The 67,500-nt window shown below is 45.0% G+C and overlaps 1 protein-coding gene across 1 annotated transcript; it reads right to left on the bottom strand.

The window, feature by feature from the left end:
- Window positions 1-44,794: 44,794 nt before the first annotated feature.
- Window positions 44,795-49,341, bottom strand: LOC126981402 (adhesive plaque matrix protein-like). Its single transcript, XM_050832418.1, has 9 exons — window positions 49,266-49,341; window positions 48,975-49,060; window positions 48,655-48,807; window positions 48,356-48,469; window positions 47,985-48,220; window positions 47,575-47,883; window positions 47,394-47,462; window positions 47,052-47,286; window positions 44,795-46,800 (listed from the first exon to the last, which is right to left on the bottom strand). Exons 2-9 carry the CDS (start codon window positions 49,030-49,032, stop codon window positions 44,795-44,797), a joined length of 3,180 nt encoding a protein of 1,059 aa, XP_050688375.1. The 5' UTR covers window positions 49,033-49,060; window positions 49,266-49,341.
- Between the last annotated feature and the right edge of the window lie 18,159 nt (window positions 49,342-67,500).

The raw sequence follows: 67,500 nt of genomic DNA, 5'->3' as shown, positions 1-67,500 counted from the left end.
TACATATACGAGTTCACAAATAAGGTAGCTGACGAGGGGAACAAATAAAGACTATATCATGTAGCTTATGCAAAACATTATTGAAAGACTTAGATACAGGTTAAGATAAGACAAAAAGTTGGCGTACAAAGAGGGGAGACAGAGGTAAAGTTGGGGGGATTCACTACACGTGGCCTCGGTGCTCATCTCCGTTACATTGGGCCTTGAGCTTGTGGTGGGTAGGAGAAGAAGCTCATTGTCACTTCCACGCATAGAGTATAAAGTATAGAGGTGGAGGTGGAGGTGGAGGTGCGGATGGAGGTGTAGGTGGAGGTATAGGTATGGACGTAGGGGTGTGTAGGTGTGGGTTTAAGTGTAGGTGTGGGTGTTGGTGGCGCCGCTGTAAAGGTTTGGTGTGGAAAAAATATCACCAGGATCGTTTCACGGCGCGGCCTTGTTTTCAGACTAATTAATGCCCCGCTCACTTTTTTTGTGTGTGTTTGTCCTGCCCTCATTATGGTCTGGGGACATAATTATGATTACGATGAATTACGTTGCATGCTATTATTATGATTTTCTGTATTATTATTATTATTATTATTATCATTACCATTATCAACATTTTAAAAGGCGAGGCGTCCAGTTTTAACATATTTATTCACCTTTTTCCCCGCCATGCATAATACCGGCAGCATTTATCATCGTCAGCGGACCTTAAAAAAGAGAGAGAGGAAAAAAACCCTGCCCCCGTGTCAACAAACGTTTTTCCGCTACCCTTGAAACGTTTAATCCTATCATGAATTCCCCGGCAAATATTTATTCAGATTTAAGCCGTCAGAGGCAGCAAACGTTGGCGCGCGGTTAAGGGTTAAAGAGGAAGAAACGTTTACACTAATCGATGTTGTGTGGATAGAAAGCACCTGACTAGGCCCTTCTCGCTCCGCCGCTCTCTCCTTCCCTCTCTCTCTATGGTGGCTTGAGAGAGAGAGAGAGAGAGAGAGAGAGAGAGAGAGAGGGAGAGGGAGAGGGAGGGAGAGAGAGGGAGAGGTAGAGCGTGAAGGAAATGCTATGATAAAAACACGTGAGTGTAAATGTTTTGAAAGAGACCAGCTGACTGGCCAGCAATTTCCTGGTATAGAAAGTTTTGTCAGAACTGAAAAGCTGAAAGGAGGCAAGAAGGGAGAGAGAGAGAGGATGGGAGGGAGGAAGGGAGGGTGGGAGAGAAGAAGAGACGGGAGAGGTGGAAAGCAAAGGAAGGAGGAGGAGGATTGAGACAGTAAAGATTTGAAAGGATGAAAGGAATGAGGAAAAGAGTTGAGGAAAAAGTGGGAATGTGAAATGGAAGTGACAGAGAAGTGGAAAAAGAGGAAGAAATTTAACGAAAGGATGAGGATGAAGGACAGATAGACAGATAGATAGATAAATAGATAGATGGATAAATAGATATATAGATGGATAGATAGAAAGATAGATAGAGAGTGAAAGAGAAATGTAAAAAAGAAGGTGGAATTTGAACGAAAGTACGAAGGATGAGAAGAAATGGCAGATAGATGGATAGATAGATAAATAAATAGATAAACAGAGAGATAGATAGATAGACAGATAAATAGATAAAGAAAAAGAGGAATGGAGTGTTACGTCATTACTCAGTTGTCAAGGTCTTGGCAGAAACACCTGTATGCTCTCACAACACCTTCGCTCCTCCTCCAGGTGGTGGTGGTGGTGGTGGTGGTGGTGTTTATTATCGGTAATGGCAGGTAGTAATGGTGGTGTGTGCCGTTATCGTAACATCCTCAGCCTCCTTGTTTGTTGTTTTGGCTAAGGGAAGGTGGTGGTGGTGGTGGTGATGATGATGGTGATGATGATGGTGGTGATGGTGACAGTAGGTGTAACGATGATGGTTTTGGCTAAGGGAAGGTAATGGTGGTGGTGATGGTGATGATGGTAGTGATGGTGATGAAGATGGTAATGATGGTGATGAAGATGGTATTAGTGACAGTAGGCGTAATAATGGTGAGTGCAAATGATACAAATGGTGTTGGATAAAGATGGTGATGTGATTTAATGAGGGTGATGGTGATGATAATGGTCGCACTGGTGATGGTGATGGTGATGCTGATGGTGATGATAGTGACGGTGGCAAAGTGAGGTCAATAAAGCAATTGCAATAACATCACCAAAACGAACGCACGGGAGGGGAGAGTAAAAAAAAAAAAAAAAAAACGAGAGAGAGAGAGAGAGAGAGAGAGAGAGAGAGAGAGAGAGAGAGAGATTTACATAGATTTACATAGAAAATCAGACCACACAGACCCCATGGTCCAGACTTGGTGGTCTGTCCTTAAACCTAAGTGATTTTACATTAATCAGAAGACTCCAAAACGTTGCACTTCTACTCTAGTTGATATTAAGTTGAAGGAAGTGACGGTCGAGCTTATTTTTGAAGGAGTCAATCGTGTTACACTGGACCACTGATGGTGGAAGCTTATTCCATTCTCGCACTACAACGTTGGTGAAGAAAAATTTTGTGCAGTCTGAATTTACTTGTCTACATCTGAGTTTTACGCCATTGTTCCTCGTGCGCAGACTGTCATCGATCATAAACAATGTTGATCTGTCTACATTCGTGAAACCATTAAGTATTTTAAAACATTCGATCAATTTTCCTCGGAGGCGACGTTTCTCAAGAGAGAACATGTTAAGGGTAGAAAGCCTTTCTTCATAGAATTTGTTGCGCAAGGAAGGGATCATTTTCGTTGCCCGACGCTGAACACCTTCTAATTTAGCAATATCCTTTGCATGGTGGGGTGACCACAACTGTACCGCATATTCCAAGTGGGGTCTGACACTCTGACTAAACTGTTGTAGAGCGGGAGTATTACATCTTTATTCTTGAATACAAAGTTTCTTTTAATGAAGCCCAACATTCTGTTCGCTTTATTTGCTGCATCGATGCATTGCTGTGAGAATTTGAGGTTTGACGCGATTTTGACCCCCAAGTCTTTGACGCATTGAACGCTTTTGAGTTTAACGCCGCGCATTTCGTATTCGAACTTCTTATTCCTCGTTCCAACTTGAAGGACCTGGCACTTGTCTACGTTAAAGGGCATCTCCCATCTATCCGACCAAGCTGAAATTTTGTGCAAATCATCTTGGAGGCTTTGCCTGTCTTCGTCAGTGAGAACCGAGTTACCAATCTTTGTGTCGTCTGCAAATTTACTAATGCGGTTATTGAGTCCAACACCACGTCGTTGATGTAAATAATGAAGAGCACTGGGCCAAGGACCGAGCCCTGAGGGACGCCACTAGTGACAGGCGCCCACTCTGAGTTAAATCCGTCAATCACTACTCTTTGTTGTCTGTTGCTCAACCAATTCGCGATCCATTGGTTTACCTGACCGTCAATACCTATTTGCTTTAATTTGTAAAGTAATTTATGATGCGGGACTTTATCAAACGCTTTCTGGAAATCAAGATAGACTACGTCCAGTGATTTGGTTACGTCATAAACAGTGAAGAGGTCGTTATAAAAGGTTAATAGGTTTGATAGGCAGGATCTTTTGTTTCGGAAGCCATGTTGTGAGTCCCCAATCAATGAGTGGCTTTCAAGGTAACTCACAATTTTGTCTCTAATTATGCCCTCAAGTAGCTTACCTACAACCGAAGTTAGACTAATGGGCCTGTAATTACCTGGTACTTTTTTGTCTCCTTTCTTGAAAATCGGTGTCACGTTAGCCTTTTTCCAATCTGAAGGGACGATGCCTTGTCGCAAGGACATATTGAATACGGTTGTGAGGGAGGAGAGTATTTCGCTCTTCGTTTCTTTCAGCAGAGTTGGATATACTTTGTCAGGTCCAGGACTTTTATTTGTTTTAAGTGAATGGAGAGCTTTAAGGACTTCATCGGTTGTTATTTCAAAATTAGGCAATGCATGCTCGAGATTTACAATAGTACTGGTGTTGGTGGTAGCGAGAGGAAGACTGTTAGTATTAAACACCGAGGAAAAGTAATTGTTTAAGAGGTTTGCAATGTGTTGGCTGTCAGTCACTAGTGCAGAGAGAGAGAGAGAGAGAGAGAGAGAGAGAGAGAGAGAGAGAGAGAGAGAGAGAGAGAGAGAGAGAGAGAGGTATGTGTGTGTGTGTGTGTGTGTGTGTGTGTGTGTGTGTGTGTGTGTGTGTTGGAGTTACACTTATGAAATTTCGAAGTGTCAGTTTATTCGTCCTGATTTGCTTAATAAACATTCCATGGTGGCGGGTCACCTGAAGGGAGAGAGAGAGAGAGAGAGGGAGAGGGAGAGGGAGAAAGTGAGGGTGGGGAAGAAGGGGGACAGGAAAGGAAAACACACACACATATACACACACACACACACACACACACACACACACACACACACACACACACACAGTAGAGGAATGCAGCGCCCCGTCCGTATATAATGTTGGACGCTGGCATGTGGAATAATGTGCATGTTATTAGCATTCTTTTTATATGTTTGCGCGGGTTGTCTCTCTCTCTTTGATGTTTTATTACTGTCAACCTTTTTTTTGGCAGCCTCGCATTATTAGAGTCCGTTATGGGATCGTTGTCGTAATCCGCCTTGATAATTAACGTATTTAGTCTGTATTACCTTTTATCGTTGTCATTGTTTTTATTATGAGTTGTATTATGAAAAAGAAGAGCAATTGGTATAAGGAGAAGGCTGTGATGAAGATGAATGGAAGGAAGAGAAGTAAAGCGAGGATTAAAAAAAAAAAGAAGAGGAGTGGGGGAGAACGATTTGAATGTATGGATGAGTAGAAAGAAAGGAGGAAGAAGAAGCAGAAGACAGAAGAGGCAGGTCAGCAGATCGGTAGGAGGAAACAAGAGATGGAAGAGTAGGAGCAGGATGAAAGGATGTTAGATATGGGCTCTGAAACATAAGAAAAAGAGGAAACAGAGGGAAAAACAGATCGGTCAGCAGCTTGATAGGAGATCTCTTGGATATTAAACCCAAATTAAAAGGCGGAGGAGGAGGAGCAGGAGGAGCAGGAGGGCAAGGAAGAGGCCAGATAGCAGCATAGGAGGACGAGCGGGAGAGGGGCGAGTCGACGGAGAGCAACGCAACACTTTTTCATTCGAAGTTCCGCGAAGTGGCGTGTTGCGACGGGGCGGTGCGCGGCTCCCGTCCTGGCCGCTGCTGAAATGCCTGCCGCTGCCCATCCGCGAGACCGCCGCTTCGTGGACTTCTTAATTGGTATTATTACGCGGCGCAGGGAGGAAGGGAGGGGTAGAGGAGAGAGGGAGAGGGGTGAGAGAAGAAGGAAGGAAGAGGGAGAGAATGGAAGAGCTAGGGTGTGAGAGAGAAGAATGAGGTAGGGAAAGAGCAGTAGAGAGAGGAAGGAATGGGGAAACAGGAGAAAAGATCGCTAGAGAGGAATAGAGTAGGAAGGTGTGGAGATAAGTTGGAGAGAGAGAGAGAGAGAGGAGAGCGTGGGTAGGGTGAGGAAGCCAGAGGGAGAAAGGAAGGAAGAGAGAGGAAGGCAAAGGGAAGTAAAAGGAGGTGAGGGAGAGGAAGGGAGAATAAGGAAGGCAGGAGGGAGGTCACAACATTGGCGTAGATTCCAGAGTGGCATGGCGTGGCGTGGTCGTGGCGTGGCGGCGGGGCGGTGCATGGTAGGCAGAGGTTTTGCCCTTCACGGTACACGGCCTCCTGCATGCACGGCGCGCGGGGCTCAGCCATTACCTGGAATTACATGCGAACAAATTACAGACTCCTTCATATCGTCGGGCCTGCCTAGCGCGCGTGGACGGTTCTCTCGCTGCTGGTACTGTGTTTGTGGCGTGTTTGATGGTGGTGGCTTATTTTTCTCTTTATGCTACTGACTCCACATACGAACAAATTAGACTCCTTCATATTGTCGGGTCTGGCTAACGCGTGTGAATGCCTTCCTCGCTGTTGGCGCTGTGGATGGATGCCTCCTTATTCTACTAACTCTACATACGAAAATGCTAGAGTCATTCACATAGGCGGGTCTGGCTAGTGTGCATGGATGTCACTCTCGCTGCTGGTGCTGTGGATGGCTGCCTTATGTGATGGGGTACTAGGTTATCCTTCTCTCTCTCTCTCTCTCTCTCTCTCTCTCTCTCTCTCTTTTTTTTTTTTACAGCAGTGGAGTCAGTTCAAGGGGATAAGAAAAGGTAACAAATGTAAAAAAAAAGCCCGCTACTCACTGCTCCTCTTTACTCTGATGACCACATATGGGCGGGGGATGGACAATGTATAGCTATGATTCTCTCGTTGTGGATTCTATAGACGTGTTCTTTGTGTGGTGGTGGTGGTGGTGGCTGATGCTTCTTTTGGGGCTGTGTGAGTTGGTAATGCTGTTCACGCCTCGCCTAGCCTCAGCACAGGTCAGTGAACGCTGCACTCAGCCTCCACGCGTGAGGTAGAGTTGTTGTTGCTCGCCTCGGACCTTGACAAGCGTGTTTTTATTTTTGTTTTCCTTTTGCATCCTGTTTTATTCCTGTCTTGGCCGGTTTCCAGTTGTAGTTACATACACACACACACACACACACACACACACACACACACACACACACACACGACGCACAATATAGTATATGCTTTTCATCACTTTATAAATCCCAAATCCTTCCTGTTTCCTTTCCTTTCGTTTCGTGTAATTTCGTTTCGTTTCGTTTGTTTTCCTTTCCTTTTCATTCCTTTCCTTTTCTTTCTATTTCTTTCCTCTCCTTTCTTTTCTTTTCCTTTCCTTTCCTTTCCTTTCCTTTCCTTTCCTTTCCTTTCCATTCCTTTCCTTTCCTTTCCTTTCTCTTCCCTTCCCCTCCATTCCATTCCTTTCCTTTCCTATCCTAACCTATCCTATCCTATCCTATCAAATCCTATCCTATCCTTTCATTTTCTTTCCAATCCTTTCCTTTCCACTCTCACTCTCTTTCCCTCTCTCTCAGCTTTTCTCTCCTCTCTCTCTCTCCCTCTCTCCTTCCCTCTCTTCCTCTCCACCTTCCACTCGCCTTTCCTCCTCGGCTAAATCCTCCCCTGGCTCCCTCTGTGTCTTCGTCCCTTCACCCCCGTAAACCTTCTTAAAGAGACGGGGGAAAGAGGCGGAGGGACACGGGCAGAAGGGAACGGGGGCAAGGGGGCGGGGGGAGAGGCTTCGAAGAGAGGGCAGGGAAGGCTCAAGGAGAGAAGAAATAGGAGAGAGAAGGTAGGCTGAAGAGGAGGACGAGGATGAAGAGAAGGAGGAGGAGGAGGAGGAGAAGGGGAGTGAAGGAGAAAGTGAATAGAGAGATGGGATTGAAAGAGTTAAAGAGGGAAAATATGGAATGGAAGCTTGAAGAGGATCACGAAGAGGAAGAGGAGAAGGAGAAATGAGGAAGGAAGAAGGTGAATAAGGAGATGGTATTTAAAGAGTAAAAAAAAAAGAGGAAAATATGGAATAACACAAGTAAGAGGAAGGGGAAAAGGAAAAGGAAGGAGAAGAGAAGGAGAGAGAAAGAAGTTGAACAGAATGATGATATTGCAAGAGTTATACAAGGAGGAAAATGTGGGAATAACAGGAAGAGGAAGAGGAAGAGAAAAAGGGAAAAGGGAAAAAAAGGAGGAGGAGGAGGAGGAGAAAGAGTAAAAATGAGTAAGTAAAAAAGTAAAATGAAAGATGATATTGAAAGAGAGTAAAAAGGAGGAGAAAAAAAGGACTACCAGGAGAAATAAAAGAAAAGGGAGAAGGGAGAGAAAGAAGAGGAAAAGGAGAAGGAGTAGGAGGAAGAGGAGGAGGAGGAGGAGGAGGGAGATTACTAAGTTGCAGGACACCCGGTAAGTTTTTTTTTTTAAGCCTTCCCCAAGAACCCAATTTCGTGGTGGGCAATTAAATGAAAATGCATCTCTTGCCCACGACACAGGGAGCAGGACGGAGGGGCAGGAGGGAGGGAGGGGGGAGGGGGGGAGGAAAGAAGGGAAGAAGAGAGGGAAGGCGAAAAACGGTGGGAAAAAGAACAAGAGGAAGGAAGGGAAGGAGGGGGAAAAGGAAGAGAAGAAGGAGCAGGAGGGAGGAAAGGAAGGAGGGCAAAGAAGTGAAGGAAAGAGGGAAGAGGAGGGAAGAAGAGAGGGGAAGGAGAGGGACGGTAGGGAAAAAGAACAAGAGGGAGGAAAGGAGGAGACCTAAGAAGGGAGGAAAGAAGGAACAGGAGAAAGGGAAGGAGGGCAGAGAAGGGAAGGAAAGAAGGAACAGGAGAAAGGGAAGGAGGCCAAAGAAGGGAGAATAGAAGGAACAGGAGGCAGGAAGGGTAGGAGGGCGAAGAGGGGAGGAAACAAGGAACGAGATGGAGGATAGAAAGGAAGGGAAGAAAGGAGGAAAGAACAGGAAGGAGGAAGGGAAGAAGGGTGAAGAAGGGAAAGAATGTAAGACCAGGGAAAGAAGTGAAAACAAGAGATTTGGAGAAGAGGTAGAGAAAGGAAAGAATGAGGAGTGAAAGGAATGGGAGGAGAAGAGAGAGAGAGAGAGAGAGAGAGAGAGAGAGAATAAGTAGTTAATCTGCCTGTAATCATTTAATCTTATTACGTACTTTTTCGTCCCTCTTTTTCATGTTAATCTCCGTTCATTGGCTCCGGCCGCCGCTCGGGGACAAAGCCATCGCTGTGTCACCCATCAAAATGCTGTAACGGTCGATAGTGGCACAGTGATCTCTCTCTCTCTCTCTCTCCTTCCATTCCATCCTGCGTTTGTTTCCACCATCCCACTTTTATTCTATTTCTATCCCTTCATTCATTCCCTCTCTTCTCTAATCTTTCCGTTCTATTCCTTTAATTCCTCTTTCCTTACTTTCTCTTGCTTCTTTCCCTTTCTTTCTCTGCTTCTACATTCCTTCCCTTCTTCCCAGGCTTCCAGCTCTATTCCATCCATTCCTCTTTCCTTCTTTTTCAGCCTTTCATTCCTCTCCGCTTCCCTTTTTATATTCCCTTCCTTCTTAGTTTTTCCATTCTATTCCTTCCATTCCTCTTTCCTTCCTTTCTCTATCTTCTATTCATCTCTCGTCCCCTTTCTTTCCCTGCCCTTATATTATCTCCCTTTTCCCTTCTTACACTTCCTCCCCTTCTTCCCTTCCTTTCCTTCTTCCTTTCTTCCCTTCCTTCTTTCCCTTCCTTCCTTTTTTCTCTTCATTCCTTCCTGTCTTCCTCTCCTTCTGTTCTTCCCTTTCCTTCACTTTCTCCTTCAAAAACTGCTCTTCCTCCTTTCTTCCCCCTTCCTCCCCCCAAAAAGGAACCATGACTGCGGAATACGCCACGCAAGGCAAGCTGAGGTGTCCTGGGGTCCCGGAAGGCAGGTAATGAGTCAGGAGATCAGGTGTTTAGAGGAACGTACAGGTGCATCACGGACTGGCGGATTACGATGCGATGTGGGGAAGGTGTAGGGGAGAGAGGGGCAGGTGAATGGGGCGTTGATAGACTGCAGAGTGGGGAAAAGAAGAATGGGATGGAGGGTTTTAAATAGAGGTAGCTAGATGGATAGGTAGATAGATAGTTAGATGGAGAGATAGATACAGAGAGGGAGAGAGGGGCGAGGTGGATGGGGGGTTGATAGACTGCAGAGTGGAGAAAAGAAGAATGGGATGGAGGGTTTTAAATAGAGGTAGCTAGATGGATAGGTAGATAGATAGTTGGATGGAAAGATAGATACAGAGAGGAAGAGGGGGGTGAGGTGCATGGGGTGTTGATAGAATGCACAGTGGAGAAAAAGAGAATGGGATGGAGGATTTTAGATAGAGGTAGATAGATTGGTAGCTGGGTAGATATAGAGAATGATTGATAGAGAGAGGGAGAAGGAGACGAGGTGGATGGGGCACTGACAGACTGCAGAGTGAAGAGATAACGGAGGATGGGGTGGAGAGTTTTAAATAGAGATAGATAGATTGAAAGATAGATAGATATGTAGATAGATAGATAGAAAGATAGATCGAGAGAGAGCGAGGTGAAAGGTGCTTTGACAGACTGCAGAAAGAAGAGAAAAAAAGAGGATGAGATGACTGGTTTAGAATGAGAGATAGATAATAGAAAGATGGGTAGACTTAGGGATTGATAGACAGATAAATAAATAAATAGATAGATAGCTAGATAGATAGATAGACAAATGTAGATAGATAGAAAATAGCATTGGCAAGGTCACTGAGTACAAAATAATGGTAACGAAGATTGAAAGAATTAAGGGAAGGTTAGAAGGAGAGAAAGAGAGAATATATAGAGAGGAGGAGGAGGAGGAGGCTGTTAGTAAGAGGAGCAGAATTTAAACCCTCCCAAAGGATCTTGAATACGAGACAGGGAAATAGAAAGAGGGAGTCCTATACCACGTTAGGTAGGATAGCATAAGAACGTTGAGTGAGTCCAGTGAGGGGATGATGGGAAAGTATGTGTCAGGTGTCGGACGGGAGGGAAGGAAGGGCATGAGGAGAGAGTATATGAAAGGAGAAGAGGAGAGAGAGAGAACGAGAGAGATTGAGGGGAAGGGTAGGCCATGGACCGTTGGATAGGAGCAAAAGCGTGTGAAGAGTGAAGGGATGACGGGAGAGTGTGTCACGTGTCTAGAGGGAAAGTAGAACAGGTATCACAGATTGGGTTGATGGGGAATGGAGAATACAACAATAGGTAAAGGTACAGGTAAGGTAGGAAAGGAAAAAGGGAAAATTGAATAAGAGGAAAAGGGAGAGGTAAGGTAGGGGAAAAAAGGGGAAACAGAAAAACAGAGGTAGAAAAGGGAGAAGGAGAAATAGAAGAACAGGTAGGAAGGGAAAATGGGGAATAGAATAACAGGAAAAGGAATAGGTAAGGTAGGAAGGGAAGGGGGAATTGGTGTGGTGGGGAGAAGGGGAAAAGTTTGAGGAGAACAGAGGGTGACACGCATATTTTGAAATGTCGATATATATAATGTTAGGAGAAGGGGGAGGGGAGGAGAGGATGAAGGGGAGTGATGGGGACATTGGTGAAGGAATGAGATATTTAGGAGTGCAATATTTATCCCCACCATTCCCCCAGCGTCACCCCCTTACCCCTCGCCACTCTATCCCCCACACCACACCATCACTATCACGACCACAACGATCCCCCTTCCCCCTCCCTGCCCCCACCCCCACACCATGCCCCCCCACGCCACACCATTACTACCACCACCACCACGATCCCCCTTCCCCCTCCCTGCCCCCACCCCCACACCATCCCCCACACCACACCATTACTACCACCACCACCATGATCCCCCTTCCTCCTCCCTGCCCCCACCCCCACACCATCCCCCACACCACACCATTACTACCACCACCACCACCACCATCCCCTTCCCCTCCCTGCCCCCACCCCCACACCATCCCCCACACCACACCATAACTTCCACCACCACCACCACCACGATCCCCTTTCCCCCTCCCTGCCCCCACCCCCACACCATCCCCCACACCACACCATTACTACCACCACCACCACCACGATCCCCCTCCTCCCTGCCCCCACCCCCTCACCATGCCCCCCCACACCACACCATTACTACCACCACCACCACGATCCCCCTTCCCCCGCCCGGGCCCCCCCCCCACACCATCCCCCACACCCCACCATTACTACCACCACCACCACGATCCCCTTCCCCTCCCTGCCCCCACCCCCACACCATCCCCCACACGACACCATTACTTCCACCACCACCACGATCTCCCTTCCTCCTCCCTGCCCCCACCCCCACACCATCCCCCACACCACACCATTACTACCACCACCACCGCGATCTCCCTTCCTCCCTGCCCCCACCACCACACCATCCGCCACACCACACCATTACTACCACCACCACCACCACCACCATCCCCCTTCCCCCTCCCTGCCCCCACCCCCACACCCTCCCCCACACCACACCATTACTTCCACCACCACCAAGATCCCCTTCCCTCCCTGCCCCCACCCCCACACTATCCCCCACACCACACCATTACTACCACCACCACCACGATCCCCCTTCCCCCTCCCTGCCCCCACCCCCACACCATCCCCCACACGACACCATTACTTCCACCACCACCATGATCCCCTCTCCTCCCTGCCCCCACCCCCACACCATCCCCCACACGACACCATTACTTCCACCACCACCATGATCCCCCTTCCTCCTCCCTGCCCCCACCCCCACACCATCCCCCTCACCACACCATTACTTCCACCACCACCACCACCATGATCCCCTTCCCCTCCCTGCCCCCACCCCACACCATCCCCCACACACCACACCATTACTACCACCACCACCATGATCCCCCTTCCTCCCTGCCCCCACCCCCACACCATCCCCCACACCACACCATTACTACCACCACCACCATGATCCCCCTTCCTCCTCCCTGCCCCACCCCCACACCATCCCCACACCACACCATTACTTCCACCACCACCATGATCCCCCTTCCTCCTCCCTGCCCCCACCCCCACACCATCCCCCACACGACACCATTACTACCACCACCACCACGATCCCCCTTCCCCCTCCCTGCCCCCACCACACCATCCCCACACCACACCATTACTTCCACCACCACCATGATCCCCCTTCCTCCTCCCTGCCCCCACCCCACACCATCCCCCACACCACACCATTACTACCACCACCACCATGATCCCCTTCCTCCTCCCAGCCCCCACCCCACACCATCCCCACACGACACCATTACTTCCACCACCACCACGATCTCCCTTCCCCCCCACCTCCACACTACCACCATCACCATCGACCGCGCTCCCAAAGGGCAAATTTGTTTCAAAAATTTACGGCGCGGTTCAAAAAGAAACGCTCTCCATCAATTGAGGGCGGAAGCGTTTACCGATGATCCTATTACCTTTGTATCTGACGAACCTCCGACGCTCGATGGCAATTAATGGCTGCCATATCATCTCTTATTCTGGGGAACGTTGGCTTAAAGGGCCTCTCCTGCTCTCTGTCTATCTGTCTGTCTGTCTGTCTGATTAAATGTCCTCTCATGTTCTGTCTGTCTGTTCTGTTTGGCTTAAAGGTCCTCCCAATCTTTGTATGTCTGTCTGTCTTGACTGTCTGTCTGTCTGTCTGTCTGATTAAATGTCCTCTCATGTTATGTCTGTGTTCTGTTTGGCTTAAAGGTCCCCCTATTCTTTGTCTGTCTCTCCGTCTTGTCTGTCTGTCTGTCTGTTCTGTTTGGCTTAAGGGTTCCCCGTTCTTTGTCTGTCTGTTTGTCTGTCTTGTCTGTTTGTCTGTCCGTCTGTCTCTGTCTAGCTTAACCGCGTCTAGGGATGTTAATATAGATAGATAGATAGATAGATTGACTGACTGATAGAGATAGATAGATAGATCGAAAGGTAGATAGATAGATAGATAGTTAATGGTTTTCTCTTGCTTTATGTGTGTCTATCTGTCTGTCTGGCTCGCTCGCTGACTCGTTGATGTCGGGCTGGTTGCTGTGGTGGCTCCTGTTTGCTCTGTGTTGACGTACATATTGGGAGATGCATTATAATCCCGTTTGTAGTTAAGGTGGTAAGGTGAAGGATTTTCGTTAACTGCGCGGCTCGAAAACTTCCTTACCTGCCCGCCTGTGTGATTCGCTGGCTCCGGTGAGTGGTGGCTGTATAGCACGCGTGTTTAATTAGTTGTTGGATGGATTGTATTTATAGCGGACCTGCATGATTGTTTTTTTTTTTCATTTATTTCGTTAACTTATTCGTGGTATGATTCGTCCTGTGGTTAAGCGATTTGATCTGTTTTGTATTTTTTCCTGCTCATTTTTGTGTAATGGTTAATTTTAGTTGGACTGTTTGGTTTATTTATATACTGCTTTTTCACGATTTTCAATGCGTTTCTTTTTTCCTTGCAGGTACGTGAGCTTCGTGAGGTCAAAACAGGTGTGGATCGTGCGTCTCAGGTACATGTCATTGACCTTTTCCTTTGTCATTTAATTTCATGCCTTTAACTCTTATAATAAAATTCTGCTAGGTTAAAAGATATTGTGACCTTATTGAAAAATCAAATTTGGTTTTATTGGCAACAAGTGAATAATTGGGAGTTTGTTATAGCCTCAGAAACCAGAAAATAGTAGATTGTTAGTTATTGTGGTCACTACCTTAATTTTTAACCTTTTTACTATTCCTGATGACATGATGGCGTGTCTCGCATCTAACGGAAGATTGGTGTTGTATAAAGTATGGTGTTACGCTTAGACTCCGAGATCTTCGTATTTTTTGTTATTGTTCATGTAATTATCATGTTGACTGCAAATAGTGAAGGATCAGGAAAGCTCTTATACTTTATGAAAAAAAAAACCTGTTCCTGTTCTATAATTCTATTTATTCTCCGAAACTTTGGGACTTTGCCGGTATTCTTGATGTAGTGTTATCGTGTTAGGTACAGTTAACGAATGATTACGAGAGCACTGATACTGCTGACCGCTACTAAAGTTTACTTATCACGTACTTCTGCTCACACTCAGGAACGAAGTAATTGACTCGTTTCAGCGAAGTAACGTGACGCCAGTGCCATTCGTGCCGCCAGGTCACTGCGGCAGCAAAACAAACCGCGCCCGGAGAAACGAAAGAGCATCACATTCAGCCGTTTGATGCTTTATCGTTTATAGCCGGTGTTTGTTTCCGTCCCCGCGGCCGGGTTGTCAGGCCTCTGATATACCCCCGCCGTTTGTACCGCAGAAACCTTATCGAACGCTTTCTGATAAACTTGATAAACCGCTCTGAACTCTCTTGTTTATACTTCTTCTTTATTCTCCGCTCCTCATCGTCCCTAGTGAAAAATGTCGCCGGAGCAAGACGAAGGAGGTAATATTATTCGTAAGTCAGGCTTGAGGGCTTATTTGGGAGGGAGGAAAGAGAAGGAGGGGGAAGAGGAGGAGGAGGAGGAGGGTGGAACGAACCTTTCTCCTCTCGGCGGTGCTTGGCGAAGGTATCTTTAAGGTTGTTATCATTAGAATTGCCAATAATTTGCTATTCACGGACTCCTGGACCCGCTCGGATGGCAGTAATAATTCTCCCTGCAAGACTTTACATATTTTACTCGTTATAACATACAACCTCGGCAGGAGCCCTAGTAACGTGCCTGTCTGTGCCTTACCTGCTTGTGTGTGTTTGGGGGAGGGACTTTTTTTCGTTATGGCGAGTATCATTTTTGTCCTTATAACAAGAGGAAGTGGAATGTTGAGAGGAAGAGGCGAAGGAAATGGAAGAGGATGATTATAAGACGAAAGAGAAGCATGGTGTAAGGAGGATCATATTATTATTATTATTATTATTATTATTATTATTATTATTATTATTATTATTATTATTATTATTATTATTATTATCATTATCATTATCATTATCATTATTATTATTATTATTATTATTATTATTATTAGTATTGTTGTTGTTGTTGTTGTTGTTATCATTATTATTATTGTTGTTGTTTTTGTTGTTGTTGATTTTGTTGTTTTTAAGATGATGATGATGATGATGATGATGATGATGATGAGGAGGAGGAGGAGGAGGAGGAGGAGGAGGAGGAGGGGGAGGAAGGGAAGGAGGAGCAAAAGGAGGAGGTGGAGGAAGAGGAGGAGGACGAAGAGGAGGAGGAGGAAGAAGAGGAGTAGCAGGGAGAGATGGAGGAGGAGGAGGAGGAGGAGGAGGAAGAAGAGGAAGAGGAAGAGAAAGAGAAAGAGAAAGAGGAAGAGGAAGAGGAAGAGGAAGAGAAAGAGGAAGAGGAAGAGGAGGAGGAGGAACAGGAGCTGGGGAAGGGGGAGGCGGAAGATGATGGTAGTATTTGGAGGCAAAATATCGTCCAAAGGATTCCTGAGCGTCTCTCTCTCTCTCTCTCTCTCTCTCTCTCTCTCTCTCTCTCTCTCTCTCTGCGTTCAGGTATAGTGATGCTGGCACTACTGCTCCTTTTTTTTTTTTGGCGCGCGAAACTCTACGGATCTTGTGTTCCGAGATTCAACTACCTGGACGTTGTTGTTGATGTTGGGTCACCTTTGTAGACTCCGTGTGTGAGCTGTGTCTCTGTGGTGGCTTTGAGTTGGTATTAAGTGCGGTGAAGTATTTTAAGTGTTGTGAAGTGGTTGTGAAGGGGTGTGAAATAGTTTTAAGGGTTTGTGAGGCTTTGAAGTTTTTTGGGAGGTTGTTTTGAAGTGTTGTAAAGTGCCTTGAGGTGTTGTGCGTGGGTTTTGAAGTGTTGTGAAGTGGTTTTAGTATGTTTTGACGTGGTAATGAAGTTGTATTTGGTGATTTAGAGTGTTAATTAATTGTGTGTTGTTGAGAAATGGCTATGAAGTTTTGTGAAGTGGTTAATAGTAGAAATAATGGTATTTTGACATGACATTAAAGAAGTGTAAAGTAATTTTGAAGTGTTTGGAGATGTGAGAAGCTGCACTGATGTTAAAAGTATCGTGAATTTTTTGTTTTTACCCAAAGTATGTCGATTTGAACGTTGCTAAAATATGCCAAAAATTATATTCATCCATAGATTAGAACGTCTAGAAGTGATACAACGACTTTAAAAATGCTACGAAAATGCTACTGGTGTCTGGGTAACGTACTGTCATATTAGAGAATTAAATATGCGTCTTTATATCCAATACTACTTGCGCTTTTGTCTTTTTTAAGTGTTACAACGGGTTAGAAAACACTACGAAATATAATCCGGTGTTTGGGTAATTTACTGTCATGTTATTGAATGAAAAATGTGTCTTTATACTCAATACTACCCGCGCCTGTCTCATATAAGTGTTACAAAGGGTTAAAAATCGCTATGAAGTGTAATCAGGGGTCTGTGTAATGTTCTGTCATGTTAGTGAATGAAATATGTGTCCTTTTTACGCAATGGTACTCGCGCCCTTGTCTCCTATAAGTGTTACAACGGGTTTGGAAATGCTACGAAGTGTGATCAGGCGTCCGTGAAATATATTGCCTTGTTAGTGAATGAAATATATGTCCTTTATACGCAATGCTACCCGCGCCTTTGTCTCTTAAAAGTGTTACAACGGGTCACAAATCGCTACAAAGTATAATCTGGTATTTGAGTAATGTACTGTCATGATAGTGAATGAAATATGTGTCTTTTTACGCTGTACTACTCTCGCCTTTGTGTCCGCCCTTCCCTTCCTCCCCGCCGAGTAGCTGATCCCCGCGGACCAAGAACTAAATCCGGATCACATTACCACTGAATGAAATACGCGTCCCTTTACACCTTGCCACACTCCGATCTGTGTCCATCCTTTCCCCCTCGTCGTCTAGCTAATCGCAGCGGACCAAGAGCTAAATCCGGATCACATACAAGGTTCTCCATCACCGGCGCGGGGCCCGACAAGAATGACATGATTGATCAGGGCCATCGAGGGCTGCGTTGTTCTTGGCCAGAGACAGACGGCGAGGAAGGCGGCGATGGCTGAGGGAAATGAAGGTTGTCAGCCCGGCCCGTGATAGAAAGTCGGAGTGATGTATTGTGATAGTCTGCTGGTGCTGGTGCCGGTGCTGGTGGCTACTACTACTACTACTACTACTACTACTACTATTACTACTATACTACTACTACTACTACTGCTACTGCTACTACCACTACTACTACTACTACTACTACTACTACTATTACTACTTCTGCTACTAACACTACTACTACTACTACTACTACTACTACTACTTCTACTACTACTAATTTATTCGGATTGCTAGAACAGCCGCAAAATATATCGTACAGAAAAAAAACATCGGCAAAAAACACGAAGAAAACTGCAGCGAAAACAAAAACAAAAACACCTGAACTCAAAAAGAAGGTAAAGCGTGGAGCACAAATAGAAAACGAAGCGACGAGCGGCGAAAAAGAAAACGGAAAACAACACGGCGAGAGAAAATGGGAAAGAGGATGCCAACAAAACACCTTGAAAAAGAGAGAGAGAGAGAGAGAGAGAGAGAGAGAGAGAGAGAGAGAGAGAGAGAGAGAGAGAGAGAGAGAGAGAGAGAGAGAGAGAGAGAGAGAGAGAGCGACACCCGCGTTGTAGAAACCGCACAAAATACTCCGACGACGAGACAAAGAAGGAAAAAAAAATATAAAGGAATTTCTCTGGGCGGCGGAAAAATGGCAATAGTGTTGAGAGAGGAATCTGTGAAAGTGTTTTGGGGAGCGTCCAAGTACCCCTCTCTCTCTCTCTCTCTCTCTTTTCCTCCCATCACACGCAACCGTTTTAGTGATAATGGTGGTGGTGATGATAGTGATGATGTTGATGTTGATGGTGTTGGTGATGGGACTCTGTTCATGATGGTTTGGTGGTGGTGATGATGGTAGTGATGGTGCTCATTTGGTGGTGCTTATGGTGGTCGGTTTTTGTGATGTTGGTAAAGGTTTGATGGCGGTGATGGTGATGGTGACACGGATGATGATTTTAATTATGAAGTGATAATGGTGGTAAGATGTAACGAGGAATACATGATGATAATGATCGCAACTCTAATCCCCGAATAGATCAAACCGAAACTGTCTAAGTAAAATATAACCTTCATCGCTTCAGACGCATTCTAAAGCTTTGGATCTGTTTGCGGGATACGAAGCGAAGATAAACCTAGAAAAGACGACACAGCAATAGGATACGACGACGACGACGCTTGCACTCAGGAACAAAAATAGAAGCAATAGCGAGGGAGAGTGTGATGAAAGTGACCTGAGAGAGAGAGAGAGAGAAAGAGACAGGTAGATATGCAAAGAGAAAGAGATAGGTAGAGAGAGAGAGAGAGAGAGAGAGAGAGAGAGAGAGAGAGAGAGAGAGAGAGAGAGAGAGAGAGAGAGAGAGAGAGAGAGAGAGAGAGAGAGAGAGAGAGAGAGAGAGAGAGAGAGAGAGAGAGATGGAGATTAGTGCTCTGAAAACAAACAACATCAATTGAACGCAATGAGAAACGATGGCATGAGGGAGGGAGTAAGATAGGAGGAGGAGGAGGAGGAGGAGGAAGAGGAGGAGGAGGTGCTGGAAGAGGAGGAGGAAGGGTAAAAGGAAGAAGCATGAGAGTACGAGAACACACTTGATAAATTAATGGAAATATTTCACAGTGGCCCCGAGAAACAGATGAAGTTGCAGCTGTAGGCTCAATAGAGGACATGTTGCGCGATGAGTTAGTGTGCGGGGGAGATGGGGAGGGGAAGGAGAGGAGGGGACGAGGGAGGGAAGGAAGACCGTATTGAAGACATGTTAAGCTATGAGTTAGTACGTGGGGGTGATGGAGAAGGGGAAGGAAGGGAATGGACGAAGGTAGGAAGGAAGGAGGAGGCACGGGTGGTAGGGAAACGACGGTAGTGAGTGGTGAGTGTCTAGCGTTGTGTAAGGGGAGAGACGGAGGAGAATGGAACAGTGGAGAGAGTAACAGACAGAGAAGAGCAGAGTTGATAGAAGTAGAAGAGAGAAGTGATAGAAAGAGTGGTAGAAAGTAGGATAAATGAAGTAGGAGGGGGAAAAGGTTAGAATAATGATGAAGGGGAATGGGAGAAAAGAAAGGGTAAAGAAGGAGTTAGGAGTAAAGGAGATCAGGTGATGAGGATGATGAGAAAGTGAAAAGAGAGAGAGAGAGAGAGAGAGAGAGAGAGAGAGAGAGAGAGAGAGAGAGAGAGAGAGAGAGAGAGAGAGAGAGAGAGAGAGAGAGAGAGAGAGAGAGAGAGAGAGAGAGAGAGAGAGAGAGAGAGAGAGGACGCTGAAAATAAATAGAAAAGGGTGAGGGATAAAGATGTATATAACTCTGTGTAAAGATGTGATGCTGATGATAAGATGAAAAGGGCGAAAGTGGAGGCTCAGAAGAAATGAGAAGGGGATGAAGGTGGGAGATATGATAATGATGATGATGATGATGAGGAGGAGGTAGAAGGAAGAAAAAGGGAGCCGAAAGGATTATGAAAGAGGAGGTAAGGTGAAGCGATTTGAGTAGGAGGTGTGATGTAATGGTGTTAAGAGGGAGCTTAAAGAGGGGTTGAAGAGAGGTTGAAGAGAGATAGGGGAAGATGAAGACGGGTTGAAGAGGAGTTGAAGAATAGTAGGGGGGATGAAGAGGAGCTGAAAAGAGGTAGGGGAAGATGAAGAGGGGTTGAAGAGGAGTAGGGGGATGAAGAGGGGTTGAAGAGGGGTTGAAGAAAGGTAGGGGGATGAAGAGGGGTTGAAGAGGGGGTGAAGAAAGGTAGGGGGATGAAGAGGGGTTGAAGAGGTTGAAGAAAGGTAGGGGATGAAGAGGGGTTGAGGAGGGGTTGAAGAAAGGTAGGGGGATGAAGAGGGGTTGAAGAAGAAAGGTAGGGGATGAAGAGGGGTTGAAGAAAGGTAGGGGATGAAGAGGGGTTGAAGAAAGGTAGGGGATGAAGAGGGGTTGAAGAAAGGTAGTAGGGGGATGAAGAGGGGTTGAAGAAGGGGTTGAAGAAAGGTAGGGGGATGAAGAGGGTTGAAGAGGTTGAAGAGGTGCAGGGGATGAAGAGGGTTGAAGAGGGTTAAAGAGAGGTGCGGGGATGAAGAGGGGTTGGAGAAAGGTAGGGGGATGAAGAGGGGTTGAAGAGGGGGATGAAGAGGGTTGAAGAGGGGTTGAAGAGGGATGAAGAGGGGTTGAAGAGGTAGGGGGATGAAGAGGGGTTGAAGAGAGGTGCGGGGATGAAGAGGGGTTGAAGAGGTGGGGGATGAAGAGGGGTTGAAGAGGGAGAAAGGTAGGGGATGAAGAGGGTTGAAGAGAGGTAGGGGATGAAGATGGGTTGAATATAGGTAGGGGGGATGAAGAGGGGTTGAAGAGAGGTAGGGGGATGAAGAAGGGTTGAAGAGGGGTTGAAGAGAGGTGCGGGGGATGAAGAGGGATTGAAGAGGGGTTGAAGAGAGGTGCGGGGGATGAAGAGGGGTTGAAGAGGGGTTGAAGAGAGGTAGGGGGATGAAGAGGGGTTGAAGAGAGGTAGGTGGGATGAAGAGGGTTGAAGAGGGGTTGAAGAGGTGAAGAGGGGATGAAGAGGGTTGAAGAGGGGTTGAATAGTGGTTCGGGGGATGAAGAGGGGTTGAAGAGGGGTTGAAGAGAGGTAGGGGGATGAAGAGGGGTTGAAGAGAGGTAGGGGGATGAAGAAGGGTTGAAGAGGGGTTGAAGAGAGGTAGGGGGATGAAGAGGGGTTGAAGAGAGGTAGGTGGGATAAAAAGGGGTTGAAGAGAGGTAGGGGGGATGAAGAGGGGTTGAAGAGAGGTAGGGGGATGAAGAGGTTGAAGAGGGTTGAAGAGAGGTGCGGGGGATGAAGAGGGGTTGAAGAGGGGTTGAAGAGGGGTTGAAGATGAAGAGGGTTGAAGAGGGGTTGAAGAGGTAGGGGGATGAAGAGGGGTTGAAGAGGGGGGGTTGAAGAGGGGTTGAAGAGAGGTGGGGATGAAGAGGGGTTGAAGAGAGGTGCAGGGGGTTGAAGAGGGGTTGAAGAGGGGTTGAAGAGAGGTAGGGGGGATGAAAAGGGGTTGAAGAAAGGTAGGTGGGGTGAGAAAGGATTGAAGAGGGGTTGAAGAGAGGTGCGGGGGATGAAGAGGGGTTGAAGAGAGGTAGGGGGGATGAAGAGGGGTTGAAGAGAGGTGCGGGGGATGAAGAGGGATTGAAGAGGGGATGAGGAGAGGGAGGGGAGATGAAAAGGGGTTGAAGAGAGGTAGGGGGGATGAAAAGGGGTTGAAGAAAGGTAGGGGATGAAGAGGGTTGAAGAGGGGATGAAGAGGGTTGAAGAGAGGTAGGGGATGAAGAGGGTTGAAGAGGGTTGAAGAGAGGTGGGGGATGAAGAGGGGTTGAAGAGAGGGGGATGAAGAGAGGGGTTGAAGAGGGGTTGAAGAGGGTTGAAGAGGGATGAAGGGGTTGAAGAGGGGTTGAAGAGGTAGGGGGATGAAGAGGGGTTGAAGAGGGGTTAAAGAGAGGTGCGGGGGATGAAGAGGGATTGAAGAGGGGTTGAAGAGGTGCAGGGATGAAGAGGGTTGAAGAGGGGTTGAAGAGAGGTGGGGGATGAAGAGGGTTGAAGAGGGGTTGAAGAGAGGTGCGGGGGTTGAAGAGGGGTTGAAGAGGGGTTGAAGAGAGGTGCGGGGGATGAAGAGGGGTTGAAGAGGGGTTGAAGAGAGGTAGGGGGATGAAGAGGGATTGAAGAGGGGTTGAAGAGAGGTGCGGGGGATGAAGAGGGATTGAAGATGGGTTGAAGGGTTGAAGAGGGGATGAAGAGGGTTGAAGAGAGGTAGGGGGATGAAGAGGGTTGAAGAGAGGTTGAAGAGGGGTTGAAGAGAGGTGCAGGGGATGAAGAGGGTTGAAGAGAGGGGTTGAAGAGGGGTTGAAGAGGGGATGAAGAGAGGGGTTGAAGAGGGTTGAAGAGAGGTAGGGGATGAAGAGGGGTTGAAAGAGGGTTGAAGAGGGTTGAAGAGAGGTAGGGGATGAAGAGGGGTTGAAGAGAAGTAGGGGATGAAGAGGTTGAAGAGAGGGGATGATGAGGGGTTTAAGAGAGGTGGGGGGGATGAATAGGGGTTGAAGAGGGGTTGAAGAGAGGTAGGGGATGAAGAGGGTTGAAGAGAGGGGTTGAAGAGAGGTGGGGATGAAGAGGGGTTGAAGAGTGAAGAGGGTTGAAGAGAGGTAGGGGGACGAAGAAGGGTTGGAGAGGGGTTGAAGAGAGGTAGGTGGGATGAAGAGGGGTTGAAGAGAGGTAGGGGGGATGAAGAGGGGTTGAAGAGAGGTAGGGGGGATGAAGAGGGGTTGAAGAGAGGTTCTGGGGATGAAGAGGGGTTGAAGAGGAGAGGTTGAAGGGGATGAAGAGGGGTTGAAGAGAGGTAGGGGATGAAGAGGGGTTGAAGAGAGGTGCGGGGGATGAAGAGGGGTTGAAGAGAGGTGCGGGGGATGAAGAGGGGTTGAAGAGAGGTGCGGGGGATGAAAAGGGGATGAAGAGAGGTAGGGGGGATGAAGAGGGATTGAAGAGAGGTAGGGGGGATAAAAAGGGGTTGAAGAGAGGTAGGGGGGATGAAGAGGGGTTGAAGAGAGGGGATGAAGAGGGGGTTGAAGAGGTAGGGGATGAATGGCGACGAAGAATACTCTGCTAGTTTGTGTTTGTATTATGACTTGCACATATTTATTTATCTATTTTAATACCACTCTGCTTTCTTTATATATTGCCTCTGTATTATGACTTGCACATATTTATTTATCTATTTTAATACAACTCTGCTTTCTTTATATATTGCCTCTGTATTATGACTTGCACATATTTATTTATCTATTTTAATACCACTCTGCTTTCTTTATATATTGCCTCTGTATTATGACTTGCACTTATTTATTTATCTATTTTAATACAACTCTGCTTTCTTTATATATTGCCTCTGTATTATGACTTGCACTTATTTATTTATTTTAATACAACTCTGCTTTCTTTATATATTGCCTCTCTCTGTATTATGACTTATTTATTTATCTATTTTAATACAACTCTGCTTTCTTTATATATTGCCTCTGTATTATGACTTGCACTTATTTATTTATCTATTTTATCCTCGTCAGTCTGGAGTTTGTGTTTGTATCATGACTTGCACATATTTATTTATCTATTTTAATACAACTCTGCTTTCTTTATATATTGCCTCTGTATTATGACTTGGATTTATTTATTTATCTATTTTAATACAACTCTGCTTTCTTTATATATTGCCTCTGTATTATGACTTGCATTTATTTATTTATCCATTTTAATACAACTCTGCTTTCTTTATATATTACCTCTGTATTATAACTTGCATTTATTTATTTATCCATTTTAATACAACTCTGCTTTCTTTATTTTATTTCCTTCTTTACAATTTTTTTTTGCATTTTACTTTCGTATTTCTTGTTTCTTATTCCTGTTTTTTTTTATTCAAAGTGCTTTTATACCATTCTTTATTATTAGTAATTATCTCACACACCTCTACGTATACATTTTAAACCATACTTTGTCTCTCTCTCTCTCTCTCTCTCTCTCTCTCTCTCTCTCTCTCTCTCTGTAATGGGATATCCTATATGTCATTCCTTTCTCTTATAATGACGGTGGTGTTCCTTCAAGGGGCGGTGGTGGGGGGTTCTTCACGGTCCTTGAGGGCGGGAAGGAGAGCTGGAGGAAGGTAGAGAGGGAGGGACAGGCAGGTCGGCGCGCCCCTCGCCCCCAGGAGTGGCCAGGAAGCCTTGATATCAGATCCTGCCGCTATATTTACGGTCGTCGCCCCTCGTCCTGATATTGAGGGTCCCGGAGGATATTTTAAGTCGCCGCCTGTTTCCGTGTCTGACCCGCGGCCTGATTTTCTTCTCCGGTCTGGTGTTGCTTCTTTTGATTCTGTTAGATAAGAGGCATAGTATGTTTTGTTTCTCTCTGTCTGTCTGTCTGTCTGTCTGTGTCTGGTTCTCTCTCTCTCTCTCTCTCTCTCTCTCTCTCTCTCTCTCTCTCTCTCTCTCTATCTCTATCTATCTCTCTATCTCTCTATCTATCTATCTCTCTATCTCTCTATCTATCTATATCTCTGTTCTACTGTTTTTTGTGTCATTTATTCATATGTCTTCCTCTTTATTGTCTTTTTTTTAACTTTTGTTTTCTCCTTTCTCTCCTATTCCTCCTCCTCCTCCTCCTCCTCCTCCTCCTCCTCCTCCTCTTCCCGTAATTACAATCGCCGTGCTCGCCTTCAAAGCAATAGATATTCTCAGCCATAATATTAACACCAATTAATTACGTCGCACTGATCTTTTTTTTTTACATCAAAGGACACGGCTCAAGGGCAACAAAAAAGGGTACGAAAAAAAGCCTGCTACTCGCCGCTCCCACAAAAGTAAAAAGTAAAGTGAAGCCAAAAGAGAGGTCAATTTCGGGTGGAGAGGTGTATTGATACACTCTTCTTGAAAGAGGTTAAGTCATAGGCAGGATGAAATACAGACGAAGAAAGACTGTTCCAGAGTTTATCAGTGAAGGGGATGAAAGAATGGAGATGCTGGTTAACTCTTGCATAAGGGGTTTGGACAGTATAGGGATGACCATGAGTAGAAAGTCGTGTGCATTGGAGCCGCGGGAGGGGGGGAGGCATGCAGTTAGCAAGTTCAAAAGAACAGTCTGCATGAAAATATCGATAGAAGATAGAAAGAGAAGCAACATAGTGGCAGAATTTAAGATGTAGAAGGCTGTCAGTAAGAGGAGGAGAGCTGATGAGACGAAGAGCCTTGAACTCCACTCTGTCCAAGAGAGCTGTGTGAGTGGAGCCCCCCCACACGAGGGCGGACAAGGCCCCTGTATTCGGAAAGCATTTGTTCGGGGGAGAAGAACTGGCGGAGACGATACAGAACGCCCAACCTCGAGGAAGCTGATTTAGTAAGAGAGGAGATGTGAAGTTTCCAGTTGAGATTTTGAGCTAAAGATAGACCAAGAATATTTAGTGTTGAAGAAGGTGACAGCTGAATATTGTCGAAGATTAGGGGATAGGTGTTTGGAAGATTGTGTCGAGTTGATAGGTGGATAAACTGGGTTTTTGAGGCATTGAAGGACACAAGGTTCCTTTTACCTCAATCGGAAATGATAACAAGGTCTGAGGTTAAGCGTTCTGCAGCCTTCAGTCTGGAGTCTTTTAATTCCTGTTGAGAGGGTCTTCTGTTGAAAGAATTTTAAAAATGCAGAGTGGAGTCCAGCGTATGAGTGGATAGGACAGTTTGTTATGGAAAGATCATTGATGAATAACATTAAGAGAGTGGGTGATAGGACAGAGCCCTGCGGAACACCACTGTTGATAAGTTTAGGGAAAGAACAGTGACCGTCTACCACCGCAGAGATAGAACGGCCGGAAAGGAAACTGGATATAAAGGAACAGAGAGAGGGAGAGAATCCGAAGGAGGGAAGTTTAGAAAGCAAAGACTTGTGCCAGATTCTATCGAAGGTTTTCGATATGTCAAGCGCAACAGAGAAAGTTTCGCCGAAACGGCTAAGAGAGGATGACCAGGAGTCAGTTATGGTAGGAGGAACACAAAGATACACAAAGAAAGAACAAACAACAGCAGACCTGATGGTCCTTACGAGGCTGTTTGTTTCAAGCTACATAAACTATCTACTCAAAGGTGGAAGATGAAGGACAGCAAAGGGGAAGGCTCCTCCCCACCCTCCAGCCAAAGCTGGCAGGAAAGGAAAAAGAACCATACAGCATGGAAAAACTGCATGGAAATTATGTAGGAAAGAGGAAAGAACTACCATTAATGCTACCACTAACCGGGCGATAAAAACGGACAAGGACACCAGTATTCGAAAGAACTTAACGTTATTATGACAATGAGTAATATCTAAGTTGCTGGTTGGATTTAAAATACTTGTCAAATCTATTCTTGAAGGCCGTAACTGCATTACTATCAACGACATCACAGGGTAGAGAGTTCCAAACATTAACATCTCGATCTTTTATCACTTATCTTGAAATTGTTATTTCTTCTTGTTCTATTTGATCGATCAATTGTAAAGTAATCTTCTGCATTAATATCACTGAATCCTTTAAACATTTTAAACACTTCTATTAGATCGCTTCGCATTTTTCGTTTTGATAGGCTGAATAAATTTACTTCTTTAAGCCTTTGTTCATAAGATAAATTTCTCAACCTAGGAATCATCTTTGTTACTCTTCGTTGAACCCGTTTCAAATTTTCTGTCTTTTCTGTAATAGGGAGAGCAAAACTGTACACAGTACTCTAGATGGGTCGAACCAATGGTACACTATTTTGACGCGGAACCTGTGGAAAACAAGCTTTTACAGGTGACCTATTTTTTTTTTCAAAGTGTTCATATAAATATTTTTTTCAGAATTTTCATTATCTCCTAATACCTTATAAAATAATGTTTGAAGTGTTGGATGCAAGAAACTAGACTCCTCTAGGTAGTCTAGTTCCAGAGATATTGTCCTTAAAATGTTTGTCACGATTATGACTCATGATACCAATACCGCAAAAAAAATCTTATGATACCTTAGCAGGGTTAAGGAGGAGGAGGAGGAGGAGGAGGAGGAGGAGGAGGAGGAGGAGGAGGAGGAGGAGGAAGGAAGAAGAGGAGGAGGAGGGAGAGGGGGACGAGGAGAAAGAGAAGTAAAATTAAATATAAAATGATAAATAAAATGTGTGTTAAATATACGTATGTCAGAGAGAGAGAGAGAGAGAGAGAGAGAGAGAGAGAGAGAGAGAGAGAGAGAGAGAGAGAGAGAAGGGTAAGCAGTGAGGTCAGGCCAGGCCACACATCACCCTCCCTGCTCTTCCTGTTTCATGGACGCAAACTGAAGCCTCTTTTAAGGGAACAAGACGTGCCCGGCGGAGGTCACAAAGGTTACGATGTATCAATGGTTTCCCAGCCGCCTGCCGTCCCTTGTTCTCCTTGTGCACTCTTATATTTTTTCCCCTTCTTTTACGCGGGAAAGACATGATGGAGGTTAGCACAGACTCGGGTTGTGAGTACGTGTGTCCCTTCTTGCTGGAACCTAAAGGTGCTGGTTAGGTGTTATTTGTTAGAGAGAGAGAGAGAGAGAGAGAGAGAGAGAGAGAGAGAGAGAGAGAGAGAGAGAGAGAGAGAGAGAAGAAGGAAGATCAAGGAAAAAAGATAAGAATATACAAAAAAGTCGGCTAGCTTTGATCATTTGTTATTTTCATCAATGTAAGATTTAGTTAATATAGTGTTAGATAAGCTTCGAAGTTCAACCCATTCATGCTTGTGTTTGTACCTGTGTATTTCACCCGCCTCCGTAATGAACTTGTTATTCATTATTATTTTATCATATCATCGAGTTAAAATTTGTTATTTATAGATGCATCAATTTGTATTTTATCTCGGATTCCTTTCGATGTTGTCCGTTCACTAAAGTTTCTTCCATTTCAAACTTAAAAAGATGCTTCATTTCACAGAGCAAGAAGTAGAGAGAAAATCCACCAAAAAATCATTGTCACCATCATTATGAAAGGTGTAACAGGCAATATAATCAGAGAGAAACATAGACGAAGCAGAGGAGAAAAAACATTAGGACGAGAAGGAAACCAGAGGAACAGGAATACGAAATGGCGGCAACGGAAATCATGAAGGAGAGCTGGGAGGGAAGAGAGGAATGAGGGAAGAGGGAGCGGTGAGGGAAGGGGTGAGAGACCGAGAGAGAGCAAGGTTAAATGGGATGAAAGTAACATGAAGGAACGAGGAGAGGAAATTACCTGTATGTGTCATCCTCTCAGGTGTGGAGGGAGGGAGGGAGGGAGAGAGAGAGAGGGAGGAAAAGTGAAATGAGGCCAGGAGAGGGGAGAGAAGAGGTATGGATGTAGGAACGTCGTGGAAATGAAGATAAATGATGAAGAGCGACAACGTAAACACACACACACACACACACACACACACACACACACACACACACACACACACACACACACACACACACACACACACACACACACACACACACACATGCAGGAAATAAAAAGAGGAAATGAGACAGTAGAGAAAAATGAGAAGGGGAAAAAATAGAAGAAAAGAATAATGGGATGGATGATACAAGGCAGGATAGGCGGAGAGGGAAAAAATACGCTAAAGGGAGGGGAAGGAGAGACAAATGTGACAGGGAGGAAGAGGAGGAGGACAAAAACAGGGAAATGGAGGGAAACGACGGCAGAAGTAAATGCTGAAAGGAGTGTAAATTTTAGAGGGTTGTGCACTTATGTTTAGTAGGAGAAAAAAAATAATGATAAAACAATGGAAAACGATATAGAAAGGACCAGAAACACACACACACACACACACACACACACACACACACACACACACACACACACATCTCCCATTTTCATCTTCCACCACCTCCTCAACACCACCCCATTACCTCTACAATCACCCCCACCTATCTCACCTTCCCCCAACATACACTCAGAGACCCAAGATTTACGATAGGCTGTAAATCGCCCAGAAGGTGGATATGTGAGACGCAAAACTGAGCTGAGAGTGAGTCAAGCGGGTCATTACAGGCGCCCGTTTGCATAGCCCGGAAGAAAAGAGCATCAAGGGACAGGCGAGGTATAGGGCTTGAATGCATTGAAGTCAAGATAAAGGGAGATGAATGTCTTGTGGGCAAAATATAGACTAATTATAGAGGATTGAATGTGTTATGGGTAAGATATAAACTAATTATAGAGGATTGAATGTATTATGGGTAAGATACAGACTGATTATAGAGGATTGAATGTATTATTGGTAAGATATAGACTGATTATAGAGGATTGAATGTATTATGGGTAAGATATAGACTGATTATAGAGGATTGAATGTATTATGGGTAAGATATAGACTGATTATAGAGGATTGAATGTATTATGGGTAAGATATAGACTGATTATAGAGGATTGAATGTATTATGGGTAAGATATAGACTGATTATAGAGGATTGAATGTTCTGGTCCCCCTACTATAGAATGGATATCAAGATGTTAGAATCTGTACAGAGGAGGATGACAAAGATGATTCAGGGGGTGAGAAACTTGCCTTATGAAGACAGGCTGAAGCAGTTAAATCTACACTCTCTAGAAAGGCGAAGGGTGCGAGGAGACTTGATCGAAGTTTATAAATGGATGAAGGGATTTAATAAAGGGGATGTCAATAAAAATTTGAGAGTGAAAGAGCCAGGTAGGACGCGTGGAAATGGTTTTAAATTAGACAAATTCAGATTAAACAAAGACATAGGCAAGAATTGGTTCACCAATAGAGTGGTGGACGAATGGAACAGGCTTGGGAGCCATGTTGTGGGTGCCAATACCATAGATACATTCAAGAAGAGGTTAGATAAAGCCATGGATGGTGAGATAAGGTGGGGTTGAGTGTACAGGAGCTGCCTTGTATAGGCCAACCGGCCTCTTGCAGACTCTTTACGTTCTTATGTTCTTATGTTCTGATTGAATGTATTATGGGTAAGATATAGACTGATTATAGAGGATTGAATGTATTATGGGTAAGATATAGAGTGATTATAAAGGATTGAATGTATTATGGGTAAAATATAGACTGATTATAAAGGATTGAATGTATTATTGGTAAAATATAGACTGATTATAGAGGATTGAATGTATTATGGGTAAGATATAGACTGATTATAAAGGATTGAATGTATTATGGGAAAGATATATGAAGTTAACTGTCCTATGACCAAAATTTATACAGACTTGAATGCATTATTGCCGAGATATAGACTGATTATAGAGGATTGAATGTATTATGGGTAAGCTGTATGGAGTTAAATGTTATATGGCCAAGATTTATACAGATTTTAATGTATTATGGGCAAGATATCGAGAGTTTGATGTAGTGTAGCCATGGTATAGAAACTTTATTGTATTATGGTAAAGCTAAAGGAAGTTTATTGTATTGGGGATAAAACATAAGTATTTTGATATATTACGACCAAGATAGATAAAGTTTAATGTTTTCCCTCCCCTCTTCCTTGTCCGGTTCTTCCTCCTCCTCCTCTTCCTCCTCCTCCTCCTCCTTCTCCTCCTCCGCTTTCTTCTCAATATGTACAAAGGTAAGATTGCTGTATTATATAAAGAAATGTATCGACTTTATTGGGTTTTGTTTTGGTCAGAAGGACAAGTGCAGGTGTGATTAGGTCCTTTTTATGTGTGTGTGTGTGTGTGTGTGTGTGTGTGTGTGTGTGTGTGTGTGTGTGTGTGTGTGTGTGTGTGTGTGTGTGTGTGTGTGTGTGCTAAATGATCTGGAATTATCAGAAACCCGTGCGATATATTGTGTCTGTGTTGAACCCCCACCCCTCCCCTTCTCTCTCTCTCTCTCTCTCTCTCTGTTATTAAATTGAATCAGATGGAATAGGAATTTCCAACACTGGCGGAATCCTCAGCACTCACATAACAAGAGAGAGAGAGAGAGAGAGAGAGAGAGAGAGAGAGAGAGAGAGAGAGAGAGAGAGAGAGAGAGAGAGAGAGAGAGAGAGAGACACACACACACACACACACACACACACACACACACACACACACACACACACACACACACACACACACACACGGCCCGGTAGCAAGGGGTGAACAGAACCAGAAGGACCGGGGTTCGACTCCCCGGCCGGGTGAAGATAAGTTGGGTTTATCTTCTTTCACGTGTAGCCCCTGTTCACCCAGCAGTGAGTGGGTACGCGATGTCAGACAAGGAGTTGTGACCTCGTTGTCGCTGTGTGTTGTGTGTGAGTGGTCTCAGTCCTACCCAAAGATCGGTACTATGAGCTCTGTGCTCTTCCGTAGGGGAACGGCTGGCTGTCTCGAGAGAGCCCCGCAGCAGACCAAGAGGTGAATTACACACACACACACACACACACACACACACACACACGTTATGGACTCTCTCTCTCTCTCTCTCTCTCTTTATAAACAGTGTAGTCTGTCGGACAGCAGGAATAACTTCAGAAGGAGGATCGTGTTTGTAATTTTATCGTTATTTTGTTCTCGTTTATACACTCCTCGTTAGGAAAGTAATCGTTTGAATTCATACAAACATCTTTCGGTGTATTTAAACAAAGTCAAACAACGTAATCAAACCAAACAAAGAGGTACACACAGGTAGACATACTGATCCTTTCACGGGTAGACATTCAGATCCTTTCACAGGTAGACATTCAGATCCTTTCGCAGGTAGACATTCTGATCCTTTCACAGGTAGACATTCAGATCCTTTCACAGGTAGACATTCTGATCCTTTCACAGGTAGACATTCAGATCCTTTCACAGGTAGACATTCAGATCCTTTCACAGGTAGACATTCTGATCCTTTCACAGGTAGACATTCTGATCCTTTCACAGGTAGACATTCAGATCCTTTCACAGGTAGACATTCAGATCCTTTCACAGGTAGACATTCAGATCCTTTCACAGGTAGACATTCTGATCCTTTCACAGGTAGACATTCTGATCCTTTCACAGGTAGACATTCAGATCCTTTCGCAGGTAGACATTCTGATCCTTTCGCAGGTAGACATTCGCAGGTAGACATTCTGATCCTTTCGCAGGTAGACATTCAGATCCTTTCGCAGGTAGACATTCTGATCCTTTCGCAGGTGGACATTCTGATCCTTTCACAGGTAGACATTCTGATCCTTTCGCAGGTAGACATTCGCAGGTAGACATTCTGATCCTTTCGCATGTACACATTCAGATCCTTTCGCAGGTAGACATTCTGATCCTTTCACAGGTAGACATTCTGATCCTTTCGCAGGTAGACATTCTGATCCTTTCGCAGGTAGACATTCTGATCCTTTCACAGGTAGACATTCTGATCCTTTCGCAGGTAGACATTCAGATCCTTTCGCAGGTAGACATTCTGATCCTTTCGCAGGTAGACATTCGCAGGTAGACATTCTGATCCTTTCGCAGGTAGACATTCAGATCCTTTCGCAGGTAGACATTCTGATCCTTTCGCAGGTAGACATTCGCAGGTAGACATTCTGATCCTTTCGCAGGTAGACATTCTGATCCTTTCGCAGGTAGACATTCAGATCCTTTCGCAGGTAGACATTCGCAGGTAGACATTCTGATCCTTTCGCTGGTAGACATTCTGATCCTTTCACAGGTAGACATTCAGATCCTTTCGCACGTAGACATTCAGATCCTTTCGCAGGTAGACATTCAGATCCTTTCGCAGGTAGACATTCGCAGGTAGACATTCTGATCCTTTCGCTGGTAGACATTCTGATCCTTTCACAGGTAGACATTCAGATCCTTTCGCACGTAGACATTCAGATCCTTTCGCAGGTAGACATTCAGATCCTTTCGCAGGTAGACATTCGCAGGTAGACATTCTGATCCTTTCGCTGGTAGACATTCTGATCCTTTCGCAGGTAGACATTCAGATCCTTTCGCAGGTAGACATTCTGATCCTTTCGCAGGTAGACATTCTGATCCTTTCGCAGGTAGACATTCGCAGGTAGACATTCTGATCCTTTCGCTGGTAGACATTCAGATCCTTTCGCAGGTAGACATTCGCAGGTAGACATTCTGATCCTTTCGCAGGTAGACATTCAGATCCTTTCGCAGGTAGACATTCGCAGGTAGACATTCTGATCCTTTCGCAGGTAGACATTCAGATCCTTTCGCAGGTAGACATTCAGATCCTTTCACAGGTAGACATTCAGATCCTTTCACAGGTAGACATTCAGATCCTTTCACAGGTAGACATTCAGATCCTTTCGCAGGTAGACATTCAGATCCTTTCACAGGTAGACATTCAGATCCTTTCACAGGTAGACATTCTGATCCTTTCCCTCGCATTAATTGTACGCCGGGAATCACGCCACCCCGCGCCTTCCTTCCACCGCGAATAAATGGTCGATAAAATGAGTAGCTACAAATGGGACTTTAATTCCCGGCGCTGCGTGTTTGGGAAAAGTCACGCGGACTGTCCAATATTTTGTAATTCTCTGCAGGGAGTTTAATTTCGTCCATTACCTGATGGCGGCCCATATTTCGGGGCGTTCTGAGGCGCGATTGGTCCGCTGGTGATTTGGCGCGATTGCTAAATGTTGTGGATCCTCATTTTATTGCGCCGTTCACGTGTCCGGCCATTGAAATAGCGGCAGGGACTTATTTCTTCGCTAATTCCACCGCACGCCTTTTATTCTTTGACTACTTGGATGTGAAAAAGAATCAGGGACTTATTTTTTGGGCTCATTTTTCAGCTCGCCTTGTATTCCTTCACTACTATGATGTCAATAAACAACAGGGTCTTTTTGCTTCATTATTTCCACGGCTTGCCTTTTATTCTTTCACTGTCCTGCTACTAAGTCGTTTCTGGGGGTAGAAAAAAAACAGTGCAGATTTAGGCTTTTTGCTAACATCACAACTCGGCATTTATTCTTTCACTGCTCTACCACTGAGGCCTTCTAGCGTGAGGAAAGACAACCACAGGGAATTAGTCTTTATTTCTTCACTAATTCCACTGCTCGCCCTTTGTTTTTTCACACCTTCCTCTCTGCCGTGAAAGGAGTGTAATTATTTCTCACCTGATTTTACAACCCGCGTGCTCGTCCCTTCACGGCTGACTTTCTGATCTAAAAATAATTGTAGATGTTACCTTGATTTCACCATTCACGTCTCCGTCGATTCAGTCCGTCCAGGCGCTGAAAGAATGGACTTGTTTCTCGAATATCACCGTTTGTGGTTCCGTTTATCCAGGTCGTTTTGAGGTGGAGAGAAAATCATATTGTGTCTAGTTATATTTATGAGACCGTTTGTGTTTCCGTGTATTGTTAGTCTTGTTAAGGATAAAACCAATGTGAAGATGTAGATAAATGCATTGTGGATGGAACGGGAAAGCGAGAAGAGAAAAAAGTATTAAAAAGCCAATACTATTCCTGGCTGTATTCATGCATTTATATCCCAACGAGTAGTAATTCCCATGAAACTGGAGTCGCAGGAAGACGAAGCAGATGTGGGAATTACTCGTGAATGTGGTGTGTAATTAAGGAAGGAATAGACACGTGAAGGTTGGGTTTGGCATCACATATCATATCTTACTTTACGCGACAGTTATACCCCCAAGAAAAAGCTCCTTAAAAAATGGAGTCTTTGGAAAACGTTGTAACTAATCGAACTGCTCTGAAATGTGTTTAACTCGAGTCAGTGATAATTCGTTTGTCATTACATATTATATTTTACTTTCCACAACAGTTATACCCCCAAAAATGAGTTCCTCGGAAAATAGACTGTGATAATGTACATAATCGAACTGCTTGGCAATGCGTTGAATCGAGTCAGTAATAAATAGTTTGGCATTACGTATTATGTCTTACTTTAGAGGACAGTTATACCCCCAACAAATCAGGTCCTCGGAAAATGGACTGTGGAAAAGGATATGAAGAAATTAACTACTCGGAAATATGTTTAATCGAGTTAGTGATAGTCAGCTTGCCATTACCTATTGTCTTATCATAGATTATGACAGTTATACCCGAAGAAAAATTGATCCTGTATTTAGTGAAGATTCTATTTAATGTTAACTTCCCTTGATTAGGAAATTAAGTTGTTTTATATTATATGGGTGTTTATATTTTCAGGTTTGCGAATTCGTAAGACTTTTTGAGGTGCAGAGTTGACAAAGATGTAGTTAGTTGAAAGTCTGGTTCGATGGATGTTTAAATCTGCTTAGAAAATAGCGCTGTGTTGGTTATCATAATACAAGTGCCTTTTTTTCATGTTGTTTATGACTTCCTAAAAGTGGATGAGGCGTATAATTAAGGAAAATGTAGTTAGTTAGAATTTGGCATAAGAATTTTTTAGTATGCGTAGGAAAAAATGTATTCATGTTTATTAAAGTGTTATTATTATTAAGTTTCACATATTTTCAGAAAAGTGGATGAGGCGTAGAGCTGTTGAAATATGTTTAATTGAAAGTTTGGTTTGATAAATGTTTAGTAATCTTAGAAAATAGTTGTTTCTTATTATATTAGTGTCTTTTTTGTAGGTTTTCCATATTTTTAGACACGCAAATCAGCCTTTTAAGCGAGTTAGTGATAGTCAGGTCAATGTTCGACTTGGTATTACATTGGCGAGATTGAAATAAAATGCTGGATACCTAAGTGTGGTCGGACAGGTAAATAAGCCGTGAAATTGGGACAGTGATAGTTAGGTGAATGCTCGACTTGGTATTGCCTTTGCGAGGTGGAAATAAAAGGGTGAATATCTTAGTGTATATAAACGTTCGAATTCCCAAGTTGTTCATATTCTCGCACGACAGACGCATTAAAGAAGGGAAGGAGCGGATAAAAGGGTATCATCTCAATTAGGTAAACGAGAAAAAACGGACGAAGAATCAGACGAAAGAAGTGTGAGTTAGATGTAATAACTTAGATGAAGAAATAATTAAAACGAGTATTAAAGGGGAAGGGACACAAAAATACGAAGGGAGAAACATAGAAAAAAAAGAGGATGGGGACGTTTGAGAAGAAGAGAGAATATAAAAGAGGAAAGAGAGACTAAAAGAGGCGAGAGAGAGAGAAAGAAAAATTGACAAGGAGATACAGTAGTTGTCTCGATAAAAGAAAGGGGAAGGGAGTGAAAAGGAGAGAGAGATGAAAATAGAAGAGGAAGATCGTTACGAAAAAAAGAGGTAGAAACGAGAGAAGGGAGAAAGACCAAATGAGGAAAAATGCGGCTGGGGTCGAGTGGAGGAGGAGGAGGAAGAGGAGGAGGAGGAGGAGGAATAAGGATGATATTGAAGATTGAAAAAAAAATAGTAGTAGTTGGAGGAGGAAAAAGAGAAAGAGGAGGAGCATAACCAGTAAAAGGAGGAGGAGGAGGAAGAGGAGGAGGAGGAGGAGGAAAAGGATAAAAAGATTAGCAGAGGAAGAAGAAATAAACAAGAAGAAAGGAAGATGACAAAGAAATAGAAGAAGCTTGATAGATGAACAGGACGAAGAAGAGGAATAGTAATAATAATAATAATAATAATAATAATAATAATAATAATAATAATAATAATAATAATAATAATAATAATAATAATAATAATAATAGAAGTAGAAAGAGGCACAGGAAAACGAGGAAGAAGAAAAGGAAGAACCGAAGGAGAAATATAAGATGACGAGAAACAGGAAGAGATGGAATAAGAGGAACATGAACAGGAACAAGAGAAAGAGGAGCAGGAGGAAGAGGAGGAGGACGAGGAGGAGGAGGAGGAGGAGGTGGCGGGGGAGGAGGAGAAAGAGAAGGGCGGTATCGTCGGTAAAGTGCTGGGCGGACACGTTTAATAAAGCAATATGCAGATGCTTTCCACAGTTGGCCCGCGGGATGCTATTTTTAAAAACTTATATTTATTCTCTCTCTCTCTCTCTCTCTCTCTCTCTCTCTCTCTCTCTCTCTCTCGCTCGCTCGCTTAATTAAACGGGCCGCGGTGATACTGGGCCTGAAAACTGCTCCAAATCGTTGCTTCTGAATTGTGTGTTTGTGGCCTATTTTAGAGATGCGGTGGGGAGGGTGGGGGTGGTGGAGGGGGGAGAGAGGGAGGTCGAGGATGAGGTAGGGTGACGATGGTGGTAGTGGTGGTGGCATGACGGAGGTGGTGTTGGTGGTGGGGAGAAGGAGGAGGAGGAGGAGGAAGAGGAGGAGGAGGAGGAAGGGAGTGGAAGTAGGGGGAAGGAGAAGCGTGACGGTGTTGTTGTTGTTGTTGTTGTTGTTGTTGTTGTTGTTGGTGGTGGTGGTGGAGGACGAGGACGAGGAAGGGGACTAGGGGGAAGGGGGAGTGTAACAGTGGTCATGATGGAGGTGGTGGTGGGGAGGAAGAAGACGAGGGGGAGGGGTAGGAGGGGAAGTAGGGAGGGACTTGACAGTGGGGGAGGTGGTGGTGGTGGTGGTGGAGGTGGTGGTGGTAGGGAGAAGGTGGAAGGATGAGAAGAGGGAGGAAGGGGATTACGGTGGGGGAGGTGGTGGTGGTGGTGGTGGTGGCGGTGGTGGAGGTGGTGGTGGTGGTGGTGGTGGAGGTGGGGGAGGAGGTGGTGGTGGTGGTGGTGGCGGTGGTGGAGGTGGTGGTGGTAGGGAGAAGGTGGAAGGATGAGAAGAGGGAGGAAGGGGATTACGGTGGGGGAGGTGGTGGTGGTGGGGGAGGTGGTGGTGGTAGGGAGAAGGTGGAAGGATGAGGAGAGGGAGGAAGGGGATGGTGGTGGTGGTGGTGGTGGTGGTGGTGGTAGGGAGAAGGTGGAAGTATGAGGAGAGGGAGGAAGGGGATGGTGGTGGTGGTGGTGGTGGTGGTAGGAGAAGGTGGAAGGATGAGGAGAGAGGGAGGAAGGGATGGTGGTGGTGGTGGTGGTGGTAGGGAGAAGGTGGAAGGATGAGGAGAGGGAGGAAGGGGATGGTGGTGGTGGTGGTGGTGGTGGTAGGGAGAAGGTGGAAGTATGAGTAGAGGGAGGAAGGGGATGGAGGTGGGGGTGGTGGTAGGGAGAAGGTGGAAGTCTGAGGAGAGGGAGGAAGGGGATGGTGGTGGTGGTGGTGGTGGTGGTAGGGAGAAGGTGGAAGGATGAGGAGAGGGAGGAAGGGGATGACGGCGGTGGCGGTGGTGGCGGTGGTGGTGGTAGGGAGAAGGTGGAAGGATGAGGAGAGGGAGGAAGGGGATGGTGGTGGTGGTGGAAGTAGAAGTGTACATACATTTGGTTTGCGTGACGTGATATTAATTGTATATAAATTGTAAGCTTTTAGAGTTTTGTTATTACGAGTATTTTTTATGCATCTTAATGTGACGGTAATGGCGGCGGATATAATGGCGCTGACGTGTTGGTGCAGCGTTGATGGCGCCGGCAACGCGCTGTCATCACGGCAGCGCTCCATCACTTGCGATTATGACACAAACGGTTAGGGAAAAAGCTTCAATTAAAGTCGTTGTTTTTGTATGCGTTCGAGTTTGTTCGTCCGTTCGTTCAGTGCTCGAGTGGCGCATTTTGGAACACCTGTTTGTTTTGTTTCTATTGCTTAACGGTGCTGATTTATTCCTCTTAATTAACAAGTGGGTCGATGGCTATGTGTGTTCGCCTGTATGCTCCACATTCATGCCTCCCTAGGTTCGCAGCCGCTCTGAACTGTAAACTTTCGACAACCTATCTGTACTCTGGCGGGAAGCGGTGGATGGGTGTGTTTGGCTGTATACCCAACATTTAAGCCTCCCAAGGTTCGAATCCTGTCTCAACTGTGAAATTTCGAGTACCTGTCTATGCTCTCTGGCGGGAAGTGGTGGTGGCTGAACGTACTTAGGTATCCACTTAGTAATCATGTTCCAAGGCTAAACGACGCCCTGAGTAGTAATTTCGGACATTTTTTTTGTTCTTTTGTGCCCGCGCCCTCTACACGCCCTTCACGATGCCCAGTCAACCACACACACACACGCACACACACACGAGGGAGGAGGACCAGCTGGATAGGCGATGGGTCGTGGGCAGACTCATGAGGCAGGATCTGAAACAAGCTCGTGTGCGCCCGCCAGCTCGCCCCCTCACCCCCCCCCCCCCCGCTCCGCACAGTCACTCAGCATAATAACAAGGCATGCTGGTGCTAATGGCCGGCCATTGAATATTAAAACAATAAATATAATCACCGCCAGCAAAATCATCCCCGCTAACAATTACTACACCGGCGGCGGGGGATGAAAAATGCGCGCAACAATATCAGCAGCAGTAAAAGCAAGTCCGTCAGGCCGTCCAATCATTCACGTGGCGCAGCATCCGACATAATAAAGTAATAATCATAATACGTTTTAATTCCACATCGTTTCAAGCATGAGTGAAATATGCCGCCGCCGCCGACCCCCCTCCGCCGCCGCCGCCGCTACCTCCCTTGCCGCTGCCTCCCCCGCCTCCCCCGCCTCCCCCTCCGCCGCCGCCTCCCTCTGTGCAGTAATATACAACTCACGGCGCCGCGTAAAACGTCCAATTACACGTGCAAGACTAAAAATGCAAAATGTTTCAAAACGATTACATTCCCCGCCGCTGCACACCTGGGTAATGGCCCTTAATTAACACAAGGTGAATTAAAACACCTGGCGGAGATGAACCTCAGGTGAGTTTAATGACACCCGGAGAGGAGGAAGAGGGCGAAGGGGAGGGAGGTGGACGAGGGAGAGGAGAGGGAGATAAAGAGAAGAGTTGAGGAGTCTGCGGTTGGGGGTTGGGAAGATTATGAAGGGGGAGAGTTGTGAAGGGGTCCTGGGGTGAGGGGGTAGAAGGGGGTAAGGGGTGAGGGTTAATGGAAGGAAAGGGGGGGAGGGGTTAGTGGAGGTCTGTCTAGGAGTTTGAGGGAAAATTTTTGAGGAAAGTTTGTAAGTGGCCTGAATGACCTGAATGAAGGAGTAACCGAGGACTGCTGTTGTTGTCGTTGTTGTTGTTGTTGTTGTTGTTGTTGTTGTTGTTGTTGTTGTTGTGGTGGTGGTGGTGGTGGTGGTGGTGGTGGTGGTGGTGGTTGTTGTTGTTGTTGTCGTCGGTATAGTGGTGGTAGTGGTTGTGATGCTGATGTAGTTCTTTGCTATAGTTTTTTTTTGTAGTAATTGTATGATAGTAGTAGTAGTAGTAGTAGTAGTAGTGGTAGTAGTAGTAGCAGTGTTGTTGTTATCATTGTTGCTGTTGTTATTTTCCTTTTCCCGTTGTTGCTGTCTCTGTAGTTCATTTTATTGTGGTTTCCCTTGTAATCTACACCTCACGTCTGCCGCCACACAGCGCATCCTATTCTTCTCCCTTACCGTATGTGTATGGGGAAGGGAGGGAGGAAGGGAGGTGGGAGGACGAGAACGGTAATTGTGTTGGGGGAAGGAAGGGTAAGGGAGACTGGAAAGGGGGGAACGAGAGGGGCAATTGTGTAACGGGGGAGGAGGGGAAGGGAGGGGGAAGTATGTGTGTGTGCGGGAGCAGAGGCGCGCGCACATCTCATATGAATCTAAATAAACACAGAGAGAGGAAAGAAACCAGGAGGGAAAAAAAGAAATATATAAAGAACCAAGCAATATATCTCCATCTTCCTCCCTTCTCCTCCTCCTCCTCCTCCTCCTCCTCTTGTGCCGTCCTTGTCTCGCTCTTTCTCTCTCACCGATGCGGAAGAGGAAGGAGGGAAAATTGCCTCTTTCTCTCTCCTCCCTCCTTTCCTCCCTCCGCCTCCTCCTCGATCACTCCCTTTATCGCTCGGCTGCTCGTCAATGTCGTCTTATTGCCATAATTAATTCACGTATTAAGACGCCGAGTCGCTCTGGGCGTTGGTGGGTTAGCCGAGGAGGAGGAGGAGGAGGAGGAGGAAGAGGAAGAGGAGGAGGAGGAGGAGGAGGAGGTTAGTGATAGGAGGCAACGAATGGAGGGCGAAAACGAAGAAGAAGAGGAAGAGGTAATGAGATGGAAGGGAAGAGAAGGGAAAGAAGTAATACAGAAAGGAGAAAAAAGAAGAGGAAGAGAAGAGAAAAGAAAAGATAAAAAGAAGAGAGTGAGATATAACATTAAAATAGAGAGAAAAAAAAAGAAGCCACCGAAAAATAAATTCTGATACATGAAAAACAAATGATCGAAACGGGATTGGAAGGGTTAACGAAGGTGTGTGTGTGTGTGTGTGTGTGTGTGTGTGTGTGTGTGTGTGTGTGTGTGTGTGCCCCCTCAGTACCCACCACTATATTATACATGGAGAAGACCTACAACCACCATCACCACCACCACCACCACCACCACCACCACCACCACCACCACCACACTTCTCGGCTTCCTTTATCACTGTCTTAAGATTCCCCGCAAGTACTTCTCCCTTCCTCCTCCTTCCCTCCCTTTTTCTCTCTCTCACCCTCCCTTCCTGTTTGCTTCTCTCCCTCCCTCCTTCATTCCCTCCTTACCTTTCTATGTTTCTCCTTCAGTGTGTAGACTACGAAGGAATGAAGGAGAAGGAAAGGAGAGGGAAGGAAGGGAGGCATGGAGAGGTAGAGAAAGAGATGGAAGGTAGAGGAGTGTAATGAGAGGTGGGAGAGGAGAAGGGGAAGCAAAGGAGAGATACAGGGTAATGGAGGAAGGAATAGGATGGTACGAAATAAGATAGGAGAGAAAGATAGAATGGAATAGCAAGGAAAAAAAGGGGGAGGTACAATGAAAAGGGAGGGAAGAATAGTAAGGTAGAGAATAAGGAAGGAGAGAAAGGGAGGAAAGGGAGGAACAGGAAGGTGAGAGAGTTTAGGGAGGGAGAAGGAAAGTGGAGGAGAGGAATGAAGGAGGAATGAAGGGGGGGGGGAGGATGGGTTACAAGGAGGTACAAGGAGTGGGAGGAAAGAATAGAAAGGGGAGAAATAAGTATGGAGAGAAAGGTAGGAAAAAAGGGAAGAAAGAGGTAGGTGGGAGGTAAAGGAGGAGAGGAAGGAAGGAGGAAATGGGAGGAGGAGGAGGAGGAGGAAACATGGAAACATGGAAACGCAGGCAACAGAAAGCCTATTGGCTCATTACGAGGTTGCCCGCTTTGGTGATTTAATCTGCTCGACAGCCTGGGGCCTGGGGAGCAGATGAAAGCACCTCGACATTGAGGAGCAGATGAAAGCGCCTCGACATTGAGGAGCAGATGAAAGCGCCTCGATATTGAGGAGCAGATGAAAGCAACTCAATATTCAGTTTACTCCCGACGCAGCGAAGTGACGGTCGATTCTATATTTGAAGGAGTTGATAGTATTCGCATTTACTACTTCTGAAGGAAGATTGTTCCAGTGACGGATGACTCGGTTTGAAAAGAAACTCCTTCCGATGTCTGTGTTACATCGACTAGACTGAATGGGTAAACCGTTATTTCTAGTTCTTAGGTTGGTTTGCAATTCAAAGAAATTGGAGTAATCGACGTTATTGAATTTTTTCAGATACTTGAAGACTTGAATCATATCTCCTCGTAGGCGTCTTTTCTCTAATGTAAAGAGATTGAGTCGCTTGAGGAAGAGGAGGAGGAGGAGGAGGAGGAGGAGGAGGAGGAGGGGTGTTACAAGGAGGATACGTTGGGTCTTTCTCTCCGTCATAGAATTGATTGTTTGTTTGCGTCTTGTGCGTCGTGAAGGCTTTATGAGTTTGTATTCCGTCTCTTGTTTTATTTTTGTTAGCGGCTTTTTCTCTCCTCTCTGGCTCACTCACTCGGTCTGTGGCGCTCTGGCTAACTTGCTTCTCTCATATCAACCTCTGTGTTTTTCTCTTCTTTCTCTCTCCGTTATCTGTCTGGTCTCTGCTTTTCTTTCTTCGCAACTAAACTTCCGTCTGTCTCCGTTTGTCTCTGTTTGTGCCTGTATGCTTGTATGAATGGTTGTTTGTATGTTTGTGTATGTTTATTCGTGTGTGTGTGTAAGGGTGGGGGTGCGTGTGAATGTGTGGATATGTCTGTAAATCTGTTTTTGTCTGTCTGTCTCTTCTGTCTGTCTGTCTCAAGGGATTCTGTCTGTCTGTCTGTCTGTCTCAAAGGAAAGGAAAGGTGTGGTTGGCGGTGGTCATTAGGAGGGTCGGAAGCTGGGCTGTTTCCTGTCAGGTGATGAACGGATTACCTGGTCGGAGGAGGACGAGGAGGGTCGAGGAAGAAAGGAAGGAAGGAGGGGCGGGAGAGCGGCTGTCCAGTAACACTAAAATTCGTCGGCGACACTAACGGGCAAGGGCCGGCAAGTGGGTCTGGCAAGAAAGCCTCACTACGCTATGGTCTGCTGGTATATAAAAATAGATCCATGTCTGGCTCTTTAAAGAAAAATATGTCCAAGCCTTTTTCGTATGTTTTGCAATATCCTTCAAGTGGAATGTGTACTCTTTTGTGCTTTTGGTTTTCCTCCTCTTCTGTACAAGTTTTTCCTGCCTCATCCTTGTCTGTGGTGTGTGTGTCTGTGTGGCTATATGTCCTATAAAACGACAAGTTCTTTTCGTTAGTCGCCGCTCCTCCTCGGGTTCCTCGTCTTGAACTTTCTTCCCCGCGGGCGTGGGCCAGGTGCGTTGAGTCACCTTCCGAGGCATCCAATCAGTGTCAGGTGGGCGTGCAGCACCTGTAATCGGCAGCCAATCAACGGAACGCTCTCCTCCAAGAGTTACGCGACACTCACCTGAACGTGGCCAGGATGATCACCTGCAAGATTTCCGCCGTGCAGGAAGCGTCGTGGTGCGAGGAAGACGCCACAGGAAGAAGAGTTTATTTCGTTGTACCAGAATACTCTGCATCGTTAAAATTAGATTTGAAAGAAATGCAGCGGAGCCGCTTTTAAAATTAAGCGGAAGCTCACTCCCGAGAGCAACACTGCAACAGTGACTTGCTTATAAAAAAGTGCATAGAATACTGCAACACTGGCTTGCTTTTTACAGCAATTTAGAATTTATTAAAAAATCTTAATTGACAAACTGAAGCGGAACTAGTGAAAACTAGAAAATAATGTTGACAACTTTATTTAAAATATATAATATAACAACAATACTGCTTTTTTATATTTACAATAATTGTGAGACTTTGAGGCCCGAGTCAATCCGGCGGCTGGAGAATAATCAATCTCCTTTGCGGAGAGTTTATGACTTAATTTTCAGGCCTCTTATACTAGTTTTTCTTCGGTTGTCTGAGAGTGGCAGAGATTCGTCTGGAGAGGTTCACAGTTGTGCAGCAGTTTCGGGTACGGTGGTGCTTGGAGTGGTGGAAGTAGTGCTGGTAGCAGTAGCAGCAGCAGCAGCAGTAGTAGTAGTAGTAGTAGTAGTAGTATCACTTGTATGGAAGTCTTCAGCTGATGTGGATGGCAGAGTGGCGGAAACCTCGGCAGAAGACTGGTTGGCGGTGGAATCTGCAGGGGGCGCGATGCTGGACTCTTCTCCATTGCTGCTAGTAGTGCTCGCAGGGTCGGCAGAAGGGTCGATCTGTGATGTGGTTGTATCGTCCTCGTCAGCACCTACCCTGGGCTTGTAGACGGGGAGATAGTGCGTGTAGAGAGACGGATGGAAGTAGGGAATGTTGTCCGTGGGGGCGTAGACGGAGGAGGGTGGCGCATAAACATCGGGGGTGACGTAGGTGTGGGTGTACTGCGGACGAGTGTACTGGAATGGAGTGCTGGTGTGGGGGGTGTATGTAGGCACGTCAGGGGTGTAGACGTAAGGCTTATAATACGAGGTGGGTGGGGTGTTGATAATGGTGGTACTTGTGGTGTAGGTGGGAGGGGTCCAAGTCTGTATAGTGTAACCGTCTGTGTACTGGTGCATAGTGACGTAGGGGTCAGTTGTGTAGGGGTTTGGTGGGTTGTAGGTAATGTCAGTCGTGTAGGGGTTTGGTGGGTTGTAGGTCATGTCAGTTGTGTAGGGGTTTGGTGGGTTGTAGGTCATGTCAGTTGTGTAGGGGTTTGGTGGGTTGTAGGTCAGTTGTGTAGGGGTTTGGTGGGTTGTAGGTCATGTCAGTTGTGTAGGGGTTTGGTGGGTTGTAGGTCATGTCAGTTGTGTAGGGGTTTGGTGGGTTGTAGGTCATGTCAGTTGTGTAGGGGTTTGGTGGGTTGTAGGTAATGTCAGTTGTGTAGGGGTTTGGTGGGTTGTAGGTAATGTCAGTTGTGTAGGGGTTTGGTGGGTTGTAGGTAATGTCAGGGGTGTAGGGGTTTGGTGGGTTGTAGGTAATGTCAGGGGTGTAGGGGTTTGGTGGGTTGTAGGTCATGTGAGTTGTGTAGGGGTTTGGTGGGTTGTAGGTCATGTCAGTTGTGTAGGGGTTCGGTGGTTTGTAGGTCATGTCAGTTGTGTAGGGGTTCGGTGGTTTGTAGGTCATGTCAGTTGTGTAGGGGTTCGGTGGTTTGTAGGTCATGTCAGTTGTGTAGGGGTTCGGTGGTTTGTAGGTCATGTCAGTTGTGTAGGGGTTTGGTGGTTTGTAGGTCATGTCAGTTGTGTAGGGGTTTGGTGGTTTGTAGGTCATGTGAGTTGTGTAGGGGTTCGGTGGGTTGTAGGTCATGTCAGTTGTGTAGGGGTTCGGTGGTTTGTAGGTCATGTCAGTTGTGTAGGGGTTTGGTGGGTTGTAGGTCATGTGAGTTGTGTAGGGGTTTGGTGGGTTGTAGGTAATGTCAGGGGTGTAGGGGTTCGGTGGGTTGTAGGTCATGTCAGTTGTGTAGGGGTTCGGTGGGTTGTAGGTCATGTCAGTTGTGTAGGGGTTCGGTGGGTTGTAGGTCATGTCAGTTGTGTAGGGGTTCGGTGGGTTGTAGGTCATGTGAGTTGTGTAGGTGTAGTCAGGTGTGAAAGTAGTGTAAGTAGTGTATGTAGTTATGTCAGGTGTGTAATTAGTGACGTCAGGTATGTAGGTGTAGTCAGTTGTGTAGGTGTTGTAGTCAGGTGTGTAAGTAGTATAGGTGGTGTGAGACGTATAAGAAGTGTAGCCATCCGTGGTGTACTGAGAGGTGTAAGTCCCCTGGCTGATGTACGTGGTTGGCGGGGTGTAAGTATAATCAGGTGTGTAAGGTGTCATAGTATTATACGGGGTGTAGGTGTAAGTGGTATCGTAGGAAGTAGAGTAGGAATAAGTGTAGTCTGAACTGTAAAGTGTAGGAGTGTATGGCGTCTTGGTAGTGTAAGAGTTAGGCCCGTTAGTGGTATGCGCAGTGTAAGTATACCAAGAAGAGGTAGTTTGTGGGGTATAGGAGCCGGGGGTAGTGTATGGAGTGTAGGAAGGAGTGTATGGCGTGAAGGTTAGGGAAGAGCTGGAGGTTGTATATGTCCCAGGAGTGTAAGGTGTGAAGACATAGCTGCTAGTGGGGTAAGTATTAGGCGTGTAAGGAGTGAAGACATAAGAACCGTCTGTGGTATAAGTTGTATAAGGGGAATTTTTATCAGTCGGCGGCGGGTAGGTGTAAGGAGGGTAAGTGATCGAGTAACTAGTGTGATAGGAAGATGTCGTGTAAGAAGAATAAGGAGTGATAGTGTATGGTGTTATATAGGTGGGGTCAGGGGTGTAAATATATGGGGCAGTTTTGTGTGGGTAGGATGTGTAGGTAGGAGGGTAGGTAGGTAACGTGCCAGATGGGTAAGTTGGAGGAGGGGTGTAAATGTATGGGGTGGTTGTATAGGGAGGGTAGGTAGGTGGGGTGCCGGTGTAGTAAGGTTTAGTTCCGGGGTAAGTATAAGGACTGGTTGTGTAGGGAGGGTAGGTAGGGAAGGTAACGGTGGGGAAGGTAAATGTAGTGGTTGTGGTTGTGTGTGGGAAGGATGTATGGGGAAAAGTGAAGGTAGGCAAAGTGCCAGTGGGGAAGGTCGTGAACGGAGGGACAAATGTGGTGGAGGACATGACTGAAGTGGTAGAGAATGGTGTTAGTGTGGTGGTGATGCACATGGTTGTGGTGCCGACGCTGTCTTGTTCCTGACCTGCGAAGAAAAAAGATAAAATAGTGGAAATAAAAGTAAAAATATCAGTAAAGTAATTTAACGATCACTTAGATAAAGTATTTTACCTCAATGTGAAACTAGACACTAAGTTTTAGTTTAGATTCTGCCTTCATGGATATATTTTAGGAGAGTGAAGTACCTTTGTGAAGTACCTTTGTGTAGAGTATAGCCTTTGTGAAGTACCTTTGTGTAGAGTATAGGTGTACTTAAAAGTTTGTTCCTCTACTTACTGCGTATCATTGACTTGTCCTCCACGTGGATCTGGACAAGCGCCACCAGCCTCTTCAGCATCTCGTTGGCCTCGTTGTGGCCAGCGCCGCCCTGGTACACGAGACAGAGGTCCGCCACGCAGGTTTCCACGTAGAAGTGAAGGTCGATGTGATGGCGGAGGAGTGGCAGCAGCAGGTGTTTGCATCTCTGGCGGTACTGGGCTTTGTCGTACTCGTTGGCGTGGCACGGGTGGCCCTGAAAGGAGAGACAATGTTTACGCGGAGCTCTTTAATTATCTCTGCAATCTTAAATTCACTAACACCTACAAAGATCAGGCTTATTTTTCTGCAATGTCAACTCACCGGTCGCCCATTGCAGACATTCTCATTCTTGTACACTTGCTCACACTGCGGGTTGATTTGCTTGTTCGTCTGCAGGGAGAAAAAATTAAAGTTAAATATCGTAAGACACTACCATAGTTGAAGTATGTCCGCAAGTGTTATGGGAATTCTTTGCTCAATTACTGCAGCCAAGAGGCCGTACCCTCCAAGACATAGGGAAATCAGCGTTGGGCCACGTGGAGAGGGGATGCACGGTGCCGGAGCGGCCGGTGAAGTCATCGTTGATGTAGAAATTGTAGTGGCCGCAGAGGCCGTGGAGGGAGTCGGCCAGGCTGGGGTGGGCCCACACGTCCACGCGGTCGTAGCAGACCTTCACTGCAAGCTTCGAAGACCCCACCAACAACAGGCAAGAATTTTGGCGCCACGCGAACACGTCGTGGAGGCCGTGCGAATCTGAGAGTCTGTGCACGCCGGACTCTGGCACAGAAAAGTGCTCGTCGTTCACCATCACCTGCACAGACGAGGGTGATGTCAATGCTGCCATACTAATCACATATTATACATATTATACCTCAGTGTGCAGCAAATGATTATCACGTTATACAGACTTACGTTGAAAATTGACGACCTTGAGACCGATAGTACTGTGTTCTTTTCGTTCCTGAAGGTGGTGTGGCCGGGGCAGGCGCCGCAGAGGCCGCAGTGCTCCATGTTCGTGAAGACCGCAAGGTCAGGGTTGTAGGAGGGGCCTCGCTGCGTCAGGGTGTAGTTACAAACACCGTTCCAGTCGTAGAGGTGGCCGTCATAAGTCATGTAGTGGTTAATGGAGTACATGGAACACTGGCGGCCTGGAGTTTGAGAACAATTAGGGACTTTACTGCTACTCCACAAGGCAGCAAAACTATACCTCAAAACTATTAAAAGTTGTAAATAGACCGCGAAGACTTAGTTTCATAGGAACATTCAGTGAATGGATGACTTACAGCAGCTATCAATATCGTGAGTGGGGACCCAGTGTCCATCCTGACACACGAGGGGGAAGCACTGGTGCAGCACATGGCCGGGAGGGTGAAGCTCTCCGTTGAAGCCCACACAACCTGCAGTCAGGTTACATTGCATAATATTTAACTTGATATTCGCATTCCACCCTATACTGTACATTATCTTCGATATATCAGCCTCCTGGAGCATTATGATTTACTAGTTTGCCCTTCAAATGCACAAATTTATCACATAGGACTGAAATTTCAGTAGCCAACAAAAGCGAGAGGGTGGTGCTTACAGTTCGTGGAGCCGGGGTGCCCCGCGCGCCGCTCCACCAGCTTGCCGCCCACACACACCAGCTGCAGGCAACAGTCCGCCACGCTGTGCGCCACCTCGCCGTCCATCACGATGCCGTCCCCATAACAACACCATTGCTGCTGCGGGTGTTGCCCTGTCGCCGACAAACAAAACCATGTTCTCGCATTAGAAGTGAAACTTCATCTCTTTCACGCACCGCTATTACCACGAAGAAAAGTAACCACTACCTCGAACTCTGAGCACAAACATTGAAATAAATTATTTAATCATTCACGCTTAGGCTTCACAGCTGATACGTACACCCGGCGTGGGAGGCGGGGACGGCGGCCACGGCCACCAGGAGAGTCACCAGCCACATCCTCGAGTCCTCGGCTGTCTGAGTGTTCCTGCCGGTGAAGGATACATAACTTCACTACAACCCTTTCCGGGGCTGATTTTAACAAGCAGAGAAGCACAAACCATTCTCACACTTAACACTAGCATCACTGCATATACCAAACTAATAACGACGCGAGAACAGATTACTCTCAAATAACTATAATCGAACTGAATCTAAATATATTACACCTGTCCTTACTGCACGCTCCTCACCTGTACAAGCTCGTGGCGGGTCGGGATCCCCTCTGCACGCCTGTCCTTCAACAACCTGCCTCTTTACCTACCCCGCCACCGCACCGCCTCATTGGCTGGCTCGAGCGGTTGTTTCTCAGCAGTAAGCGTGGCTCACGAAGCTTCATAAGAGGGACTGCTGAGGTTTGTTCAAGGCTCGGCTCGCTAAGTGTGAGTCGTGTTCAAAGTTCGTTTCTTGAGCTTTGAGGTGATGTGCGAGTCTGAAAGGATTTAATAAGACATTTGAATCAGTGGAACCAAATCAATTTAATTTTCACAAGCAAATGATGGCTGCTAACAAAAGGATAAGTGTGAGTATCATTCCGTATGTCAGTCAACCAGTCAGTCATTTAATCAGTTAATCAGTCAGTCAGTCATTTAGTCAGTTAATCAGTCAGTCAGTCATTTAGTCAGTTAATCAGTCAGTCAGTCATTTAGTCAGTTAATCAGTCAGTCAGTCATTTAGTCAGTTAATCAGTCAGTCAGTCATTTAGTCAGTTAATCAGTCAGTCAGTCAGTCAGGTATTTAGTCGGTCAGTGTATTTAGTCAAGTCTTGTAACCAGTCAGTTAACCATACTTGTCCGTTTCGTGTTCCTTTGGTTTCAAATTTGTTTGTGTTTGTGTGTACCATATTATACTGATATACTATTAATATACTGTCCTTATCTCCCTTCTTCATGTAGTTTAAATCCTCGTATATTACTGCCTTCCTTCCATTCTTCCTCCCTCCTCTCCTTTGCTTCCTTAATTCTCCCTCCTCCCTCCCTCCCATTTTCATTATACCTTCTTTGCCTCCCCTTTTCATCATGTCCATGTTTTCGTCTATTCCTTCCTTCTTTCTTTTATTCTTCTGTCTTTCCCTCCCGCCCGTCCTCCCCCTCTCCGTCAATCAGGCCATCTGTTTGTCCTTCCCTCCTTCCCTCCCTCCCTCTCGCCCTCCACACACACACACACACACACACACACACACACACACACACACACACCGTAATATTCCTCCCTCCACAATACGTCTCCCCGCGCGCTTCTTTTCCCTGCTCAGCGGAACTCATTACCACGGATAATCTTTGCCAACTTTCATTTTTTCCTCCCTTCTTTCCACCCACCGCAGCCACCCTTTGTTTCTCCTCCCTTACAAGCCTTCCTGATGAATATAGAACAAAGGGGGTGGGGGGAGGAGGGAGGAGTGTGCGTGTTTGTGTGAGGAGGGTGAAGGGGGAACTCGCGTATGAGGGAGACATAATAATAATAATAATAATAATAATAATAATAATAATAAATGGTTTATTCATTTGTTGGCAGCCATAATGCTAAAAATACACAAAGTACAATGAGATTTATGTGATGAGTAATGGGGGAAGTGGGGAAGGGTGGTGTGTGTGTGTGTGTGTGTGTGTGTGTGTGTGTGTGTGTGTGTGTGTGTGTGTTGGGTTGGAGGGGTCACGTGATCATGGAGGTATTTACGGCCTTTACAAGTACCGGTATTGTGCTGACTCGGTATCTGTCCGTGCGAGCTCTGACTGGGACGAGAATATTGTGGTGCCTTGTGGGTCTTGTGGTGTGTGTGTGTGGGGGGGGGGGGGGGTGATGTGTTTGTGGGGGGGTTAGGGCTGTGTGTGTGTGTGTGTGTGTGTGTGTGTGTGTGTGTGTGTGGCTTAAAGAAGTAAAGATACCTTCCTCCAATCCCAGCCAAAGTAGGACAGTGAAGGACGAAAGAAAGAGAGGAAGGGTAAGGAGAAAGAAGAGGGTAAGATGAAGAAAAATAGTAACGTTGTAAAATTGATTAAAATAGATTAAACGCCCACTCGCGAAACTTTGGGATAAAGATATTGGATGAGGGCGTCTTGTTCTTTATATTTTTTTCCTTATCGTTACTATCATTATCATTATTATTATTATCATTTTTATTATTATACTATCTATTACTCCTCTTCCTCCTCCCACTACTGCAACTACTACTACTACTACTACTACTACTACTACTACTACTACTACTACTACTACTACTACTACTACTACTACTACTACTACCACTACTAAGACGATCATCAACACTACTACCATCTGTATTTCAGCTTTTATTGTTATTACTCTTCTCCTCTTCCTCCTTCCCCTCTTCTTCCTCCTCCTTCTCCTCTTCCTTTTCCACCTCTCCTCCCTCAACGCGGCTGCCCGGCAAGGCTTGCAAACAGTCCTGTGAGTAAATCCTGACCTTGTAAACTTTTAAATTGGATGTTGTTGGAGGTTGTTCCCTACGATAATAGGTGTCCATTTGGGACCAGGAGGAGGAGGAGGAGGAGGAGGAGGAGGAGGAGTTTTTTTTATGGAGAGTGGAATAGAAGGAGCGAGAAGTGGAGATAAGAGAACGTAGGAAGAGGAAGACGAGAGGAAGCAGATTAGAAAGTGAGGAGAAAGTTGTGGGTGAGAGAGAGAGAGAGAGAGAGAGAGAGAGAGAGAGAGAGAGAGAGAGAGAGAGAGAGAGAGAGAGAGAGAGAGAGAGAGAGAGAGAGAGAGAGAGAGAGAGAGAGAGAGAGGGTCAGAAAGAAAAAAAATAATAATGGGTGAAGAAGATGGAAGAGGGAGTGGAGAAAGTTTGCGAAAGAGGAGGAAGAAGAGATGCTGAAGGAAAATAGGACGGAAAACGGGAAGAGGAGGAAGGATGCGAAAGAGAGAGAAGGGAGAGAAACTGGTCGAGGGAGAGGGGAGGAGAAAAAGAAAGAAGAGGGATGCATGCGACAGAGGAGAGAGGAGAGCTGGTAAATGGACGAAAGGAAGGAGAAAGAAAAAGAGAAGATGAAGGATGAAAAAAGGAAAGGCGTAAATTGAGTGAGAAGAGGAGGAAAAGGGGAAAAGAGGTAAAGGAAGAGGGAATATAGAAACGAGGAGAGAAAGAAGAGAGACCAGATAGATACACTTGATAAAACAGCAAAGAAAGGACAACATCTATCAACGAAGAGAGAGAGAGAGAGAGAGAGAGAGAGAGAGAGAGAGAGAGAGAGAGAGAGAGAGAGAGAGAGAGAGAGAGAGAGAGAGAGAGAGAGAGAGAGAGAGAGAGAGAGAGAGAGAGAGAGAGAGAGAGAGAGAGAGAGAGAAGAAATATAAAATGATGAAACAGGAATAAAAATAGAAAGAGAGAATGAGAGAAAAATTAGAGACTAGAAAGATACATATGGTAAAACAGGAATGAGAGGAGAACATCTAACAACGGAGTGAAAGAAAAGAGAGTGGGAAATTATTTAAGGTAAAAAAACAGGAATAAGAGGAGAAAGGGAGAAGAGAGAAAAAGAGGAACAGAGCGTGGGAGAAGATTTATGGCTGACTGGGAAACATGAGAATGGAGGAGAGATTGAAAACTGATGATCTTAAGGAAAACAGGATCATGAAAGTAGTATGCAAACTGAAACCAAGGTGAAAACTGAAACCAAGATGGAAACTGAAACCAAGATGGAAACTGAAACCAAGGTGGAAACTGAAACCAATATGAAAACTGAAACCAAGATGAAAACTGAAACAAAGATGAAAACTGAAACGAAGGTGGAAACTGAAACCAATATGAAAACTGAAACCAATATGAAAACCGAAACCAATATGAAAACTGAAACCAAGGTGAAAACTGAAACCAATATGAAAACAGAAACCAAGGTGAAAACTGAAACCAATATGAAAACTGAAACCAAGGTGAAAACTGAAACCAATATGAAAACTGAAACGAAGATGAAAACTGAAACCAATATGAAAACTGAAACCAATATGAAAACTGAAACCAAGGTGAAAACTGAAACCAAGATGAAAACTGAAACCAAGGTGAAAACTGAAACCAAGATGGAAACTGAAACCAAGATGGAAACTGAAACCAAGATGAAAACTGAAACCAAGATGAAAACTGAAACAAAGATGAAAACTGAAACCAATATGAAAACTGAAACCAAGATGGAAACTGAAACCAAGATGGAAACTGAAACCAAGGTGGAAACTGAAACCAATATGAAAACTGAAACCAAGATGGAAACTGAAACCAAGATGAAAACTGAAACCAAGATGAAAACTGAAACCAAGATGGAAACTGAAACCAAGATGAAAACTGAAACCAAGATGGAAACTGAAACCAAGATGAAAACTGAAACCAAGATGAAAACTGAAACCAAGATGAAAACTGAAACCAAGATGGAAACTGAAACCAAGATGGAAACTGAAACAAAGATGAAAACTGAAACCAAGATGAAAACTGAAACAAAGATGAAAACTGAAACAAAGATGAAAACTGAAACAAAGATGGAAACTGAAACCAAGATGGAAACTGAAACCAAGATGAAAACTGAAACCAAGATGAAAACTGAAACGAAGGTGGAAACTGAAACCAATATGAAAACTGAAACCAAGATGAAAACTGAAACCAATAGAAAACTGAAACCAAGATGAAAACTGAAACGCAGGTGGAAACTGAAACCAATATGAAAACTGAAACCAAGATGAAAACTGAAACAAAGATGAAAACTGAAACCAAGATGAAAACTGAAACCAAGATTAAAACTGGAACCAAGATGAAAACTGAAACCAAGATGAAAACTGAAACGAAGATGAAAACTGAAACCAAGGTGGAAACTGAAACCAAGATGAAAACTGAAACCAAGATGAAAACTGAAACCAAGATGAAAACTGAAACCAAGATGAAAACTGAAACCAAGATGAAAACTGAAACCAAGATGAAAACTGAAACCAAGATGAAAACTGAAACCAAGATGAAAACTGAAACCAAGATGAAAACTGAAACCAAGATGAAAACTGAAACCAAGATGAAAACTGAAACCAAGATGGAAACTGAAACAAAGATGAAAACTGAAACCAAGATGGAAACTGAAACCAAGATGGAAACTGAAACCAAGATGAAAACTGAAACCAAGATGAAAACTGAAACCAAGATGAAAACTGAAACCAAGATGAAAACAAACCAAGATGAAAACTGAAACCAAGATGGAAACTGAAACAAAGATGGAAACTGAAACAAAGATGAAAACTGAAACCAAGATGAAAACTGAAACCAAGATGAAAACAAATCAAGATGAAAACAAACCAAGATAAAAACTGAAACCAAGATGGAAACTGAAACAAAGATGAAAACTGAAACCAAGATGGAAACTGAAACCAAGATGGAAACTGAAACAAAGATGAAAACTGAAACCAAGATGAAAACAAACCAAGATGAAAACTGAAACCAAGATGAAAACTGAAACAAAGATGAAAACAAACCAAGATGAAAACTGAAACAAAGATGAAAACAAACCAAGATGAAAACTGAAACCAAGATGAAAACTGAAACCAAGATGGAAACTGAAACCAAGATGGAAACGATATGAAAACAAACTGAGATGAAAACTGAGACTAAAATGTGAACAATGCAAATACTGAGACAATGAAAGCAAGATGAAAATTATATAAAAAAAAACCCCGAAACCAAGATGAAAACAATGCAAAAAACTGATAATAATGACGATAACAACAAGTAGATGAAAACAAAATAGAGAAATTAGAAAAAAAAGGAATTGAAGCTGACGTGAGGGAATAATAAAAACAAGAGCTTAGATAAATTAAATGTTAAACTAATATGTAGTAAGCGGATGATATAGTAAAAATAGTGAACTCCTCTTATTCTTGTTATGGTTAGTGGTAATGATAGTGGTGATGGTCGTGATGGTGGTGGTGGTGATGATGGTGATGTTGGTGATGGTGGTGGTATTGGTGGTGATGATGGAGGTAGTGATGTTGGCGGTAGAGCTAGAGGTAGGTAGACTAATACTTACTCTCTCTCTCTCTCTCTCTCTCTCTCTCATGCATCAAGGCGCAACAAGAGCCTCTCGTGAGCAAGAGATTAAATGTGACACCTGAAGTAATGCCTCACCTGCCCGGGCTCAGGTGTGCCGCTCTTTATTACCGTGGGAAGAAAGGTGGGAGGGGGAGGGAGGGAGGGCAGGTAAGGGAGAGGGTGGGGGAGAACTGAAGAAGGAAGGAAGGGAGGGTAGTCTTTCTGTATGGAAGTGGATGTTTAGGAGATGAGGGAGAGGTAAGGAAAGGTAGGTAGGTATGAAGGACAGGTAGAACAGAGGAAGAAAAGTGAGGATATGAAAGGGAGGAAAAGGATGAAAGATGAAATGACAGTATGGAGGGAAGGAAGAAAAAGATAGAGGGAAAAATACAGGTGGTTAGGTAGATAGGTCGGGTTCAGTAGAAAGGAAGGACAGGTAGAGAGATATAGTGGAGGAAGGAAGTAGAGGTTGTAGAAAGGAGAAGAGGAGGGAAGATAAAATGACAATATGGAGGGAAGGGAGTAAGAGAAAAAGGGATAAGTACAGATGGTTAGGTAGGTAGGTAGGTTAGGTTAGGTAGGAAGGACAGGTGAAGATGCAGAGAGGAGGAAGAAAGGTGAAGATGTACAAGGGAGGAAAGGATGGAAGGTGAGAAGACAGTATGGTAGAAAAGGAAAAGAAAGTGAGAGTGAAATGCAGGTAGGTGGGTAGGTAGGAGGGAGAGGTAGAGTGGAGGGAAAAAGGAGAAGGTGTGGAAGAAATGGTGGAAAGTTAAAAGGACGGTATGGAAGGGAGAGAAAGGATAGAAGAGGCACAAAGGACGAATGAATGAAGGAAGGAAGGAGGAAGGGAGAGAAGGAAGACAGGTTTGGAAGGAAGAAATAAAACAATCATGAAGGAAAGGGAGGCAAAAGAGAGAGAGAGAGAGAGAGAGAGAGAGAGAGAGAGAGAGAGAGAGAGAGAGAGAGAGAGAGAGAGAGAGAGAGAGAGAGAGAGAGAGAGAGAGAGAGAGAGAGAGAGAGAGAGAGAGAGTTATGAGGCAAGAGGAAAACTGTATTGATGTAGAGAGGGCTGTGTGAAAGATGGGTGAAGGGAGCAGTAATAAAAGAAGGAATACGATATACGGAGAGAAAACAGGAACTGATAGAGAGAGAGAGAGAGAGAGAGAGAGAGAGAGAGAGAGAGAGAGAGAGAGAGAGAGAGAGAGAGAGAGAGAGAGAGAGAGAGAGAGAGAGAGAGAGAGAGAGAGAGAGAGAGAGAGAGAGAGAGAGAGAGAGAGAGAGAATTAGAGTGAGCAATGGAAAAGGGAAATGGGAATGGAGGAGAGAAACGGAGAGAAATTGGTGCGTGGAAAGGAAAAAAAAAGACTAATGTATTGGAAATCGTATTGAGAGAGAGAGAGAGAGAGAGAGAGAGAGAGAGAGAGAGAGAGAGAGAGAGAGAGAGAGAGAGAGAGAGAGAGAGAGAGAGAGAGAGAGAGAGAGAGAGAGAGAGAGAGAGAGAGAGAGAGAGAGAGAAAAGAAAGTAGCCGGGTTGTTATTGAGTCAAAACCGACATCAAAGGAAAAAGGAAACCAAAATGAGTGAAAAGATAGAAAAATAAAAAAGGAGAGAGGGAGAGAGAGGGAACCGTATTGAAATTAAATATATCGTGACATGGGACCAGAAGAGAGAGAGAGAGAGAGAGAGAGAGAGAGAGAGAGAGAGAGAGAGAGAGAGAGAGAGAGAGAGAGAGAGAGAGAGAGAGAGAGAGAGAGAGAGAGAGACCCCGTGTAGGACGCCCCCGGAATCATCTGTTAAATGGGAAAAGTTGGGTTTGACTGAAGGATATTTTCAGGATATTTTCTTCATCCTACAAAGTTGAGAGTTTCCGACACATTTATCTTCATTACTGCTTGACCGCCACCTCCACTCCGCTCTCTCTCTCTCTCTCTCTCTCTTCGGATATGCTTCGTTATGCTTAAATTTCTATCTTTGGTCATTTCTCCCCCTGTCTGTTTCTCTGTTTGTTTGTTTGTCTGTGTCTGTCTGTCTGTCTGTCCTTCACCTTCCACTTTCTCCTCTTTCCCCTCCCTCTTTCTCCTCCCTCTCCTCTCCCCCTCCCTCCTGTTTTCCTCTCCATCCCTTGCTCCTCTCTCTCTCTCTCTCTCTCTCTCTCTCTCTCTCTCTCTCTCTCTCTCTCTCTCTCTCTCTCTCTCTCTCACTCCAACAAGAACCTGGTGTGTCACAGAGGCGGCGTAGGAGGAGCCAGGGAGAACCCATGAGGAGACAAACTTACGGGCTTGGAGGGTTGGAGGAGGAGGGAGCGAGGAGAACGTGAGAGGAGGGATGAAGGAGGAGGATATTGAAAAGGGAGTAGAGAGGAGGAGAGGGAGGAACAGGTTTGGAGAAGGCAAAAGGAGGAAAGAAGGAAGAGAGAGAGAGAGAGAGAGAGAGAGAGAGAGAGAGAGAGAGAGAGAGAGAGAGAGAGAGAGAGAGAGAGAGAGAGAGAGAGAGAGAGAGAGAGAGAGAGAGAGAGAGAGAGAGAGAGAGAGAGAGAGAGAGAGAGAGAGAGAGAGAGAGAGAGAGAGAGAGAGAGAGAGAGAGAGAGAGAGAGAGAGAGAGAGAGAGAGAGAGGAGGGACAGTGGAAGAAGGAATGAAAATCAGTGGAGGAAAAAAACAGGTGGAGGGAAGGAGTAATGGTGGAGGAGGTAGCGGAGAAGCGGGGGAGGGAAAAAAAATAGTTAAGAGAAGAAGAGGAGCTGGAGGAGGAGGGTGTGAAGGTGTTGTGGAGATAAACCCGGTGAAGAGAGGGAGTGAAGCTGGAAGAGGGAGTGGAGGAGCGGAGGAAAAAAAAAAGACTAACGGGTGGAGAGAAGGAGAGAAGGGAACGGAGCTGTGGAGGAGCAGTGGAAAAGAAAACCCCGATGGAGAGAGGAAAGGAAGCTGGAAAAAGAAGTGGAAAAGCAAGGTTGAATAATACTAAAGAAGGAGAGAAGATGGAGAAGTAAACGGAGGGGCTGGAGAGAGTAAAAAAAACTAACATGTAAAGAGAAAAAAACAAACAAGAAAAAGGTGAGGCTGAATGGTTAGGTGAATTAGATAAGTTGGGATGGAAGAGTGATAAACAATGGCGAGTGAGAGAAGGAAAGGGCGTTATGGGTGTTGTAGAAAGGTTAGATATAAGATAGAATGGGAGAGTGAAGAGAAAAACGGGTTGTGAGGAGAGAAGAAGGGAAGGGCGTTGTGGGTGTTGTAGAAAGGTTAGATATAAGATGGAATGGGAGAGTGAAGAGAGAAACGGGTTGTGAGGAGAGAAGAAGGAAAGGGCGTTATGGGTGTTGTAGAAAGGTTAGATATAAGAGTAGAGGGTAAAGTTTTGAACTGGGTCCAGGCGTGGCTTAGCAATAGGAAGCAAAGAGTGCAAATCAATGGTAAAAGATCTGACTGGGGCTGTGATACGAGTGGGGTCCCACAAGGCTCGGTATTAGGTCCCCTTTTGTTTATTATTTATATCAGTGACTTAAATACAGGAATTAGTAGTGATGTCAGTAAGTTTGCAGATGATACCAAGATCGGTAGAGTAATTGAGTCGGATCAGGGCGCCAGTATTCTCCAGGATGAATTAAACAGATTGTATGACTGGGCGGATAAATGGCAGATGGAGTTCAATGTAGGGAAGTGCAGTATTCTGAGTGTAGGTAGGAACAACCCCTCACATAACTATTGCTTAAATGACACTCTCATAAGCAGGTCTGGGTGCGAGAGGGATTTAGGGGTCTTAGTGAGCTCTGATCTCCGTCCAAGGGCACAATGCATTCAAGCTAGAAATCGAGCAAACAGGGTACTGGGATTTATTTCAAGGAGCGTAAGCAACAGAAGCGCCGAATTCTTCTTCAAACTATATTTAGCATTAGTTAGACTTCATCTTGACTATGCGGTTCAGTTCTGGTCACCTTACCATAGAATGGATATCAAAATGTTAGAATCGGTGCAGAGGAGGATGCCCAAGATGATTCAGGGGTTAAGAAACTTACCATACGATGAAAGACTCCAACAGTTAAACTTGCATTCTCTAGAAAGGCGAAGGGTGCGTGGAGACATGATCGAGGTTTATAAACGGATGAAGGGCTTTAATAAGGGGGATATTAATAAGGTTGTGTTGGTAAGAGAACCGGGTAGGACACGAAGTAATGGGTTTAAACTGGTTAAATTCAGATTCAACAGGGACATAGGCAAAAATTGGTTTACTAACAGAGTGGTGGATGAGTGGAATAGGCTTAGCAGTCATGTGGTGAATGCCAATACAATTGTCACATTAAAAAATAGACTAGATAAATTCATGGACAGCGATATTAGGTGGGTTAGATTCACGGGAGCTTAGGTTCAAAGGAGCTGCCTTGTACAGGCATACCGGCCTCTTGCAGACTCCTACGTTCTTATGTTCTTATGTTAAGATGGAATGGGAGAGTGAAGAGAGAAACGGGTGGTGAGGAGAGAAGAAGGAAAATGCGTTGGGTGTAATAGACGCATTTAAAATATCACTAAGAATGAAAAGTGAAGAACTAAGACGATGGAGGGAAGAAGAAAAGGAGAAAATGGGTTCATGGAAGGGAAGGTATAAGGTTGTTTCTAAGGAAGAGGAGGAAGCTGAGGGAAGATTGGTGGAAAGAAAAAGAGATAGAAGGAGGGAAGAAAAAAATGAAAGTACAAACAATTGCTAAGGAGAAGGAAGAGGAGACAGGCGATAAAAGAAAATTAGGGAAAAAAGAGATGGAGGGAGGGAAGAAAAGAAGAAAAAGTAGTGATGGGGAAGGGAAAAAGACTGATTCTGGGAAGATGAATGGAGGGAGAAAATGATGAGGCCGAAGGGAAGGAGAGGGAAAGGAGGAAGAGAATGAAGGGAAAGGAGGGAAGGAAGGAAAGGGAAGGAGGTGAGACATGTAACGTACGATTGAATATTTTTTGTTTTTTTATTATTTAAATTTCCTTCGTATTGTCATGTGATAATTTTTTTCGTTTTCTAAATTTTCTTCTTTCATTTTTTTCTTTCGTTTTCCTCTATTACTGTGCGTCATCCTTCTCTCTTGTCTCTTCTCCTCTTTCTTTTCTCTCTTCCCTTGTCTTGTTGTTCTGTTTACTTTTCTTTCTTGCTCGTCTTGTTGTTCTCTCTCTCTCTCCTTTCCTCCTCTTTTCCTCGTCTTTTCCTCCTTCTTTCATTCTTTTTTCCTTTCCACTTCTTTCCATTACCTCTTATCATCCTCTCCTCCTTTTCTTCTTCTATCCTCCATTCCTTTTTTTATTTTTTTTATACAGCGAAAAGTATAGACTGGCCAAAAGAGAGGTCAATTTCGAATGGTAAGGTGTCTTGATACACTCTTCTTGAAAGAGGTTAAGTCATAGGCAGGAGGAAATACAAACGAAGGAAGGCTGTTCCAAAGTTTACCAGTGAAGGGGATAAAAGAATGAAGGTGCTGGTTAACTCTTGCATAAGGGGTTTGGACAGTATAGGGATGAGCTTGAGTAGAAAGTCGTGTGCAGCGGGGCCGCCGGAGAGGCATGCAGTTAGCAAGTTCAGAAAAGCAGTCAGCATGAAAATATCGATAGAAGATAGAATGAGATGCAACATGGCGGCGGAATTTAAGAGGTAGAAGACTGTCAGTAAGAGGGGGGGAGCTGATGAGGCGAAGATCCTTAGACTCCTCTCCGTCCAAGAGAGCTGTGTGAGTGGAGCCCCCCCACACGTGAGATGTATACTCCATACGAGGGCGGACAAGGCCCCTATATATGGAAAGCAACTGTGCAGGGGAGAAGAACTGGCGGAGACGATACAGAACGCCCAACCTCGAGGAAGCTGATTTAGTAGGAGAGGAGATGTGAAGTTTCCAGTTGATATTTTGAGCTCAGGATAGACTGAGGATGTTTAGTGTTGAAGAAGGTGACTACTGAGTGTTGTCAAAGAATAGGGGATAAGTGTTTAGAAGATTGTGTCGAGTGGATAGGTGGAAAAATTGAGTTTTTTATGTATTGAAGGACACAAGGCTCCTTTTACCCCAATCAGAAATAATAGCAAGGTCTGAGGTTAGGCGTTCTACAGCCTCCAGTTTGGAGTCTTGCAATTCCTGTTGAGAGGGTCTTCTGTTGAAAGAAGTTTAATAATGCAGAGTGGAGTCATCAGCGTATGAGTAGATAGGACAGTTTGTAATGGGAAGATCATTGATGAATAAGAGGAAGAGAGTTGATGATAGGACAGAGACCTGTGGGACACCAGTGTTGATAGGTTTAGGGGAAGAACAGTGACCGTCTACGATAGCAGAGATAGAACGGCCGGAAAGGAAACTGGAGATAAAGGAACAAAGAGAAGGATAGAATCCGTAGGAGGGCAGTTTAGAAAGCAAAGAGTTGTGCCAGACTCTATCGAAAGCTTTCGATATGTTTAGTGCAAGTGAGAAAGTTTTACCTAAACGGCTAAGAGAGGATGATCAAGAATCAGTTGAGAAAGCAAGAAGATCGCCAGTAGAACGCCCCTTGGGGTTAAGGAATGATTCAAAAGCATTAGATAGACAGGAAAGTAAAGCTATAGGGCGTTAGTTTGAGGGATTGGAACGGTCACCCTTCTTAGGCACAGGCTGCGTGAAGGCGTACTTCCAGTAAGAAGGAAAGGTAGATGTCGACCAGGCAGGGTGTCAGCACGGAGGCACACTTTTTAAGGACAATAAGAGGCACTCCATTAGGTCAATAAGCCTTCTGAGAGCTGAGGCCAGAGAGGGCATAGAAAACATCATTCTTAATGATCCTAATAACAGGCATAAAGGAGTCAGAGAGGGGATGAGTAGGAGGATTATGCTCAGAATCGTCTAGAGTGGAGTCTTTACAGAGCGTCTGAGATAAGAGCTCAGCCTTAGAGATAGATGAGACGGCGGTGCTGCCGTCAGGGTTAAGGGAAGGAGGGAAGGATGAAGAAGTGAAGCTGGAGGAGATATTTTGGCTAGGTGCCAGAAGTCTTGAGAAGAATTAGAAAAAAACAGGGTTTTGATATTTACTATGGCTGATAGAGGTTTTGGTAAATCAAAGAATAGATTTGGCTCGATTCCGGCAAGAAATGTAAAGATCATGCTTAGCAGGAGTGAAAGGCTCTAGTACTTTTTGTGAGCTGCCTCTCTATCTTTGATAGTACGAGAACAAGCGTGATTAAACCAAGGCTTTTTAGCATGAGGAGTAGAGAAAGTACGTGGAATGTGTGCCTCCATTCCAGAGACAATCACCTCTGTGACTTGCTTGGCACACACAGAGGGGTTTCTCTCCTGGAAGCAGTAATCATTCCACGGGAAATCGGAGTACATCCTCAGGTCGTTCCACCAAGCAGAAGCAAAATGCCAGAAGCATTGCCTCTTCGGTGGGTCCAGAGGCTGTGCAGGAGCGACAGGACAGGATACAGAAATAACGTTGTGATCGGAGGAGCCCAACGGAAAGAACAGTTTGACAGAGTAAGCAGAAGTGTTAGAGGTAAGGAAGAGGTCTAGTGTGTTGGGCCGGTCTCCAAGACGGTCGAGAATACGTGCAAGGTACTGAACCAACTGCTCTAAATCGTTTAGGATTGCTAAGTTTTAGGCTCCTTTCTTCCTTCTTTTGTCCTTCTTTCATTCTTTCTCTCTTCCTCATTTTCTCCATCTATTCTCCTCTTCTCCTTCATTCCCCTTTTCCTCCTTTCTTCCTTCTTTTCTCCTACTTTCCTATCCTTTCTCCTCTTCTTTTCCTCCTCCTTTCCCCTTTTCCTCTTTCCTCCTCCCCAGTGAATAATTTCATGGTAAGACCGCACCTCGAGTATGCAATGTAGTTTTGGTCTCCTAATTACAGGAAGGACAATGAATTAATGGAAAGGGTTCAACGACGCGCCACGAAGGTGATTCCAACCTTGAGGGTTCAACCGTACGAGAAACGACTCAATCGACTCTTTACCCTGTAGAAAAGACGCCTACGAAGGGATATGATTCAAATCTTTAAGTACTACCTAAAAAAGCTCAAATACGTCGATCACTCCAAGTTTTTTGAATTGCAAACCAACTCATGAACTAGAAATCACCTGTTTACCCATTCAAGCTAGTCGATGTATCACAGACATTGGCAAGAGTTACTTCTCAAACCAAGTCATCCACCACTGGAACAATCTTCCCTCAGAAGTAGTAAATGCGAACACTGTCAACTACTTCAAACAATCGAATCGACCGTCATTTCGTTGAGGAAGGAGTAAACTGAATATTGAGGTGCTTTCATCTGCTCTGCGGCGCCAAGTGGTTGTCGAGCAGATTAAATCACCAGAGCGGCCAACCTCATAATGACCCATTTGGCATTCTGTTGCCAGCATTTCCATGTTTCCATGTCTCCTCCTTTCCTCCTTCTTTCTTTCATTCCACTTTTCCCTTCCTTCATCAGCTATTGTTTATTTACCCTCGTTTCCATTTTTTTTTCTTCTTCGTTTCTGCTTCGAATTGTATAGCATATATATATATTTTTTCGTTTTCTTTTCTTATTCCCGCCTCTCTCTCTCTCTCTCTCTGTCGCTCGTTTCTCCGTCATTTTTTTATACTCTCTTCCCTCCATTCATGTTTACTTTCTTTCTTTTCTTTTTCTCCTTTTTTATTCTTGTCTAGTTTATTGCCTTTTACTCCGCTCCCTGCATCCCCTCATCTCCTCCTCCTCCTCCTCCTCCTCCATTTTTATGTACTCCTCGCTATCATCCTTTCCTTCCCTTCTTCCCCTCTTCGCTCTCTCTCTATGTTCCTTATCTCCCATCTTCCTCCTTTTGTCTTACGTTTCTTTCTTTTCTTTAGTTCTCTCTTTCTCTAATCTCCTATTTCTTCTAGTTTTGTGTGTTTCCTCTTATTTTCTACCATTTTTGTTTGCTTTTCAATTATCTTTATTTTCCTTTACTTTCTTTTTTCCCTGTTGTATATTTTTCCTGTTTTCCTCACTTCCTTTCTTTATCCATCGTTCTTTTCATTCTTCTTGTATTGCATTTCCTTCTTTTTACCTTTTATTTGCTTCTGTTTTCCTTTCCTCTCTTTCCTTTCCACTTTTTTTATATATTTTCCCCTTTTTCTTCACTTCCTTTCCTTATACATCGTTCTTCCTTCTCTGTCTTCCCTTAGTCATGCTCCTTTCCCCTTTTTCATTTTTTTCTCTTCTTCCATCACTTTATCTTATGGGACATTGCCTCGCTCTTCATTTTTCCTCCATTTATCCTTCTCTTCCTCCTCTTATCCATATTTCCTTCTCCTCGTTCGTTCCACTTTTACGTGTTTTCCTTCTTGTCTGTTCGATTTCCCTCTGTCGCCCTTTCTTCTTTCTTCTCTTGTTCTCGTTTGTGTCTGTTCTCCATCTTGCTTTGTATGTTTTTGTCTTTTTTTTGTTTCGTTCTTATTTTTTCACATTCCTCTTGCTCTGTCTCTCTGTCTCGTCCTTTCTCGTCTCTATGTCATTCCTAGCCTTCCTTCATTCCTTCTACCCTTCTGTTCCTTCGTCCATGTTTCCTTCTCCTTCTTTTTTCCTTCCTTCCTTCCTTCTTCCTTCCTTCCTTCCTTCCTTCCTTCCTTCCTTCTTTCTTTCCTTTCTTTTTTCGATCGTCCTTTCCTTCCTTCCTTTTTGCTTCCTTTCTTCCCTCCTTCCTTCCTTCCTGCCTTCCTTCTTTCCTTCCTTTCTTTTTTCGTTCGTTCGTTCCTTCCTTCCTTTTGCTTCCTTTCTTCCCTCCTTCCTTCCTTCCTTCCTTTCTTCATCCATTCATTCCTCCTCTTTGTCGTTCCCTTTCATCATTCCTTCTTTCCTTCCTTCCTTTCTTCCTCCTCCGCCTCCTCCTCGTATGGACCATCAGGTCTGCTGTTGTTTGTTCTTCATTTGTGTTCCTCTTTGTACCTCCTCCAGTTCCTCCTTCTCCTCCTCCTCCTCCTCCTCCTCCTCTTTACATATATAAGAACAAAAAAGAAGTCGAAAAGCAACATCGTTCCCTTAAAGATGAAAGCAGCGCCCTAACACAAGACAGCAGACACATGGTCGAAATCCTGAACAAGAACTCCTCGTCTGTGTTCACGGTCGAGAACTCCGAGTCGACACCCGAGAACCCTACTCCACCGAGGGAAATCACGCTCCAAGAAATTGGTACAATTGACGAACGGGACGTGCAAAAGTACCTAGATAAACTCGAGACAAACAAGTCGGTCGGACCCGACGACTTGTCACCCAGGCTGTTCAAGGAACTCAAGCAGCTAATCCTCAAGCCACTCACCTCCATCTGTAATTCGACACTACAACAAAATAAAGTTCCCGAAGACTGGAAGCAAGCGAACGTAACACCGATCTACAAGAAAGGAGACAAAAGCGTGGCCTTAAACTACAGGCCCATTAGCTTGAACTCAGTGGCGGGAAAAGTTCTCGAGAAGATTATCAAAGACAAACTCGTCAAGTGTCTGGAAGATAACAATGTCATTTCCGATGCTCAGCACGGTTCCAGGAATAAGTGCTCATGCGTAACCAACTTACTGGATTTCTTCAAGGGTATATATGAAAACAAGAATAATCATATCCCCAGCGATGCTATCTATCTAGACTTCCAAAAGGCCTTTGACAAGGTACCACACGAACGACTTCTCAAGAAACTGAAAGCGTCGGGACTAGGAGATAATCTGATTGCGTGGATAAAAGATTAGCTCACTGGAAGAAAGCAAAAGTTCTACTCAGCAGGCAGGCCTCCGAGTGGCTCCCGGTTACAAGTGGAGTGCCACAGGGGTCATTGCTGGGCCCCATACTCCATATTATATATATATATAGATATCTATATATATATATATATATATATATATATATATATATATATATATATATATATATATATATATATATATCAACGACCTTGAACTAGGATTTAAATCCACCTTTCCTAAATTTGCTGACGACACCAAGATAGGAGGGAAGGCCCTCACGACAGTAGACTGCAAAATTATCCAGAGAGACCTGGCTCTGTCACCTGGACCAGATCACTCAGTGGTCAGAAAAATGGCAAATGTCCTTTAACACTATCAAATGTAAAGTAATGCTCATCCGGTCCAGAAATCGTACAACACATACTGCATGGGTGGCGAACCACTACAGGTTGTGCAGGAGGAAAGAGACCTCGAGGTCACTATTTGCAGTGAACTGAAACACACAAAACACTGCAAGTCTGCCTATAAGAAAGCCAATACTATGCTCGTGTTCATAGCGAGGAACTTCGAATATAAGACGCCGGGAGTTATGTTATCCTTGTATAACTCGCTGGTAAGACCTCACCTGGAATACGCCGTGCAATTCTGGTCCCCTAATTACAAGAAAGACATTGTATTACTCGAGAAAGTACAGCGACGCGCTACGAAAATGATACCATCATTGAGGACGCAACCTTACGAAGAACGATTCAAGCGACTCAACCTCTTCACGTTGGAAAAGAGACGACTGCGGGGAGACATGATACAAGTCTTCAAGTACCTGAACAAGTCCAGCAACGTCAATCACTCCAAACTCTTCACGCTACAAACTGACTCGCGAACAAGAATCAACGCTAAACCAATTCAAGCCAAGCGGTGCATTACAGATATCGGCAGAAGTTATTTTTGGGACAGAATCGTCCGCCACTGGAACAGCCTGCCTGCAGGAGCGGTTAGTGCGGAAACAATCTCCTCTAAAACACACACACACAAAAAAAAAAATTAATCGCATTGACCATCACTTTCCTGCGTCGGGAGTAAACTAAACACATCCACGAGTACGTACAGAAATGCTTTAATTCTTCCTGCAAGCCACTTTTGTGACTGACGGATTGATTAATTACTGAAAGCAGGCAGCCTCGCAGCGAGCCAATAGGCTTCCTGCAGCCTGCTCGTCCATGTTTCCATGTTTCCTCCTCCTCCTCCTCCTCCTCCTCCTCCTCCTCCTCCTCCTCCTCCTCCTCCTCCTCCTCCTCCTCCTCCTCCTCCTCCTCCTTCTCCTTCGCACAAAGGGTTAGGGTCGCCATCACACTGTTTGACTTGAGGTTGGTTCGTCGTGTTGTGCAGTGATCTGGAGAGGGACAGATTGAGAAGGAGGAAGAGAAGGAGGAGGAGGAGGAGGAGGAGGAGGAGGAGGAGGAGGAGGAGGGGTTTAAAGAGCCTGAGGATAGATGCTGCGACTGTCCCGAGTTTGAGATGAGATGAACAGGTGGAGGAAGAGCGTATACCTGTGATGGCCGCCTAGAAACACCTGCCTTTCTCTTTTTCTTTATTTCCTTTTTTTATTCTTCATTCTCCCACCTCTTCTCTTCTGCTCTGTCTTAGTCACATTCCTTTTCCCTCTTCAGTTTTTCGCACTTCTTTCCATCTTTCCTTTTTGTCTTCTCATTTGTTTTCCTTTAGTCATATTTCTTTCTTCTCAT

This window comes from Eriocheir sinensis, chromosome 48, assembly GCF_024679095.1.
Source record: "Eriocheir sinensis breed Jianghai 21 chromosome 48, ASM2467909v1, whole genome shotgun sequence".
NCBI lineage: Eukaryota > Metazoa > Arthropoda > Malacostraca > Decapoda > Varunidae > Eriocheir > Eriocheir sinensis.
This window is presented reverse-complemented; position numbering and strand designations above follow the sequence as displayed.

Excerpts from the sequence above, each read along its gene's own strand:
- LOC126981402 (XM_050832418.1), bottom strand. The coding sequence starts at position 49,032 with ATGTGGCTGGTGACTCTCCTGGTGGCCGTGGCCGCCGTCCCCGCCTCC. Across the intron at positions 48,470-48,654 it reads GCACCCCGGCTCCACGAACT|GTTGTGTGGGCTTCAACGGA; the intron begins GTAAGCACCACC and ends ACCTGACTGCAG. Across the intron at positions 48,221-48,355 it reads TCACGATATTGATAGCTGCT|GCCGCCAGTGTTCCATGTAC; the intron begins GTAAGTCATCCA and ends CTCAAACTCCAG.